Consider the following 70,305-nt stretch of genomic DNA (forward strand, 5'->3'; position numbering starts at 1 on the left):
GGATCCAAAACAATTTTGGACCGATGTGCGTTTGGACGTCGGATCAGGTCCACTATTCAGATCCGTGCCGGATGGCGTGGTAGGTGTGTTTTGCTATCTGGGACGGACCTGGACGAGTGCAAGTTCATATCTGCCGCAAATCCGTCAAACAGATCCAAAACAATTTTGGACCGATGTGGGTTTGGACGCCGGATCAGGTCCATTATAAAGATCTGTGCCGAATGTTGTGGTACATGTGGCCCAGTTCCGTCCCTGTGCAGTTTTGCTATCTGGGCTACAGTTAAATCACAATACAATGATTATCTTGGTTCAGAGTTGGCTGGTTAACTGAGTAGATGTAGTGGATGTGCATAAGGAGTAGGCCACAGTAAGGCCACCTGCTGTTAGCATTCCATTGACCTCCATTTATTTTGGTGTCATTTTGGCAGCAAATAACTTTATATCTGAATCTTTTTAAGCTTTTGTATGAGCTATTTCTATTTTTCGACAAATACATCATTATGTGACTGGCGTCATAACCTTGTATCTCACTTTACGGCTCCGTTATAAACTTTTTTTTCAAAACCAATGCTAAAATTATATCATGAGCATGTGACAGTTGCATGTGAGAGCGGTAACCACATTCTCTGGAGAAGAAGCAGTCAAAGGGAAGATCCACAGGTAAACTAGGAAAGCATGGAGGGAAAAAACATTTAAAGGTACATATTATGCAAGATTTTCACCATGCACAAATACCACACATGAACTTACCATGAAGTTACATTCATGGTAATACATTATCTTGTGATTACTACAGTCACATAGCTCCCGTGAAACCACTGTACTGATGAGTGTCTATGAGTGCACAAAATACCAACTCTCCCTATGGCATGTATCTCCCCCATTTTTACTGAAATATTGTTGGCCCGATCTCCATGGAGACATCATCAACATACAGTACTGGCCTAACTTTTCAAATCTGTCCATGTTACTTATCCTTCATTTCTTTCTTTTCTACTCTTCTCCAGCTCCTCCTACTCTCCAAATCCTTTTTCACACGTTCCTTTAGAATAAGAGCTGGCAGAGCAAGGGTATTCACGAGTAATGGAATACTTTTCTCAGGCCTACAGAGACTGCTTACGCAGTGTCCTGTGTGACTCACTGATGGGAGCAGCACCATTTATCCTATGATGAGGTATTCAAATTTATTTAGAGGAGAAAAATGCACATTAAAGAAACAGGTTTGACCTTCAGCTACACAATGTCAACAGACGACAGTCTGCCACGCAAATAGTAATGAAAGGACACAGTGTATGTCACAGGAGACAAAAGGCAGGATTAAAAGAGCAGATCACAGACATACTCAGTATGTCAAAATTCTTCAGAACACAGCTATGGTTGAGAGGGATATCATGTCCTTTACCTGGGCAGCAGTTATCCTTTTCTAAAAGTTTCATTCACGTTTAACATTTCTCATAGTGAAATGCATGGCACAGTCTTCTTGAGTCCCTTTTCATGAATGGAAGGGGAGCGTGTACCCTGTCCCATGCTATTCATGCCAGTAGGAGAGCTTTTCCTGGCCTTGGGCAAAGCACTAGGACCTGTGGAGCAAACAAAGGACATACGGTGAGTTATTCCAAAAATAGACCAAAGGGAGAGTCTCACTGGCACTTTCCCAGCCCTGTGAGTTAAACACACACACACACACACACACACACACACACACACACACACACACACACACACACACACACACACACACACACAAAGGAAGGCACCAGGTGACACAGTATATGGCCAACTGCACCCTTTCCTTTTCTTACTGAAGTAAGTTCCACATAAACACATACATAGCATACATGCACATAGACAATTATGAAATGTCTTTTCTGAAAAAGAAGAAAAAAACAATAAACTTTGACCACTTGACCACAGGGGTTTTGACACAGTATACTATTGTTTTGTTTATACCTCAGCATAGATGTATAACATTTATGAAGAGTAAATAAGTGAATGTAGGTCAGAATCCCTGAACAGCTAGAGATTGCATAAACTGTGTGTTGGAGCAATATTTCACGTATGACCCCATAAAAACTTTAATTTTGTCCATGAGACCTTCAGTACCTAATCAATCAAGCCCTTATAGTGAGTAAGTATGCCAAGTTAGATGAAGACCCTTCATCATGTTTGTATACAGCCGGAATACCAACCGGAAAACAATATGCCCATGGCAGGCAGAGGCACAATAAATAGTACAAGAGGTTCAAAGTACGAAAAGTCAACTTAACAGCGCAGTAGAACAGCAGAGGAAAAGGGCAAACCTCACACAAATCAGTACGTTCTATACTATCACGAAAAATTACTATATATTGTAGAATACTTGCATCCATTACTCTCTCACTCCAATTTAATCAAGTTGCACAATATACACACTTCTGACAGTGCAGAAAAGGTTTAGCAGCAATTTCTAAATGTTTTCGATTCACACTCATGCCGCAACTCAAGCCGTTTTTAAAATGCCAGTAATGAAGCTAAACTCCTGTAGAAATACAAAGGCATATATTCAGTCACATTCCCTCAGAGTCCCCCGACGACACACAAATACATTCATGATACCCCATATGTGTACAACTGCAGTCTTTACATCTCTGGTCAGTCAGCTGAAGAACAGCTGACACATGATGAAGATACCAACCAAAAGCAAGAGGGAAAATAAATTACTGTAGATTATAAAGGTATTGGTTTGGTTTTAATGTTAAGGATTTGACATATTAGTCATCACAGATACAATGCAATGCTAAAAATGAGGCCCTGTTTCAGTGTGGCTTCATCCATCAAATGGTGATAGACCAATCAATGTGGCTGGCAGGCAGACAGGAATGCATTCTTCAGATTCGTCCAAGAACCAGTCTGCTCTCATCACTAAATAAAACTTCCATTTTTCTCATTATGAATTTTAACTCACAGCTTTGCAGAGAATGTCAGATGTTCCTATCAGAATTACACAAAGAAATGAAGAACAATATGGTTCAGATATTTGGGCACTTTTCTTTGATATGATTAATACGTTGTTTGAACGTTGTGTTACATTTAGTATGTCATTTTCCTTTCATAAGCCCATACTTTCTGTGTGAGTGTGAGTGTGTGTAAGTGTGTGTGTGTGTGTGTGTGTGTGTGTGTGTGTGTGTGTGAGTGTATGAGAGAGAGGGAGAGAGAGAGAGAGAGAGAGAGAGAGAGAGAGGGAGGGAGGGAGAGTCTTGTGCTGACACGTACTGGGCATTTCATAGATCTTGGAATATCCTGTGATGATTATTTTGAAGTATACCCTGAGATAAATCTGATATATGAATTTGATATGTGTGTTGTTGCCAGAATAGAGCATGTTTCTTTACACCATCCCTAGTACAGCTCCTCCACTGGCCTGACCAAGAGCCTCCCTATTTCTCCAGCAAGAGCAGTAACTGAGGCTCTGGCTCACCAGCAGCTTGACAGTTCAGGTTCATAGTTCACTAGCAGTCTCATGACATCTGTCAGGAATGTCTCATGACACCTGCTTGCACTTCTAAATAAATCATTTGTTTAATAACGATGATTTAAAAAACAGGTAGACCTTCTGACAAAAGTCTGGGTAGATTTTTAGTTACACCCCCTTCTGAAGTGAGCCAGAGGACTGTGTTGGCCTTGACCTGCCCTATTAATATTCACGTTCACTCCTCTTGACCAGTTGACTCAAGACACCACACAAACCTTCAGCAATCCAAGTAGTGCCTCAAACATTAACAACATTGGAAAAGGTCACACATTTTTGTAATTCCCAGTACAGAAAGAAAGAAGCCCACACCTTTCAGCGAATACAAGCTCCAAAGTCTGACAATAATTATGCCCTGAATTCCGTTAGAATTATTAGGCCTATATGAAACTCAGTTTCTCTAATGTTTCCACTGGAGAGTTTCATTTGTAAGACGAATGCGAGAAATATCTGGAGGTAGACAAATCACAAATAATATACTTCAATGTGAACCTTGTATACTGTATATGTCTACATTTATGGACTTTAGATGTGTGAAAAAATCAATTGCTACACACTCTACAGAATGTTGTGAAGATTACTTCTAGCAGGGAATGAGCCAAGGAGGGGCTGGAGACTTTCAGAAAGTCTGTGATTGCAGTAGCCTCATTACTGAGCAAAAGTCTGATTTAGGGACCAGAGCGAACTCAAGTAGGCTATAGGAGCAGGAAAAGGGGGAAACAAATGATCCTTGTTTTTATAGGAACAATACTTAAACACCAAATATGATGCTTTGGTGCTTATAAACATTTATCCAACAAACTAAAGCTAGACTATAGCTAGAGCTACAGTATGTTGAAATAGGGAGGCATGTTATTCTGGTCAAGACAGTTTTAAAAATATCTTTCCATTAGCACCCAAATAGCCTACCCTTAAAAGTATACAGATGATACTGACAAAATATTTAATATCATAGCAATATGTTGTTGTTTGTAGGAGGAAAGCAGTTTTACATCATCTAACAGAAACGTTGAAAATGAGTGGGACTGAATCCCCTGCCTGTCTGACAGTGTAACCCTGTGAGTGAGTAGTTTTAGGGGAATACCAGGGTAAGTTCATTTATGTCTCTCTCTCTCTCTCAGACTGGGAGAGGTTTTCTTTTAAAGGTTAAGTCTTTTATTTATTTCTATGGGCCTCCCAGTTCTTTGGTAGATGAGGGTTGCTCTTATTCACACGCTGTTTCATCATCCCTCCTTGAGTGATCTGGACATCAGCCCATATCTTCCTCACTGAGCTGTGACTCTGAACACTCTGCAATTAGGACTTCATTAAACCCATCACCATCTTCACAGAAAGAAAAAATCTATCTGATTAGAAGTACGCTTACATGTGAAATAATTGATGTGATTGTTTTTTTAATGCAAAACTTTTTTTTGCAATTAGGATCAAATCAGTATGGAAAAGGAGCATGTGCACATTTTCACAAATGCTGTGAACAGTTTCAGATCTCTTATACAACATGTTCTGAGACCTTGAGTATTATCTAGAGGTACAAGGAGGGTCCTATGCCCAAAAGCAAGAACATTCTTCCGTGCAAAAAGCAAAAACTGTGTTTTGACGCTGGTCAGTGGTCTGATGGTGATAATAGTTATGCAAATACTTCAACATCAAGTGTAATGTTTACTAAACATAGGTTGAAACATTTTCACGTTTGCCAAGTTGAGAATCATAGTTCAAAGTACATCAGTTATGATGTGTATGATGATCCTCCATAATTCTGTCTGCACGTTCACATGTCTCTTGTGCACTATAAAATTAGTCAATATTTCCTGGATGAGCCCAAGTACATGTATATCAACCATGGTAAATGAACCGTCTATAAGGAGGCTTTCCTGTCATGTCCTTCAATTTCAATTAACCGATATACTATAAACTCACACATACACACTCAGAAACATTCACTTCATGAGTGAAACACTCTCAGCCCTTCCCAGCTTTTTAGAGGCTTCTAATCCTGGCGGGCTGCTGACGTCATAGCAGCCCGTCTGCCCATGTGTCGTACCCTGTCTCATTTCCTCTACTCCTCAACCATGCCAATCTCTGCTTCCTGCATCGCTTGCTTTGTCGCTGACGTCAAGCTGGCTGATTAAACTACGGTTGTCTGGTAGGGTGTAGCATAGCAGCTTTGATGAAAGAGTTAAAATGTACAGGGATCAGGTCAGCAGAGCCTCCACCAACTCCCCACTCTATACGCTAGCCCATCTCCCCCTGCCCCATCCCCCCACATTCTCCCCCGTTGTATTACTAGCACTGGGCAGTCACGTCATGTGACCAGGAAGAGTGGCTCCCATCCATTTCCCCTCCTGACTGAAGGGAAACATTGTAGCAAAGTGGGCCGGCCCAGGGCTCTTACGTGCTTGTCTAAAAATACCCAGCATATTTAAAGGGAGCAGAGGAATCCCAGCGCAGACACAGGCTGGACAGCCTGCAGCCCGGCAGGAGCTCTCTCCGCTCTCTCTCTCTCTTCCTCTCCCCTCCCTTGCACTTTCGCTCTCCAGATCGGACGGCATGATGCAAGCAGCGGAGCCCTGCCCATCTGAACTTGGCAAAAAGTTTGTAAATACACCCCCCGCCCCTGTGCGTCGCACCCCCCCCCCCCCCCCCCCCCATGTCCCCCTGGAAGAGCAGCAAAGAGCACAGCAAAAGAGCCTTTTCACTGACGTGAACCAGGTGAGCTTTGTTACACTGGAGCAACTAGGCACTAGATGATATGTTTCGGTCAAATTGTCCGCCACTTTATATTCCATTTCTATTTATTTCAGACTGTTGATTGCCCAATTTCTTTTCGTTACTATCTGTTTACTTGTGCCTCATTATCTTGGTTTAGTTAACTTGTGGCAGGGTGAATGGTGCGTCATAAATCAACTCAGTGTTGCCAAACACATAACACTCCCTTGGATCTGACCTTACTTTTTCAGGCAGTATATTGTCACAGAGTTAATTAAGCAACATTAGCACTTCTTTTTTGCTCATCACTTCCACAATTAGTCTTTTAAAAATAACAATGAAAGCTCTTTTGCAATAGTGACTGTCAATGCAGTGTCTATGTATGACCAAAATGATGCCCATTACAATATTAACCACTGAGAAATAAAGCGATTGAATGAAGGAGATGGATTTAGAGGCAGAGAACACAGACAGACAGATCGACGCTCCAAATATAATTATATTAGATGGGGCTCTGAGATACTTAGGAACAACACAGTGAATTATAATGTGCTATGGAGGCCTGAGGACTTCAGAAAAGAATGTCAGCTATTTTTTAATTACTGAAACATCTGGAATGGAGCTGTGCAGAAACCTCAGCATTTGGATCCTGTACACCCCTCTTCCCTCATCTCGGATGGTGGAGGGGAGTGGGATGGAGTTAGATGAGATATGGTGGAACTGTACGAGCACAGTGCAGTGCCTACTACCAAACCCCTGCCTGGAGCCATTCTGTCACTCTCTGGAATTGAGTGGCCCTCTCTGGAGAAAGAGCCTACCTCTGAATATGATGCTGTGATTTCCTCTGAGCTTTCAGCTGACAAAGATGTTGTGCTGGAGAGAAGCTGGTGATTTTTTGTTTTTATTAAATAATGAAATCATTAGTAACATGTAGTATAAATGGCAAATTCAGAGATGAGAAATTGTGTAATCATGCACACGTTCTGGAGTTTTTTCTCTTTCTTTCGCTCACATACATAACCACATAGATGTTTACATATGCATTTTGGTGTCCCACAGTATGAGTCAGTAGGTGTATCCAGAAAAGCCACTGAGCCTGAAGAAATGGTGGCGATCTCTGAAGTTCCCTGTCACTAAGGATGCATTACTCTCAGGAAGGATAAAAAAAAAAAAGAAAAACCTGGTTTGCCAACTTCTTTACGCCCCATGTTCATGCCTTTGGAATATGAAACTGACTAGGGGTCGACAACTGGTACACTAGGAAATGATAAGAGAAACCCATCTGAGAGTCACCCGAAGCTATTGCAGTTGTTATCGGTACAGTCGGAAAATGTGACACTTTGAGAGCATTGGACCGGTGATTACATGATCAGTATTACAACAATAACATTATCTCAATTTTCCAAATCCATTTGGACAATGTAATGTGGATGATGACTTCTCTCTGTAGTAAGCCGACTCCTACACCTGACAAACACATGCAAAAACTGAGAGAAGTTCTCTAACAATAACTGACCTATTCTGTTTACAATCTCCCAGATGGTTAATGCTAACCTAACATAACCTTAAACCTTTAACCATAACTTTTTCAAAAGGCTCTGGCCGTCATTTACAACGGAAGCACCAATCACAGCTGATCTGATCTAGACACTATCCTCTTGGATAGGCCTACCTTGTCTTTTGTTTTTACATGGATGGAGGCAAGGCTGTTGCCTCTTGCATTGACTGTGATGCCCCTTTGAAAATCAGAGGTTCACAGGCCACTGTGGCCACTGGCCTTGGTGCCCCCTTCTTTCAATATTCTGCTTTGTGTCCGACTAATAGCCTGTAGCCTATAGAGATTGCTAAAACATGTGACCAACTTCATAAAAACACAAAGAATTATGGGTATGTTTGGCTCGCCTGATGCCAGCCCATGTAAACTAGTGTTCTAGGTCTATGATCTGATAATAATGAAAACTAAGCGTGAAAAAATTGTGTGAAAAACAGAACATAATCTTGCACTTCCTTATTGATGCTATCCATGCCATTCCTCGCCTTTTTGTCACCTCTGAAACATGGCGTGTAGGCCTACTATTATTTTTCCACGCTGGAAAACGATAAAAGATAAGCTTCATGTTACTCTATTGAATTTTATAACACAGCAGGTAAACGGCATTTCGACAACTGCACTTCGTTGTTCCCGCACGTCAGTAAACCAACTTAAGTTTTTGGCCACCGATTCCCAAAATGCGGTGCGTTTTACGTCACGTTCTCAATCTCTATTGCCTATCAAAATAATCTTCATTCACAGCGCAGATGCAGTGGAGAAAGTGACAGTGCACGGGAAGAAAAGTCCAGCAGCCAGAAAACAATGGCAAGACATAAGCTAGGCCTAGGCCTAGTTATGGGAGGCAATAGCCTAGTCAGCTGACAAGGGTCCATTCTGTTATGTTGCTGTGATAATGTTTTCTGTGACTTGATAATGTTAATTGATCTGATTCTATCACATTAATCCGTGGAGGAACTCATTAAACACTACCCTGGTGTAGTGTAAATTTTGACGAGATAGCCTTGCCTAACATGAGTTAAAACCAAATTAGTTTGCCATAGTTTACATAGGCCTATGGCATGTTTAATTTGCCAACAGATTCGCCGCATAGGCTAGGCTATACCATTATCACCTGACGTGACATCTTCACAGAACACTATGATGCTGCTATTAGCCCTATTGGGCAGATATGCACGAAGTGAGTCCAAATTCACCCATTCTTCTCTGTTGAAATACTTATGAAGTAACCTACTCATCACACAGACATCACACATAGGCTGTCACATGTATGACATCACATGAAAGAGCCTTTTCTCAGCTTTTAAGCAATGTTAGCCGCTGTTGTAGTTAACAGTGTGAGAAAAGTAGCCTATAATTGAATTGAATTATATTCTACATAGCCTACGGTTCTGTGCCCATCTCCCCCACATTCATCTCGGTGGAAAATGTAACAAACTCTTCACTCAACACATAACAAACCATATTTGTCAAAATAAACAACAGCCCTTACTGAACACAAAAGTGTAAAACATTCCCTTGTACAATCGTCGTTCCAGAGTAGGCTAAACTGGTTTTAAATTTTAAGCAAATTTCTATGTCTCCAACTTTGGGCTTTAAGTTTCACATTGTGTTTAAATTGTTAAAACATGATTTCATGACAGGCCAAATACAAAATAAATGTTACAAATATCGCCTATATCAGTGAATATTAAAATCAGATGAGTTTTTTTGTAATGTTTCATATAGGGATTCAGGTCTATGAATAGGCTAAATACAACCTTGATCATTTTTCTGCAGCCTGGTCAACTTTGGCCTTTGTGCCCCCTGCCAAATATGGCCAAACAAAGGCCATGCCCCTAACAGTATAAAATTCCAGGCCTGGATGCAGGGCAGGGGTTACTGTACTATAAGTGTGAAGGATTTTTTTTCGGATTTTGAGCACATCTCTAGCTGCTGGCCATTTAAGATCAGAATCTGTTCATATTCTCATTTTCTAATGGCATGTCATTGGTCCGTCTTGTGAGTGTCCTACAACTGAGATGGGACAGGTTTTTTGAGTGAGGATACATGGTTGTATGATTATCCCTTAATGAAACAGTAGATCAATGGAAATGAGAACACTATATAAAAGACTGAGGATGTTTAGAAATGCATGTGGTGTGTGTAGTGTGTGTGTGTGTGTGTGTGTGTGTGTGTGTGTGTGTGTGTGTGTGTGTGTGTGTGTGTGTGTGTGTGTGTGTGTGTGTGTGTGTGCGTGTGTGCATCCGTGCGTGCGTACATGTGTGTGTGTGCTCGCGTGTGTGAGAATGAGTGTGTAAATAACACCATCGTTTCTTTGAGACAGGAACAAGAGAAATGCACACAGGAGGTAAACCAAGACTCTTTTGTTGACATACCTAACGGACAAGATCCTGATGCAACAGGATCATGGACAAAAGTGTATTTGCTCACAATACAGGGCTTCTAAGCTGCCTCCATGACATTGGGATGAGTTTATACTGAGCACAATCTCTCTGCAAACATACAGCCCACCTAAATTACCATGATACAGGCATGTCGTTGAAAAATGCAATGTTTTGAGGTTTTCACCACTTATTAGAAATATGCATAACAACACCAAACCAAATCAATATTTGACAATTTAGTCTAGTGCAACATCAGCATGTTATGACATGAATACCAAACATAGCTTTTCTCACTATGTGCACATGTATTGAAATGGCCCAGGAGAAAAACTCATCAAGTTAGGACATGTTGATTTCATACTCTTTTACCTTCACAAAAATAACCTCAAAACTCCTGGCTCTGTGTTGAAAATAGCAATATCTCCTAATGTCTCCTGACATTAGGGGTTAGATGCATGTGGATGGCCACAGGGAATGCCTGAGGGATAGTGCAGCAAGCACACCCTCCTTTATTTTGTCAAAACCAGCATGTTTTAGGCTATGCTGGATGCTCTCTGTATTGTTTTAGCATTTACTTCATTGTAAATCAATCAGCTCCAGACATCAAGAATTCCAAGAAATGTTGGAATGTCTTTTCCTCAAAAAAATCTTCTTCATTCAACATTCATTCAAATCTGTGTGTTCACTCAATTAGACTAAGGAACCGAGAGATAAAAAAATAAATAAAAAAAGAACATACGATTTTCATTTTGTTTTGGATGAGCTGAGAGTGGGATATTAACCTAGCCTAGGCTACTGCCAAAAAGTAGCCTAAAAGTAAATGGCCTATATGCCACCTCCTCCATTAGTCACCTTCGTTTTCGACTACATCACTGATGCAATCAGTGACACACCTCACCTGAACGAGACAAAGAAACGACTTATGTAAACAAAAAAGTTGTCTAATTACCAGATATAGTCTGAACGCAAAAGAAAAACGATTCAATGGTATGCCTAAGTCATTTGTGTTTTCACATTTACCCTAATGATACAAATAGCCTAACAGCCAGAATAACTGAATTAGGCTACTGTTCACATAATTTCCAAACAAGTGGGGCACCCCTGATAGGCGACCTTATAGATAACATGCCTACCATTATTTAGGACGAGCCTAAAGGTAGTCTGACAAATATCCTAGGCTACAATCTAAGCCAACAAACAGTTCACTTTTAATTTACAAAATGTTTCAGAAGGTAACATTTACTGGGAAAGGAATAGTTCAATAAGGGAAGCATGAAGTTATGAATCCATTCCAAGAACTAGCCTATGCTAGGCCTACGACATTTTCATCGCTGTAAAGCTTACTAAAGTGACCAGGTTCTACAACTTTAAGGGCGTTTTCACACCAATAATTTGATTATTTGGTCCGCACCAGACAGTAAAATTGTTACTATGTAGCATACAGACTGCAGTGTGGACTGCTTTCACACCCGCAAACGAACTAAAATTGGTCCGATTAACCTTTCCTCACCAACATTTATCTTCCGGTAGAAATAGCGCCAATTTTGATTCACTATGGAGCCACACGTTCGTACTTTGGTCATTGTTCTTGTGCTAGTGTATTACATTCTCTGTATCAAGCATTTTTGGGAAAATATCCAATTTGAGAATGAGTCGCGGCTGCGACTGGAGAACAATGTTCTGATGCACTGGAGTCGCCGGAGACGTATAGCGCGTCATTTCAGCCGGAGGAGACGCACTATTTTCAGAGATGCAGTCATTCTGATGATGAGACGAACGTCTTTCCAAAGACCCACAAGGTATGCTCATTACCTAACAAGCCAGACCACAAGGGTCTACATTATACATCGTTTAAACTGCAGTATCTGTTATGTGTTAAAATGTCAATATCCAGCTGTGTGATCTAGCTGATCCTGTGTAGGCCTACTATTTAGCATACAGCATATAGCCTTCATTTATTAGCCAGGCTGCATTATCAGACCACAGTGGTAGCATCATTTAAAAAAAAAAAAAAAAATAGTGATACAGTGCATTTCTTATGTTACTGGACTGCTGCAGAGGGATGCTTTAGATATTTTAGTTTTAAAATTACATTTATGACAGTCAGCTTCTGTAATTAGACAACAGGTTGATAACATAACAGCAAATGGGTGCAATGGACCTATTGGTTAGTAGCCAGTATACAAATTGCAACATGGACCTCTACTCTGCCTGTTATCAATTCTGTCTACTCTGCCTGTTATCAATTCTGTTTCTGTGCTACTCAGGAGCAGATGGACATACCCAAGGAGTGATGGCTGGTGGCCCCATATCTACAGCACCTGGACAGACAGAGAATGGCTGTCCAATTTCCGGATGCGAAGAGCCAGTTTTGATCACCTGTGTGACACACTCCGTCCATGGCTTATACGCCAAAACACAAATTATAGACGGGCTGTGACAGTAGAGGTCCGTGTGGCAATTTGTATTTGGAGATTGGCGACGAACCTGGAGTATAGGTCCATCTCACACCTGTTTGCCGTTGGGTTGTCAACCTGTTGTTTAATTACACAAGAGGTTGTGACTGCTATAAATGTAATTTTAAAGCCCAAATATCTAAAGCATCCCTCTGCAGCTGAGTTTAGGGTGATTACACAGGGGTTTCGAGACCGATGGAGGTTCCCTCAAGTGGCAGGGGCGATTGATGGCACACACATAAAGATTAGAGCTCCACCTGACCATTCTTCTGACTATTTTAACAGAAAGGGGGATTACTCAATAATTTTGCAGGCTGTAGTGGACCATAAATTGAAGTTTTGGGACATAAATGTGGGAAGACCAGGCAAGGTCCATGATGCCCGTGTTTTTTCCCTCTCATCCCTATGTGAGCGGGGCAGTGCAGGAACTCTTTTACCTCAGTACACTGAAATGTTTGAGGGGGTAGATATTCCACTTTTTCTTTTGGGGGATTCGGCCTATCCGCTTTTAAACTGGTTGATGAAACCTTATCCAGAGGGTGGACGGGTAACACCACAGCAGCTGAATTTTAACCACAGGTTAAGTCAAGCCCGTATGGCGGTTGAGCGTGCCTTTGGTCGCCTAAAAGGCCGTTGGCGCTGCCTTTATAAAGAATGTGAAGCCCACATTACATTTGTCAGTCGCATAGTGTCTGCTTGCTGTGTGCTTCATAATTACTGTGAGGAACATAATGAGGAATTTCTGGAGGGAGATATTGCTGTGGTAGAGGCCGAGGATGTTGGTCATCAGGAAGAGGTGAATGCACTACAGCAGCCCAACAACATCAGAGATGCATTATGTCAGTACTTCTCTACAATGTGAATGTTTAAACCATTGAAGCAGTACAAAGAATAAGTGGAGTGTTCTCATGAATAGTTTGTAGCTTGTTATGAAGTTTTACCAGAGTTATTTACCAGAGTTATTAGCTATTGTTGTTCTGATTTTATCATTCATCATTCATGTGCATAGAGCATACATCTTGAAGGTTACACATAGGAAAAGATGAGTACATGAAAATACTTCAAAACACTGTTTATTGCCTTGCAACAAAAACAATCTCCCCCTTGGGATGTTCACATTTTCAAAAATATATCAAATATCCTGTTTTAAATACAAATATGTGGCAATGTCCAAAACATAAATAGCTTATACATTTTCTTTTTTCAACAATATTTTGCTACTTTTGTCATTTGAAAAAAAAAACAAATAAAGTATAAAAATACCTCTGAGGTGTACTATATTTCTTTAAAATAAATGTCTCAAGAAAAAATACTTTTCACCTCGAACGAGAGATAAACAATTGCATCTGAAACAACAAGAAACAACTTCCACTGCAAAACCAACTTGCACCTAAAAAACATGTGCTTCACATTGCTTATACCAGCCTACATTGGGAACAGTTGTGTGTTAACATCCCGTAAAATGGATGAAACACTGTGGTTATCTTGTTGGGAGGTGGATGGGTTTGGTGAGGCAGAAGGATATTGTGAGGCGGGAGGATATTGAGGGATCACAGGCTGCTCGACAGTAGGGTGTAGTTGCTGATGTGACTGTGATGGGGGATGTGGTAGTGGGGGCCAGGCCCTAGAGGTTGTTGGTGTGGTTGTGGTGTTCCAGGAGGGCATTGCGGAGGAGTGATGATGTTGAGTATTCACAAGCGTGCTCACAAGCTGCATAATCATCTGGTTACTGGCCTGCTGTTGCAGCTGCATGGCATGGAATCGTCGTTCCTCTGCTTCCCGTTGAGCATTCAGATATTTGTCAAAGTTAGCTGACTCTTGATCCAGCCGGCGCTGCTCAGACCCCTGAATCTCCTGCATCATCTTTCTGCTCTCTGCCAAATATTCCACAACCTCATCATCAACTCTGTTAGACTTGGCTTTTCTCTTCCGTGCCTTTGCTCCTGGAATGGGTAGCTTTCCCCCTTTCTCACTATCCTCTGGTTCTTTCTCCTCATTCTCTGTGCCCTGTGCCTCAACCACATCTGACTCGTCAAGGGCGTTGCTGGAGTCTTCCACTGTAAAAGATAAAGGATGTAAATGTAAGGTCAATGAAAATTGAACATGCATGCATGTGTGTGTGTGTGTCTGTGTGTCTTGCACATGTAGTACAGTTGGCTTGAAACTGGCTGGCTTTAGTAGACCAATCATAATCTACACTTTACAATCCGGTGTTGATCATGTAAAAAATGGCAATGACACACTGATACTGACAGCTTGCAGTCTTCTGCTTTGTGAAAACATTTTTTGCATTTTATTTGCTCATTACACAAATGCTCAGGCATTATTCGTTTTTCTCAATCGCTTTGGTACAATTCTTGAATCATCCTCAACATTTGCAAAACAGTAAGTGCTTTTCTCAAAACTAATGCCTAAATGTTTTGAGGGTGAGACTAGTAGAGACCCAATACATTTTGATCAACGTGACAAAAGCAATTGATAATGTAGGAAACAGCAGATAATTGTACATAACCATTTGCATGGATGTACCAAAGCATTTGCAAATTGTTCAAAGAATGAGAAATTGCTTTTTTGATGTGCACAAGTGACACAACGATGTGAAGATTGAACAGGTAGCCTAGATTTGAGGATTTCAATTCTGATCTGAGAATTGTACCAAAGCAACTGAGAAAAACTGTAGCTAGGCTACCCTATAATGTCATAGTCTACAGTATTCAACTAGAGCATAGTTAGGCTGGTAGGTTACAAGCAAAAGAGAAAAAGATGACTCACCATCATCAGCATCTGGGTCAGATGCGTGGGTCACGTATGATGAGTCGGACGATGCTACAGACAAGGTAGGCTCTGCCTCACGGTCATCATTTTCTACCATATCCACAGGATCGACCACAGGTTTCGTTCCCAATATTTTGTCCACCTCGTCAAACCAGATAAATTTGTCTTTTTCCTTCCCGCTGCTCCCCGTCTTCCTAAGTGCATCGCGTACTTGAATATACTTCTGACGTAGCTTCTTGACTTTAAGCCGGCATTGCTCTGAAGACCGTTCGAAACCCTTCTCCCTCATCTGTTTACTAAATATTGCGTATATGTCGCTGTTTTTGTGGGTTGATGAAAGCTGTTCGTGGATGTAAGCATCCGACCATATGTCAATTAGGGCTTGAATTTCAGCAGTAGCCCAAGTTTGCCCACGGTTAGAAGATGGCCTCATGTTGTCTGTCCACCTGTAATGCTAACAGGAAATGAAATAATTGTGTCTCCCACCCAAGATGCATTTCGAATTGGCTTTTGCACCTGAGTTGGTCTAGGTTCGCGTTCTCACCAGAGGGACCGCACCAGAGGTCGACTTTTGGTGCGGAGTCAAGCGGACCGAGACCTCCTCTTTTTGGAGGTCTCGGTCCGCTTGTTTTGGTGCGCACCCGGGTGCGATTAATGCTTTCACACCAACGAAAACGTACCGAACTAAGAGGTTTTGGTACGAATGGACCGTTTGGTGCGCACCAAAAGATGTTGGTGTGAAAGCACCCTAAGAAGTAAAAAAAGAGGCGCGCATGGCGTGTGCTCTGTTGCCATCGTTCTGCACAAACAAACAGCCGTGACGTCACCAGTGCGCTCGCTTTTCTCTTTTTTTTTTTACTGTCTATGCGCTCGCTGCCCTCGCTTTTGCCTACTCTCTCACCGACACTCTCTGTTGTTGCTGCGCAACAAGAGGCGTGTCTTCCAATGATTTAAAGTAGGGAGAGCAGCCAGACAGAGCGGTATGACACTTCTTCATTCTGCCGCACACGCCGGTGCATGGCCCCAACACTGAGAGGGAGAGGAGGGAATCCCCGGGTGTCGCCTCTCTCCTGAGCGACTCGCATCCTTACATAGCTTACTCGACAGTTGGATGCTCGACACTTTACGCTACAAGCAAGCATGGCTCGGACTTAAGTTTAGTGAAACGTCAGGTCGCGAAGAGTCAAGACTGGAGCAATTCAGTCGCCTAACCATCTCCATTATTTTAGAAAATCGCACTGGAAAGAAATTAGTTAATAAGTTTTCATTCATGAGGTGTGTCTTTGTGAAGCTATTCATTTTCCGTTGTGTTTATAATCTTCGATGTCCTTGGCTTCTGAAATTAACTCATCACTGAAGAACAGGCTATTAGCCTACCTCAAATCGTGACAAGGATTTACCAGCTCTTCTGCTCTTGCAGGCAACCACCTAGTGATTTCGAAATGGCACTGAGCGGGACGCTTTTGCCATCCATATCCACATTTGCCAGCGGTGCATCTGTCAAGAACAAATCAGCGGGACCGGCCAATATAGTGAGTATGATCATGCTCTGTCTCAGGGGACATAAACTGAACATGAAGGATATCACATTTTCCCTGAGCTCTAATAATGTTTCGATTCATGCCCGATCTGTGGAAACTCCATTGCTGGAACGGTTATGTCATAGCCCGTAGTTATTCTTGTAGAAACATTGCCGCACTCAACTACAGCTGTAGGGGCGTGCACCATACACCGCTCCACTTCGTTCGGTTTTGTCGTGACACAACCGGAGAATCTTATGTTTCGACTTAATGGATTCTGTGCAGTAGTGGACTGATGAAGTTATACGCAGTCCACACTTGTAGCTGATAATATCTCTAAACAACATGGCATGTAAACAGTTTTGTTGAAGCCCAGGCCTAGGCTATAGGCTATCACATTACTCTTCAAATGTTGACTTGACTGTAGTCAGGTCAGATAGCCCAGTGATTTCTTGTTCCAGTGTAGGCTAGAACTATAGACATCCCAGATTAGTATTTAACATTGTGCCTTGAAAAGTACTCACATCTACACTGATACTGAGATGATGGTACATTAATCTCATAGCTATTTTCTGCGGTGACTGTGTTTCCTGAAACGGGCTGTATTTCCCCCCTCTCTGATCAGCGCTGGAAAGAGGAGCTGTCCCACCTAAAGAGACCCAGCCTGCCAACAGGTGGGAGCCACCCTGACCAGGAAATCCCTTCCGGAATGGCCAAGAAAGAGCCAGAAGACCTGGACTTGCTGGATTATGACTTCATCCTGTCAAACACTATGCTCCAGCAACAGCAGCAGCAGCAGCAACAGCAGCAGGAGGCCATGACAAGTGGTTCTAGAACTATGTCATCTTCCCCTGGATATAGCTCCTACCAGCTCCCCTCTCCCCAGGGCACCACTAGTGATATGCTGTACATTCCAGATATCACTGATGTCTCTCCCTCTGGGGGCTTTGTGGCTGAGCTCATGAGGCCAGAACTAGACCCCGCTTATCTGCAGCCTACCCCCAGTCTCCATGGGAAGTTTGTGGTGAAAACCACCATGGATATGGGAGATTATAATCAGAATGTCAATGTCAGCAAAGCCGGTGCAGTCTCGGATCCCTCACTGGCCTTCATTTGCCATCGAATTAAGCAGGAGAGCCCTAGCACGTGCACTATCACACGGCCCATTGACATCCACCTGGGTGTCAACTCGAGACATGGGTCCAGCCAAAGGGCCCCTGGACTTGACTCCCATGCATTCCCTGGAGGACACCCTTTGGTCACCAGAGGCTCTTCTGCTTCCCTATCCCCAGATGACCACCACCCCTCCACTCAGGTCTTAGGTCGACCGCAACTGCCTCTGTCCCCAGGATACCACACCTCACCGAGCTTCTCCCCTTTCCCGCAGCCTCCATCCCTGCAGTACCAAGGTTAGTTTAGTTCAGTTGTCCCTTTCCATGCTTGCTAAACCATTTTCATTGCTAAACATGCTTCAGGGGGCACGCTCAACTTACCTTCCTCTCTATGCTAACAGAGCTCATGTCTCCAGCTGAGTGCTTGCCGGAAGAACCTAAGCCCAAACGGGGCCGCCGCTCCTGGCCCAGGAAAAGGATTGCCACACACACCTGTGACTACGCAGGCTGTGGCAAAACCTACACAAAAAGCTCACATCTGAAAGCACATCACAGAACGCATACTGGTATGTGTCACCTGCTATTGTTCAGTTTGGAGAAAGAAATATGTTTACAGTAATGGCATGGAGTTGTAAGACGCGAAAGATGCAAATATTGGTTAATGTAGTGATACATACTTTGTGTATTATAAATGCATACTAGGTGTATCATAATACACCCAGAAAGATTGTATGTCTTTTATAGCTTTACATGTAGTCTTTTAGTAAATAACTTTACTAAACAAATTGGAGTTAGATGTGGTTTGATTATGTCATGTATGCAGACTTCCCCTCATCACAGTGGTATGGCACAGTGGTTGTAATGTTTCATTTATTAATTATTTTTTAAAACTAGTCTTGAAAATGCAAGTGAGCAGTCCAGTCACCAACCACTATTTAAACAGCAGGTTGATATTGAACCTGTGTAAATAAAACTGCAGGCCTGATTGATCTACTCAGATATGAATGTTGTGTGTACATGGCCTTTTTTATCTGTTTTATCTGGTCTTTGTGTTTGATTGAAGTGGTGATGGAAATGTGTTGCAGTTTTCCCCCTAATTGTTTTGTTGACCCTTTTTTTTTTAGGAGAGAAGCCTTACCACTGCGACTGGGAGGGATGTGGCTGGAAGTTTGCCCGCTCTGATGAACTTACAAGGCACTATAGGAAGCATACAGGTCACCGGCCCTTCCAGTGTCAGAAATGTGACCGGGCTTTCTCGCGCTCGGACCATCTTGCACTGCACATGAAACGACACTTATGAGCTCAGTGGAAATACACAAAACTGAAATCAAATGAGCTCGTATGGCTCCGTAGACATGCATTGCCTTTCAGATGCTCACTAAAATTGTATGACAAGCTGTGTTGTCCACGGCTAATAGCAGCCTTTTAGGGCTTGCAGATGTATTTTTATGGTGTTTTTGTTGTCTTCCATTGGCTGGTTATACTTGGAGACCTTTTATGTTTTCCTTTGTTCCTTGGGATGGAACTGGAATTCAGCTCTTTCACAATATTGACAAAACTTGGAGGACCAGGTGCCAAAGTATGACTGGAAATATATGAATATCAGGGATGTTAAAAACAGACAGAATTGTATATGTAAACAGAGGCCTTCAGAGACATTCCATTGTATTTACGAATACACACTGTTCAACCTACTGTCTAATAAATCTATTTTTATATTACTTTTGCAAACCATTAATTTCAGGTACATACATGTTTATCTGTCAGAGGATGGTGCTCAGTAACTCATCAGTGTTTTAAAGGTACCAAAGAGGAAAATAGATTTCATACAAAATGTCAAAAGTGCCATGTAATTATCTGTGCATTTCCTGGAGTTGATCTATCTTCCGCATCTTGTCTTCAATCAGGTGAATATAAGGTGTCTGAATGGTAATAGCAATCTGAGCTGCACTGTGGCTGAAAAGTGCAATACTTTGACAATATGACATGTCTATTTTTGTAAAAAAAGAAAGAAAAGTAAAGAAAAAATAAAACAAAGGATAAACAAATAATGTTACAAAGAAGAATGAAACAACTGAACAAAAAGTTTTGTTATAGACAAATAATGTAATATAATCTTCTGTTTTGTATATTTGTGAATAATGTTTTGTAAAGGTTTTGTATTTTATGTATTCAATACTCTGTAAACAGAAATTAAAAATGAGCCTTTATATAAAGCAACCTTGATTTTATGAGGTTTTCTTGTCACATTTCTTCCACCACCACCACCACCCCCAGAATCCAATGAGCCGTCCCACCGGAGATGTGATAGTTGGGCAGGCCTGCATTACATGTCTTCAAGTAGAACTGCTTTCTTAGTCAATACAAACACTTTGCTTTGCTTTGATGGCCAAATTATTCAGGCAATATTTCATTTTGTACATCCAACATTAACATGTGTTTAGGAAGAGATTTCTGGTGCTCACCAGTAAATCAGTGGCAGATCCATCATTTCTTTGTATTTTTTTCTCATTATGAACACAAGTTTATGGGTATGCTCATATACTGTATGGTGGAAAACTTCATTCTGATCGGCTACTTCTCTCCTTAATATTTCCTTGTTGCTCTGCATCTACCAAGTTACGCTTCAGATGTCCTACAAAGACATTTGGCACTTTATCTGTGAAGCGACTATTTTGAATTCCTTTTTACACAAACAGTTTGGCTATAATAATGCACAATTTAGTATATATGGCTTTCATATTAATTGTTTTACTTTTAAATGTTTATGTTTACTCTGAGTCTGTGCCCCAACTCTCCCCATCATTTTGTTTTCTGTAGAACCGCCACTGAGTGTATCTACAGCATTTGGCAAGAGAAAACATTTTCAAGTTTTTGTTATTTCAATGAGTTATCAGTAAAGATTGTTAATTATGCAGTGGTTTAGTTATAAAAGTTCTCAGACGGCACTCTGTCCAATATTGATTAACATGCCCACTGGAATACAATTGGAGTTTAACACCTTAATAGGTGTAAAAGGCCCATTTTCTGCCACTATAACTCCTGTTTTTCAAGGCTCCATTATACTATAATGTATGATCATGTTTAAAGGGGTACTTTCAATCATTATTTGAAATGCCTTTAGCGCTTTTCCATTTGTGAAGATGTCAACTGTGTGTGATACGAACATCAGAATCTCTAGCTTGTCTGTCCATAACTATTCCACTTTCACTGATTTTTTTTCCTTTTGCCTATTTGTCCAATGCTATAATAATAACATTTCAATGTTGCATTACTGCTGAGTACTGTTTAATAAAGCTGTAAGCTGACAATCTGAAAGGCACCTGACACAAGTGGAGGATAACTGAAAATACGTTACAGGCAAAACTAAGATGAGGTGTGTTGATCAGAGAAGAATGATACCACAGTGCTAGTAAAGTAAATTAACTATTTGAGTACTCAACTTTACTCTGTTGTCATTAGCCTATCCAGTGGATGCTACTTGACTGGAGTCAGCCAATCCCACAAGAGGACAGAGACCACCTAAAATTACAGTACATCTTTAATGCTGCAAAAATAAATACAAACTGTTTTGGAAGCTTAAATAATAATGTTCAATGATAACTATTTCCAACTGTCTTTATGAAAAGTTTGATTTTACTTTGGCACCTTTAATGGAAGAAAATGTTTTGCTGGACTTGTTTGAACAAAAGTGACTAGATATCTATCTGCTTTACCTAATGTTAATACTAATGTTTTTGTTGTTTGGGAATAAGGATTTGTCTTTTGAATCTGTCATGCAATTAAACATGGTCATTCAATTAAGTGGTGTTAAATATGTGTGACATTAACAATAAAACACTGATGAATGTGATCTATTTGTCAAGTAATCTGATTCATTTAAAGTTTGCAGAGTGCCATCTCTTGGTATTCAGTCACATATTATTAAACCCTGAACTTCACTATGGTCCAACTCTATTTAATATAATAACAGTACATTTTATTCAAGAGAAACATTCAGTTACCCAAGCACAGTTGCATGTTTTGTGAAGATGAACATCATGCTGATGATGATTTTGCTTTATGTAGATGTGCCTTTTAAGTGATGATGGGCAGTTAGCAAAGTACAAAGCAGGGCAGATGTAGAAGGAGAGAAAAAAATACATATAGTGTGTCCAGGCACCATTGTATTCTTTTCCCTCCTGTCAGAGAGAATAAATGGCAAGGTAAGTGAAACCACTTGCTGCCCTACAAACATGACAGCATACCAAGGTATAAACATGTTATGTGCTGACTGGTTTCCAGCTCATGCATCAGTGAGGATTTAGACCGCTCAACTCAGCAGTCTCTACATTGAACATGTTTCCAAAATGTCTTAAAAGAGATTTGTATTTTTTCATTCCATACCTTTTACATATTTATTGATCACTATTTTCAAAGTAATGTTCGGAGTTCTTAAAAACCTCACCCTATTATAATATATTTACATTAAAATGACAGGACTAGCAGAGACTAATCTACAAAACCTTTTAAAGAGCATCATATCAAACATAATTAATCTATGACTTGGTCAAAAATGTGTTACGCTGGTGCTATACTGCCTTTGGAATATTGGCTTGCAAACGGGTTATCATGAACAGCACAGCCGCAATACTTATTTCCTGCTAAATGTTGCCACCTACAGTTCACTTTGTTGACAATACACAGAATGCAACCTGACACCCTAGCACAGCAGAAATAATAATACATAAAAATTGGATTCACTTAAGGTTTAAAGTAAAGCTCATCTTAAATCACCTTTTTACTTCAAAGACTAAATTGAGATTGAGACTAAAAAAAAAAGAAGGTGAAAGTGGAGCACATCTGTTCACTGCATTATCATTTAATTGTAGTTCTTTTGCATTGACTTGTGAGCATGATGTGAGAACGTCCAAGTGCCTTGTGACGACTTGTCACATGAATATACTTGGAAATGAATAACCTGTTCCGCTGGATTTCTGCTTACCAACAGACACAATCCTTTTTAGTACATTCTATAATTTTTAGGAAGTTTATCAAAATATGGCATACTTTCTCTGCCTCTGTGATCTTGAGAGCATTTGCAAACTCTGTGAAACAGATCAATTCCAGGATTTTGCTAATGTTAGTCCGTCCTCCCTCCATTTCTTCCTTCTGTCCTAAAGGAGGGAGCGATAGGGAGATGGAAGAATGAAGAGGAGGCAGATGTGAGAAATGAGATGGCTCACGCATCACTTTTAAGAGACGTCAATTACTGTTGATGCATCACCTCTTCGGCTAGAACTGCAAATGGCAGACAATATAAACTCATACCAAAGCCAAAGAACATGGACTATTTTCACTTAGTGAACATGATGATGACATGAATGAATACTTGTTTAAATACAACACATGAAGACAGGCAAGAAGATTTATAAAATCGCTTGCATGGTAGTTCATATTTTCAGCATGTAGAAGTCTTTTCTTGGTCTATCTACTCATTTGTCACTAATAAATCACTACAAACTTTCGCCTGTCAACTTTTGAAACCAAAAGTTGATAGACGTGGGAGGGAATTTTTCATCTTCGCAGCTTGGACCAATGAACACACAATTTTGACAGGAAACATTTCTGCATAGGCTGCTCTTGTGTTTCCTCTTTCCTCACATATTGACCTTTCCTACCTCACCTCCTCTGGCTGCAACTGAGACAAATGAGACATTAGGCGAGTTCGTGATGGCGCAAAACTGCACATCACTGCGCAGCTCAAGATGCACGTGGTTAAAAATCTGTCCACGATGGTCTAGATGGGCGTGTTTACGACTCGGCAGTCGATATCACATGGCCTCAACTTATCGCGGGAGCAAGGCGGGGCAAGGCGGCTGCTGAGCAGCGGCGCAGCAGCCCTCTAGGTACTGCGGAGCCTAGAACCTGCCTTCATGACGTCAGGACTTTGCCCTAATTGGCTTTTACATCCCTGACGTATGTGCAGGTGTTAAAATGCCTCTTCATATCCACAAGGGTCCGTGCCTCATGTTTCGTCACATGGTCACATCTAGACTACGGAGGGTAGAGAGAATACAACTTCATAGCAGCGTTTGTATCCCCGCCCCTGCTGTCACCGGCAGATCTCACTGCTGCAAGAGGTCAACTTGAATGCGCCTATTCTTGATGACGCCGAGCTTTGAACAATTTCCGGGGCATGAGCTGGAGGACCGAGCAGAGAGGACGCACGCAAATAGATGCTTGGAATCCACCCATCGTGATATGGTTTGCCATCAAATTGAGGCAGTTTGGACGGAAGGCAGACTATGGGTGCCTCTCATTCGGCTTTTATACATCCTCCCAACCACCTCGGGCCTCGATCCTCACTGATGTACATAAAGAATGATGGGGCGGCAACCATGGAGGTAGTAGGCTCGTTCACGATGAGCTGCGGCTGACTTAGGCTGGCTTCATACGTCAACGAGGGCTTGAGAGTCTTAGCGGGTGGGGCGAAAATCAAACGCAGCTGCGCTGCCGTGTGCCTGACTTCACTCGCGGGAGACCTCGCTGGAGATGTCGCGGGATTTCGTATTAAATATAGTATAACTTTTTTTACTCATTAAAATGAGCATGATGACTGACGAAATAAATTGATATGAGGTTTAAATAAACCACTGTTGTCATACAATTAACAGGCCTGCATTGTAGCACATTAATTAAATATTAAGTGTTTTCCGTGTGTATCTATTTAACCAACAGCATAAAATAGCCTCACGTTTTCAGTAGGCTAGCCTACCGCTGTTCCAGAAATCACAAATAAGAAGGTATCCCTTCGATTTCAGTTCATTTTAGCACATTCTAACGTAAGGAGCAAAGATTCTAGAACAGATTAAGATGGATCACAGGGATAAGCTCCAGCGTCGTCCCAGACGCTGGCTACAGTGCTGTTCCCAATATATGAACTGATCCATCTTGGTCCGCTCTAGAGTCTTTCGTAAGGAGGCAGAACGAGACACCTATCATACTCGTCATGGGGAGATTCCTTCCAAATAGCCCTATCACGACTTTGAACTGACGTCACTGGGGTGGGTTTCAGCCTGTGCAGTTGCTGAAAAGTCAACTGCGCTAAGGAAACCCGACGCAGACGCCCGCGATATTTTAAGGACATGTGACATGATGTCACGGTGGTAACTCCCACCGCGTCTGCAAGAAGTCGGACATGATTTCTAACCAGTTTGCATTTCGTCTGTCCCAGTATGCACTGTGTTTAACCCAGCATGCATCACATCAAGTCAGATCTGCGCAGATTTTCGAGAAGTCAAACGCACCTAGTATAAGAACTGGAGAAAGTGAACAAGTCCCGCCCCCATTCGATTCAATGGGAATGCTAGGCTAGTGAAAATTGCCAAAATTGAAAGATTTTTTCAGGCTTCAACATGGCGTTTCAAGGGGCTTGTTTCCGGTGCCGTTTTACTTAGCCAATTAAGTGCCAGGTTACTGATTGACGTAAGGTACAGAAGGAGAGCTCGTACCCACACTAAGCTTGTGCATGAGCTGAGAGTGGAACAGCCACCAATCAGCATGAGGAGAAATGGCACCGGACATGATGTTTTTCTGGAAAATGGCGACGAGGAAGTGCCTTGCTAATCGGCGAAGCTAATCAGTCAAATCCTGAACCCCTGGCGGTAACAATGGGTTAGTCCAGTTTTAGTTATAGATCAGTGGGAACGCACCTCGAGGATCGAGGAGATGTTGAGAGGCACCCACGGCCATTGTCAATGCCTTTGCATTTGCTAACAGGTTTGTCGGTTCACCCAGGCTAGGTTTCACTACTGATATCAAAAACTATTCTTGAGACCAGTCTCACTAGCAGGGAAACTGATTTTAGAATGATCAAGTTCATCAGTCGTTTGCGGTCACGTTATTAATACACTTCAAAATAATGACCACAGCCAACAAGCTGCCATAAATAAATCAAGGCATTTTTCATTTATGTTGAAAAGTTTTATTTCTCTGTAAAAATGACAAATTGTAGACAATAACTGTCGACTACAGTAAACTATGTGAGCCATATACATGCCTTTAATGGGTTTGATGAAGTCAAATAAGTTGCATTCCTTAGGGGACATCAGAATGTCAGTGTAATTTCATACTGCAGTTGGCTGCCAGATTTATATGTACTGCATGCACTACACGGAAGAGTTTGAAGTTTTGTAGTTTGTTTTTAAAAGAAAGAACAGAAAACTAACACATGTGATTGTTTAAAAATCTTTACTGCCATTTAAACAGCATTTGAGTAATTTTGGATCCCTATACTGGTCAATTAAAGAGAAAGAGAAAGAGAAATCAAACAGGAACATTTATGCAGAAGCCATAACAAACGTCCCAGCTAGGCTCCACCTCTACAATTGGGAAGAACAAGCTCAGCGATCAACTCAAAAACCAGTCGTCAGGTTCCTTGTAAGGACAGAAAAAAAAATGTTTGTCTGCGCTAAATAATAATAATAAAAAAAGAATCAGGTAGCACACAGTTGATATCAAATGAAGCAAGTTCATTTTTACTTATTGGTGGTGATCTGAGAGAGCAGCGCAGCTCTTGAATACAGACGGAGATGACAATCCAGTGTTATCAAGCAGGTGAATTGGAGTCAAATTTATGAAAAGCGTGATGGCCCATTTTTTCTCTCCAGTATGATAAATTGACAAAAAAAAAAAAAAAAGAGCGGGGGGAGGGGGGATGGGGGGGATTGACAATTATGTCTCCCTTTAGTCAATATCATCAAAGTTCTGTTGTAAAAGGAAGTTTGCAGCCAAGTTCTCATTCTTCTCACAAGCAAAGTATGCCTGTATAACAAGTCCTTCTGGGAATCCCAAGGCTTTTAGCTAGAAAACATAAAACAAACAAACAGGTTTCAGGTTTCATTGCACCTATGACATGGTCTCTGATGTGTCAAGTATTTGAGGCATATAAAGTAGACGGGCATCCTCTTACCCTCTCAATGGCTTCTTTCTCCTGTGGCGTAACCTGGATGTAGTTCATATGACCTCCTCCAGCCTCTGCCGCCACGCTGCTGCCGCCTCCACCACCACCACCACCACCCCCTTGCCCTCCCTCTTGGACCGGTTCATTAAGCATCTGGATGAACTGCTCCTGATGGCTGCTGATTTGCTGGTGCAGAGGATGAGGAGAACCATTAGAGGAGAGGATATGTAAAGCTGTAACAGGTCCAACGCTATGGGAGTTTTCTGCTCATCACTTATATGACGCCTGTAAGAGATGGTGTGAGTGGGTTGGGCTGGGGAAGGATAGGTTAGGGGGAAGGTGCAAGGAAGGGGGCAACAGAAAGGGGAAATATCTGATACAATATTAAATGTGACAGAATGAATGAACGGAGTATTTCACCTTGTTCTCTGATGCTAACTTTGATCTGTCCGAAAACATGCTCAGATGCCATTTCACAAGCCCATTAGTCTGGGGAATAAAATGGCCCATTTTTGAGGACTTGCAGCCAATGATCTCACACCACTCCAAAAACTTCAACCTCAATTAAGGCTGGGCAATATGGACCAAAAGTCATATCTAAATATTATCTGTTGAATATCAATACAATATTTATTCCACTGCTTGGTTGAATTCCCCATTTAGTCAGGCAGCCATGGGGTCAGACCTGGTTTTGTCGGTTAAAGTTTTTTTTTTTGCAGAATCTAGTAGACATGGGTACCTCTAAGATTTAAGAGGGTGCCCGGTGATATCCCTTGGGCAAGGCGGATATACTACAGGTGAATAGGGTAAAAAAATTAACAAGCAGATATCACTATGAAACTTCACCAGTTGATTACTTAGATCAATATGAAAAATAAATGTATTACAAGTTTTCTGAAATGTAATGTTTGAATATGCAAATTAAGTATGATGTAATTAAATATGCGCTGATTTGCATAAACTTAACAAGATACAATCTGAACATTGGACAAAGCCAGTTTCAATTTTTGTTTTTCATTTTGTTGACATAAGAGATGTAAAGTATTTTAGAGAGGGAATTATGGATATCTCATTTAGTTATTCAGTAAATCAGAAAATACTATACCAGCCTTTAAAAAAATAAATTTTCGCCATGTTTTTTGAAAAAAAATGTCATGTAAATCAGGCTAAGAATTATACATCAACAAACCCCTCTGCAAAAACCTTCTAAAGATGGTTAGGTATAAGACTGAAAAGTTTGGTGTATGTAGATGCTTGTGAAGTGGAGAATTTGTTCTCAGAGTGAGAGAGGAAACTCATCCATATCCGCCTTATATTCAACACATTGGACAAGAAAGGCTTAATACACAAAATTGCCCAAGGGATATCACCGGGCACCCTCTTAAATCTTAAAGAGGTACATCTACTCTACTAAATTCTGCAAAAAAAAAAAACTTTAACCGACAAAACCAGGTTCACCTAAATTATGGCATTTGGCTGCCGGACTAATTGTCCTGCGTTCTATAAGGTGTGCATTAACTTTCGATGTACGCAGGGCTATGAAGTAGTTCCAATTTGTTGGCCGTATGGCCAAACTCGTTGTAAAGTTTAAATGCACTGTCACGTTACATACAAGTTGTAAAATACAGACGTTCAGATCATAGTAACATTTAGCATATGACGGAGGTGGCTTTTAGCTAGTTGGGTGGCAGTAGGCTAAGAAAAACAGCAATCTTTCAAAGCTAACGTCAGAGACGGTTGAAAAAGCGTATTTAAGTATCTTTGCTAACGTTCATCAGAATCCTGGGATATGCCAGCTTGACAACAGGAGATTAGAACTAACATTTTTAAGTCACAAATCAGTTTTACAGTTACAAATCCCGATACACACACACAAAACATGAGACGGTTCTCATCCCTTAAGTGGCGCAAAAGTCTGTGTGCATGCAGAACAGATTTGTAATTGTAGAATACTTTTGTAATCGTAAAATATGTGTAACTGTAGGATGATCTGTAGCTGTAAAACCGATCCGTACCCGTAGAGCAGATTTGTAAGTGTACAATTACTTGTACAAATAATATTTACAGTTACAAATAATGTCTACAGTTTCAAAACATGATATACACTTACAAGACTTATGAGTCTAATTTAATTCCATACATTTCCTACTAATTGCATTGTAGCACTGTACTTGATTTGTACTGCAGTACCACTGCCTCATAACTGCAATATATTTTTTTGCAAGGGAAGCATTATAGCAATAGTGACCTAACTAGACTTTAATTTTGCCTGCCAGCCTTGCGCCACTCATGGTAAACTCCATGGCCAAACTCAAGTCGAAATGTGATCTATGCAAATGGCCTATGCAGTCTTCAGCAATTCAGCTACATTACATTGGGAAAAATAAAGAATCTTTGCTCCGTAGAGGGCTGTTATTTTGGTGTTATTTTACAGTATGGCTAAAGACGTCAACTACAACACTAGAAATGCAATTCCAAGGAATTACCAGTGCATGAAATGCAAAAATAGATAGATAATGTAGATATGGTTACCAAGGTGTAGCTAGGGTAAATATGGTGGTTGCATAGTTTACAGAGAGTTGATAGTGTGAAGGTAGACAGTTTAAAGCTGAAACATTTTGATTTGCTGATTTCTATTCATGTTAAAATGTTAACTATGGTAACAATGATAACCAGGTTGATTGGTTAACTTAGCTACTGATTTCATGCAGTAATGGTAAAAAGGTTAACTATGCTAACTATGCTCACAGTGTTAACCAGGTTGATTAGCTAACTTAGCTAATGATTTCTAGCAGTTATGCTAAAAATGCTAACTATGCTAGCAATGCTAACTATGGTAACAATGCTAACTTAAACTAACAATGCTAACCAGGTTGATTAGCTAACTTGACTGATGATTTCTAGCAATAATGCTAAAAATGCTAACAATGCTAAAATTGCTAACAATGCTAACCAGGTTGATTAGCTAACTTAGTTAGATGTTTTTTGCAGTTATGCTAAAAATGCTAACTATGCTAACAATGTTAACTATGCTAACCATGCTAACTAGCTAACTTGCTAGTGAGGACTTTTATTTTGAAACATTTGTTGCTAGGGTATCCATGGTGGCCACTATCAGGAAGCAAGAAGTTACTGCAGCATAATCATGTTGGTTGCTATGGAAACGGTCATAAACGCTTAATTTTAATGGTTGGTATGTTGATTGCTAGGTACATGGAGGTTTCGTGTAGTTGACTGGAGGCATAGTTGATAACTGACAGTTGGAATGGTTGAACAGTTAAATAGTTGAGTAGTTACAATGGTTAAATGATTTAATAGTGTATTATTGCAGTGAGGACCTTTATTTTGAAACAGTTGTGGACAGAGGAAGTAGTGAAACAGAATCTGTAGTCTAAATGAGATTGTATGCTTAAAGCCTGAGACAGAAGGTGCCTCTCATATAGCGTTTACGCGTCCTCTCTCGCTCCTCGATCCTCACTGATCTACATAAAGAATGATGGAGCGGCAACAATGGGATAGTCTAGCCCTTCTTCTATCTTTCTTTATGTAGATCATTGAGGATCGAGGAGCGAGGTAGGACATATAAACGCTGCTTGAGAGGCACCCACAGTAAATACTTTGAAAGTTGTATGTAGATAGTCTAATTAATGTTGATAGACAGAATGTTTAATGGATGTTGATAGGCAGATTGTTTAATAGATATTGATTGACAGTTTAATGGGTGGATGAGTGAATGGTCTGAAGAAGATGAATGGATAGATGGTTGGATGGAATGTGCCTTATATTCTTGTTAAGAGAGACACTGATACAGCTCTCTGAGAGTAGTTGATACAGGTGTAATCAATTTAACTGGCTAGTCTTAAGAGAGAGTGTGCTTAAAGCCTGAGACAGAGTAAATCATTTAAAAGTTGAATGTAGATAGTCTAATTAATGTTGATAGACAGAGAGTTTAATGGATGTTGATAGGCAGATTGTTTAATAGATGTTGATAGACAGTTTAATGGGTGGATGAGTGAATGGTCTGAAGAAGATGAATGGATAGAAAGTTGGATGGAATGTGCCTTATATTCTTGTAGACTGGAGAGACACAGCTCTCTACTGAGAGTAGTGGATACAGATACAGGTGTAATCAATTTAACTGTCTAGTCTTAAGAGAGCCAGTGTATGTAGCCTGAGAGAGAGAGAGAGCTGCTGCAGGTGGGGCTGGCCACCTGGCATAAGATTCTAATTGCTTAATGATCCGATTGTGATGTCATAGAGGCCAATGTTAAGTCTATGGGGAAATTTGTAATAGTTTTTAATTTATAGTTTAAAAAGTATAAAAGTTACAAAGTTGAAAAATACTTAGCAGCCTTCCCCTATTTAAGACCTACGTTGCGACGTTTGAATGAAGTTTCTAAGTTAAACGGTTCAAGCTGAATAGAAAAAATGAATTTGATCAGCGGAATAATAATAACTAGAAATGCAATTCCAAGGAATTACCAGTGCATGAAAATGCAAAAATATATAGATAGATAATGTAGATATGGTTACTAAGGTGTAGCTAGGGTAAACATGGTGGTTGCATAGTTTAAAGACAGTTGATGTGTGAAGTTAGACAGTTTAAAGCTTAAACATTCCAGTTGTAACTTAACTAATGATTTCTAAAAGGTATGTTAAAATGTTATCTAACTATGTTAACAATGATAACCAGGTTGATTGGTTTACTTAGCTAATGATTTATAACAGTTATGGTAAAAATGCTAACAATAATAACAATGTTAACTATGTTAACAATGTTAACCAGGTTGATTAGCTAACCTAGCTAATGATTTCTATCAGTTATGCTAAAAATGCTAACTATGCTAACTATGCAAACCAGGTTGATTAGCTAACTTAGCTAATAATTTCTAACAGTTATGCTAACAATGCTAACTAGGTTGATTAGCTAACTTAGCTAATCATTTCTAGCAGCTATGCTAAAAATGCTAACAATGCTAACTATGCTAACCATGCTAACTAGGTTGATTAGCTAACTTAGCTAATCATTTCTAGCAGCTATGTTAAAAATGCTAAATATGCTAACAATGCTAACTATGCTAACCATGCTAACTAGCTAACTTGCTACTGAGGACTTCTATTTTGAAACATTCGTTGATAGGGTATCCATGCTGCCACTATCGGGAATAAAGAAGTTACTGTAGTAAAATCATGTTGGTTGCTATGGAAACGGTCATAAACGCTTGATTTTAATGGTTGCTATGTTGGTTGCTAGGTACATGGAGGTCTCATGTAGTTGACTGGAGGCATAGTTGATGATAGCTGACAGTTGGAATGGTTGAACAGTTAAATAGTTGAGTAGTTTCAATGGTTAAATGATTTAATAGTGTATTATTGCAGTGAGAACTTTTATTTTGAAACAGTTGTGGAAAGAGGAAACAGTTAACAGGATATGTAGTCTTCACAGAGAGATTGTATGCTTAAAGCCTGAGAGAGAGAGAGAGCTGCTGCAGGTGGGGCTGGCCACCTGGCATAAGATTCTAATTGCTTAACGATCCGACTGTGATGTCATAGAGGCCAATGTTAAGTCTATGGGGAAATTTTTAATAGTTTTAAATTTTTAGTTTAAAAAGTATAAAAGTTACAAAGTTGAAAAATACTTAGCAGCATGCCCCTATTGAAGACCTACGTTGCAACGTTTGAATGAAGTTTCTAGGTTAAACGGTTCAAGCTGAATAGAAAAAATGAATTTGATCAGCGGAATAATAAGAAGAAGAAGAAGAAGAAGTTTTGGAAGAACAGTACAGTGCATTTTCATGCACTGTAATAAGAAGAAGCCTTGGAAGAACAGTACAGTGCATTTGCATGCACTGTAATGAAGCCTATAAAATATGATGGCATGGCACAATTAAACTTATGCGATATTGACAATTGCAGCTGCAGTGGTTTCCAAACTATCCATACATTGCAAACAATAATGTAGACTACAGCAGTTATAACACTGCAAAGCACAGTTGTTACAGTCTACACAGCCACATCTAGAGTTGGGCTCCGAAACACTGTTCTAATATGGCACCGGTGCAGATGCAACTTGTAGTAACCACATGGAATAACCACGTGGATTTCGGTGTCACTTAAATATCTGGAACTTTTTAAAAAAAAATAATAATAATAATAATAAAATAATAATAATAATAATAATAATAATAATATGAGGAATCACTGTTTGTCATGCGCCATCTCTAACGTCTTGCTCTGATAGCTAAATGTATCTGGATGTGGTGCTAACATGAACACTAGATGTATAAGCTTAAATGCACTACGTAGATTAGTGGACAGTGTTTGAGAGCTTGCGTGAGCCCATGTCAAGTAGCTTACTTTAAAGTAAGATCACAAGGTCTAGTCAAAATCTAGCAGTAACTACGCAAAAGCCTATGAAACATCAACAGTATAGCATACTTTACACAATAACCTTGCTAATGCACCAACTAAAATCTATTTGAAATGATATCAGCAAAGTTGTAATGCGGAAACTTTTTTCAGTGTTGACATGACATTAATCTTTCAAGTGAATGAGGCCCATATAGCATCACAATGATGCTAAATGCTAGATGGCGACACCATATGTAGGTTACAAACATACCTCATTGATATCCCTGAGCTGTCAAAGAGGCTACAGAACCATCTCCGTACGTTATCGCTAATTAAGCTGCTCTGACAGGGGGAAGCCTATGTTAGCATTTTGGAACACACTGAATCCTTCAACGTTAGATTATGTGACTTGGAAATGCCGTTGCACGATCTGGCAGTTCCATGGCAAGCCAACAAAAAAAATTACGAACCTGAATAGCCTTCTGTGCATATAGCCTCTTCATGCTTTAGACCATTTTATTGTAAAAATAAAGTTCCGGTTCAAGCATGGCACTGTTTTAAAAGTATCGATTTAGCACAGGTATCAGATAAAACTCAACGATACCCAACCTTACGAATGATGGGCTATTTGCAGCCAATATGGTATAGGTATTTTGCCAATATCCTAGGCTTACTCCTACGGTCCTAATGATTTTACATAGGATGGCAGAATATCCTGTTCTCATCATAAAGGGATGTTGATTTATTTGCCAATAGAGCCATAATAATTGAACGCTGTTGCATGCAATTGGTTTATTCAAATTCAAACCATTAATTATTTAATTCGAATCCACCAGAGAGGTCTCAAACATTTTAAAGTCTGTCGACTTGGCTTTTCCCGAACTTCCCATATTGCCGGAGATATGTAGATATCGGTGCCAAACTCAGGGCCTCTGTCTTATTACAGATTTCCAATAATTCAGTCCAATACTTGCATATGAAGGAGGAAACAACCATGTCTGTGGCCAGGCACCAAATTTTCCTTATTCAACAAAGCCAAGGTAAAAACAGGTTTCCATGTTTCCTTGAAAACAAATTCAATGTGGAAAGTTGTGCATAACACAGCAGAGGTCTTAGCAGCTCTCATTATGCCAGAGAAGGGCTGCACGATAATGGCCAAAATGATTATCACGATTATTTTGAGCAATATTGATATCACGATTATTTGTTGATTTTAACCAAAACTAATTTTATTGTCATAGGCTTATTATAACGGTGTTTGGATTTTTTATTTACCTTGGATTTTTTTTTTATCTATATAATATAATATAAAAAGATATATAAAAAGAGAAAATCCTTAATTTCTGATATTCATAACAGCAAACTTTATGCAGATTATAGCCTACAGTTCATATACAACTCCACCTCTTTAATTTAGCTGTCTGGTTGAAGCCTCAAAATATTGTAAACAAAATAGGCTATAGTTGGCTAGCTTAGTCTACTGGTTGGACTGTTCAGTTTCCCCACGTGTGTTTAAGTTTCAAGGTAGGCTAACACTTGTTCTCCTTGGGACAGGCCCTTTTGAGTTTTGGAGTTGGAAAACATTGGTATTGAGATGCAAGAGTTTTAATAAAATCTGTGCAGCATGCTAATTATTTATGCTAAACGGATTTAATAATAATTTAGCTAGTCTTCTATGCGTCATTTAGGGATGCACGATATTATCGGCACGGCATCGGTATCGTCCGATAATAGCTTTAAAACTTAATTATTGCCATCTGCAGATATGAACATTTCTGCCGATATTCCTGGCCGATAAGGTGACGTGCAAATGATGCGCATGTCAAGAAATGTTTAGGTTAGTATGAGCGCCACCAACGTAATTCAACATGTCGGCTGTGTGGCAGTACTTCACAGTATCAGAGGAAGATGTCAAAATGGCTATTTGCGGAGATTGTAAATTGTCAGTGATGCGAGGAGACACTCCTTTAACACTACGAACTTAATTTCTCATCTTAAAGTCCACCATCCTGACTTATACGAGGCATTTCTGAAATCTAAGCCTGAAAAACCTGCGCCAGCGAAGACCTGCCAGCAGCCTCTAACATTTGACAAAGCTAAGAAATATACCAACGACCACCCAAAATCATTGAGTTTATTGCTCTTGATAATCAACCATTCAGTGTGGTGGAAGATGTTGGCTTCAGTAGGCTAATGATGCACTTAGAGCCACATTACGCTATGCCTAGCCGTCGTTATTTTTCTGATGTGGCCTTACCAGAACTCCAAAGTGCGGTCTACAGTTACATAGAGAAGCTCCTCAGTGATGCCACCGATATAATTTTTACTACGGACATCTGAACATCTAGTGTGAGCCCTGTCAGCATGTTGAGTCTCACAGCTCAATGGATCGATAAAGATTTCATACTTAAAAAGGCCCTACTACAATCTCAGGAGTGCTCCGGTTCTCCCACAGCAGCTGCGTTAGCATCCGCTTTTGACGGTATGTTCGAGAAATGGAAAATAGCTAAAGAGACAATGCGCTCAACATGGCAAAAGCACTGGTGGACTATGGTGTGCCAAGTCTCCCATGCATGGCGCACACGCTGCATTGGTTGTTCATGAAGGTGTCCTGTCTCAGCGTAGCATTGTGGATGTTGTGGCTGTGGGAAGGAGAATAGTGGGCCATTTCAAGCACTCTCAGGTTGCATACAGTCGCTTAGAAGATGTACAGCGGGAGCTCGGCATGCCAATAAAACGACTTCAACAGGATGTCGTGACTAGATGGAATTCGACATACTATATGATGCAGAGCCTAGTCGAACAGAAGAGGGCATTGGGTGCATATGCCGCGGATCTCGAGCTCCCTGCGTCAGTGGGGAATTCTTGAAAATATGATCACTCTTCGCCAAACTTACCCTGTTGGAAGCTCTCACTAAGCGCTTTAACGATGTGCAACGTGAGGCACTTTATTCGGTTGCAACAATGCTTGATGTGCGTTACAAAGATCGCTACTTCGATCTGGACGAGAAGAGCAGTGTTCGCGACCTACTTCTGAAAGTCTTGAATGAAATGGATGGCAGTGGCAAAGACAGTACGGGGATCCTCCTGAGAAGAGGACCCGAACTAGCCTAGAAATCTAGACGCACCCTAACGGCCAAAAATATTTTTGCCTAGCGGGATGGTCTAGGGTCGCACCGTTGAGGCCAAGCCTGCACTAGGCTCCAGGCCAGCCTAGCCAATCAGAACGCTCTATCTGTGTACGGAGTCCTTGAGCCCGGCTTAGCTCACCTTCGGCTTCCGATATTGACGCCAGGGGGCTGGACCATGCGTCCTCGTTCGACGAGTTGGGTGTGAGACCGTGTTGCACAACCATAGAGAAAAACAAAAGATGGATGAGGCTAACAAAGCGCGCTCGTTTGAATCGGCTTTGGAAGAGTTAGACTTGAGCTTTTCTTTGAAGGTTGAGCAGAAAGAAGCACTCAAGTCATTCATTTTAAAGAAGGATGTATTTGCCGAGGGGTATATATATATATATATATACCCCTCTGCTTTTCAATTATTGAAATGTCTCTCCGGTACTATAATTAATCTGTTATTACGATAGGGTACTTGCTGTAGATATGGGACATTAATATATATATATATATATATATATATATATATATATATCTCGGTATCGACAATCGGCCAAAATGAGCTTGTAAATATCAGCATATCGGATATCGACTAAAATGCAATATCGTGCATCCCTAGCGTCATTGCTTTCAATATTGTGAATGTTTTATTCGGATTAAATGTGCATGTCGAGGGGCGGGTGTCCATTGAGTGCGCACGAGAGGGAGAGCGAGAGAAAGCGGGCCAAGGCGAGGGGGTTTACTTTTATAGGCCTTCTGTTAGGTAAAGTTGCACGCATAGTCTACAATGAAAACTTGCGAAAGATATGCTTTCACCCAAGCAGCGTCAGGTGCACCATTGCGACATAGATTTTTTGTCAGTCGCACTCTCAAAAAGTTCCTGATTAGGCAAAGCTTCCACGTTTCCAGAGATGATTTAAATGGAGACGCGGTGAGCACGGAGGGTGTGTGTGTGTGTGCGTGTGTGTGTGAGAGAGAGATGCGTGAGTGACAGAGAGAAAGGAGGAAAGGGGAAATGCAGCCAATACGATGCGTGTTTTTAATAGCCTTAAAAATTAAATTAATAACGAAACGCAATATGTGGTGGCCGGCGTTGAATCTGTGTCGCACGGCCACAAATTCGTCTATGTGTGGGAAACACTGCGACTGCTACCTGCTGTGGTATGTTAACCACGTTACTTTATCCTCTGTGACTAGTGTCTACATCTAGAAACTAAACTGCGCGGTGCAGGGAGCAACGCTCATTGGCTCATGGAGGCACGTGATCAGACAGTGGTTTACGGAGCTCTAGAGTGGCTTTGAAAAAACACTAGAGAGGTGTTAAAGCGGAGGATCTTTAATATGCATCGTTCTATGGACGGAATGACGCAAATTTGATCGCGGGAAGCCAATATCGTGATCGTGATTAAAATTCGATACATTGTGCAGCCCCATCTCAGAGGCAAAGGTAGTAGGTGAATGGCAAAGCAGGAATGTTAGACGTGACCTAGAAGCAGAGTAGATTGAAACATGCCACTAACATGGAAGCCAGGCCAACTATAACCCCGGCCACAAAATTTGAGGTCGGGAAATTTGATCTGGACTTCTTCCATTGAGAAGCCTCTATGAACACTTGAGAACTGTGTGGACCAATCAAATCTTCTACACGATGATGGATAGATGAGCTACCATAGATATGTCAGCAACGGTGCCTAGTCATTCATATCACTTGAGCGCACTTTGGTTGATTTTGTTTACAACAAAGGGGCTGTCGCTGGAGAAGCTATATGTCTAGATATCACTATAACATCTGTTGTACAAGATATTGACAGTGCAATAATAACAATAATAATAAAAAAAACAGCATTTGTCACTGGTGCAGTGTCAGATAGATCGGGCTAGCATGTAAATGACGGGCCATATGCAGTCTAATGTCAAACTCCCGTCATGATTGGATAACATTCACAGAGCCTTATGTGTTGCAATGCCGACAGCCTATGTGAACGCATGCACTAGGGCAGCATTCTGCCACCTGTGTTTGGATGATTGCAAACAACAGAACGCAAGAAAATGACTGCTCTTCTTATGATTATTGTGGAATCTCTGGACCTTAAGAGTACAAAGATGGTTTTTACTCTATTTTTCTCTCCAGTCTGAGGGACGTGGCAGCGTGTACAATAAAGTCTTCATTACTGATTATGGTCTCTGGAGGAAGATGAAATTATGTGAGAAAGTAATGAGTGTTCATACCTGCAGAAGCTGAGGGTTCTCCCTGCCTATCTGTTGCAAGAGAGCTGGTAGCAGTGAGGGGTTCTGCTGGATGATCTGCCGCATCTGTTGAAACTGGGGCTGGTTCCTCAGGAATTCAAGGGGATTGGCTGGGAGATCATACATCACATAAACAAGAACATGTACAAATGAAATATGCCTGACAACCTTTTCTCAATGCTTCAATTACCAAAGGAAATGCAAATAAATCAAATCAAATCAGTCAAATCCTGACCCCCTGGTTGGGCTGCTACTATACAGCTGTACAGATCTCTCCGGACCAATCAAAATGTCAGGGCGGGTTTTACACGATGATGGACAGATGAGCACCAATTGACGATCACGCTTAGGTTGATTTTGATGGAACAGAAACACTGTGGCTATGAATGCATGTCATTTCCATGGAGTTTGGCCTTTCATTTAGCCTACATGAAAACAGAGGTTTTATCCAGATTATCATACGACTATTTCTGAACACTTAGGCGGGAAAACTCTGGTTTCACTTTCATCAAAGTAAAACAGCATGTTTGTGTGATGTTCCCGTTTGTTTGAAATGTCTACTTGCTCACTGGGTTAATGACACCCTTCCCCAGGTGCTCATTGCATTTTTGTAGTACGATTTGAAGGAATTATTTTTAATACCGAAGGAGGGGAAATGTTTTCCCAAATAGCCTACCCTGCTTCATATTTTGTCGTCTTTGATTTCGCTATCGGGTGTTGTACAAGATACTGACAGCGCTGACAACTTTCGAACCAGACCAGCAGATGCAAGCTAATAGGCTATTTCGTTGCTCTGTTTGGTTAGGTCTATCTAATGAGTGCAGAGCCATCCCGCCACCCTGTATCGGTTGAAACACACTCCATAATCACAGCCCAATGGATTAGTTTCAGACTCACATTCTGACCAGAATTGTGAGTATGACGTTGTCAGGCTACAAATATTCAATAGCAATGGTACATTTTCAGTATAGGGCATCTCATGTTTATGTCCCGTCATTCAAGTGCGAAAAATGACCCTACAAATCAGTACACCCTCCACTGGGTTCAGTTGTCTCATTTACATACTTTCAGGAAGTAGTCAAGAGCTGCAAGAAAGTGTGTGAGTGTGTGGCCCTTTCCGAAACGGATCCCTACTCACTTCGACTCGGTTAGCGAGTGAACTTCCTTTTCAAGTCCACTCGTGGGTGCGGAGAACACTCGCATTTGAAGGGTTAGGGGGTTAAAACAGCGCTACATTTCGGATGCGCTTGAAGGGAGAAGGAAGTTGACGTCATATTCGTTTTCATAGAAATTATAAAGCCAATATATATTAAATCGCCAATTAAGATGTTCTGGACACCCCTGTGTATTAGGATATACATCCCTCTTCTCTCCTTTCATTACTATGAGTGAGGAGTTGCATTTTATGCTTTATTTAACATCAAATTATAAAAGTGCTGTAAATGCGACCTGCACATGTGTTTAAATATTACAGCCTACTTCTGTACGATCTTGCACATTTTACTGAGTATCAAACTAAACATGAGTTGTTACAATGTAGCTTAAAACACGCCTTTGTCTGTAAATGCTGTCACACGGACCAAAAAACAACTGGCAGGGAGATACGCGAGCTGCACGAACACTTGAAAACGGTTGCACCTGCGTTTCAAGACAGCATCAATGCTGACTTGCTCCTGGAGGCGTGGTAGCCCCTCTCCCTAGGCACTTCACTCGTCTCAAAATTCGTTTTGGATGATACTTAATGTGGCGGACCCTCGCGTGAACGCGCAAACGAAGTGGAAGTGTGTAGGACTAGGGTTTAGGGATCCGTTTCGGAAAGGGCCTGTGTGTGTGTGTGAGTGTGAGTGTGTGTGTGTGTGTCTCTCACCTCCAGATGCAGCCACAGGCTGTGAGGGAGCTGTGCTTGTAGGGGAAGAAAGGGCTCCAGTGGAGACAGCTGGGGTGCCCCCCCCAGCAGGACTGACCTGCTCAGCACCAGGATTACTCTCCCCCTCCCCCACTGGGATGCCCTAACAAGATAATAAGAATAATACAAAAGAACTTACAGTCTGGGGTTTACCAAGTGTGAACATGGATCTTTAAATAGAAAACATATTTCATTTCTCACCGTAAGCAGGTACTCCACAGCTCTGTCTGGGTTATTAAAGCTGGCTCTTAGTGCGGAAATCACTTGCTCTCTTTCATAGCCCATTAGCATGATCTCAGTCACCATGTTCTCATATGACTGGCCTGTCACTGAAAGACAAAAGGTTAATGGGTGCAAACAGAGCAAAGCCACATGGAGACTAAAATCTAGTGTTAAAAATCTTTGAAATACACAAGGAACAATTTAAGGATTTTTGTAGGGAAAACAATAACATAATAGCTATTGTTTGTCAAGAATAGTTACAAGGATGAAGAAACAAGGACCTGACATGAACAAGCTATTTCTCTCTACTCACCCAATGCAGATGTTGCTTCTTCAAATATATTAACATTTGCTGAAGATCTGTAATAGATAAGTAAAAACAAAAAAATTATATATTAAATAATTATTTTATATATAGTCCAAAGACATTTTCTAATTGACTCCATAAAAGACCTTGAATTTCCCCTTGGGGGGATCAATAAAGTATCTGTCTATCTATCTATCTATCTATCTATCTATCTGTATTCCTCCCTCCACATACTTACAACTGAATCAACAAAAGTCTGACTGAAATCGATAAATTAACCAACTAGAATAAATAGATAGATATGACCAGATGAAAGGAGCAGTCAGCGATTTTAACCCAATTCAGTTTTTGCCAAATTCAGGAAGATATCTCCTGATGGTCCACTAGCTGTCTGTTCTGTATTCTCAGAATAAAAAACATTGTTTTTACACAGCTCTAACTCAGAAACAACATGGCTTGGACCAAATCACACACCACTCCAGTAAATCAGCAACTGAGGAAAGGAGAGGCAAGATGGACAAAGGGGCAGTGGGAATGAATGAGAGTGGGTAAATCTAACACAAGCCAAGGTGCTTAACTACACAATAATCACATTTTCAAAACAGAAATGGCCAAAACACAGCCAGGTGGTTGAAGGAGGTTAGAAGAACAAAGAAAAGTATTTGTCACGAGAGAAACACATTGTATTAAACTGGAAAGTGACCATCTCAAGTCAAGCACCAGCCCTCAGGCAGGGGCCTAAAGGAGGACTAGGGAGAGAAATATACTTGTGTTTGAATATCTACAAGCTTTCTCCAGAGTAGCTGACACTACCTTCAACTTAAATGCAAAAGGTTTTCAAAACAGCATAGAACACAAAGCCAGATGTTGACATCACATAGGATATCCCAAACACAGTGAATACCGGGTAGGTGTAGAGGCAGGTGCAGCACTGGTGGGAGGCTTCTCATCTGCAGGCTTGTCCTCCTTAGGTGCACTCTCCGGAGGGTTCTCAGGAGCTGTTGCCCCTGCACTGGAGGGGGTAGTAGAGGCTGTAGTGCTGGAGCTAGTTGTGGTTGTTGTAGCAGGGGAAGGCTGAGCTACAGCAGAAGCTGCTTTAGGCTGCAGAACAAGAGAGATCAGTAAGTCTATTACATCTCAAGTTTAAAATCACCATGGTACTGATGAAGCAACCTTGCCATCAAATTAGGCGGATCCTAAACAGTCCCTCACATTCCACTCCTTGTTTAACATCAACAAAGCAACGCTTTCATCCTTAAAAAAAAAGGCAAGTTCAACATAATCACCGCTGAAACCTCTGCAAAATCTAGCAGACATCTATGCATTCTCAATACACAAACAGACACAGCGCTCAAAGAATCCCTAATAGAAATGTATGCTTGTAATGCCAGTTGTCTACATTATCCCAACCCTTCCTGCAATGCAAGTAACCAACTGCATTGTTGGAAAAAGCATGACTGATGTTTTGCCATCTGTTTACTACTTCTCACCATGGTGATAGCCATGCCACTAGTGTTGGTGCATGCACAGTGAGCAAGTTAACGTAAATAACATGTTTTTTTTTATTATTATTTTAGTCATTTGGGGAGAGATGTATCATTCAATTCAGATTTACCGCTTTGACATACAGTAGCTCAGTGATTTTCGATGTGAAATGATCTAAAGGTTCAATAATTCTCTGTCGCGCTAGATTTGTGCCATGTTTCCTGTGCTGCAACACAACAAGTTGAACTTGCTAGGACGGGGGTCTCCATCAGGTAGCTTGCAAGCTTCAGTTGTGTTGCAGCACAACATGACCTAGGCCACAAGGCAGTGGGCAGCACAGAGCAAGGTCCTGCTCTGTGCACACAGGGATATCACTAGCCAACACAGAGTGCTGACCTTTACCTCAGGCCATCCTTAGAAATATTTTTGTTTGCCGTAACCCGACCGACTGTCAATTTAGGGCCGGACTTGCATTAAGACTGGTCGATATTTTTTACTCTTCAAACAACCAATACAAACTCAATACAATAATGTTGAAGCACCAAGTCTATTAGCCCCCTTGTTGGACATATTAGCCCTTTCTGTTTCAGCTCCAAACCATATTTGTATCATTACAGGATTCTCTAGGACCAAAGTTATCAACGACTTTCACTTCAAGTCTTGGTTGTGAGCCGGTAGTAAATCTTTCAGTGGAGGTTGATAAAGACATTCACTTACCTTTGCTACCATGACAACCACAAAGTTTTTCTCATCTATTTTATATTCCTTCAGAGCTGTGTCATCGCTAAGGATTTTGCCTACAAAGAAGAAAACAATCTATTTAAATTTGACCTGAGAACAGGACAATTTACCTATCATTACTCTGCTGCATACCTAACCGATCCAATCACACATGAGCCTCATCAAGGCTTGCAGATGCAGTACAGCATCTCTGACCAGCTTAATGTAAAATTCAGTTGAGGAAATTATACATTGACACAAACTGAAAGTGTATTCATAAAAGAAAAACAAGGGAGACAGAGAAATAAAGAGGGTCATACCTGCATATATCAACTTCTGTCCTGCAACTGGAAAACCCTCCTTTCCCTTCTCATTCTCTATTTTTTCCTTTAAGGCCTTTACCTGAGGGGCAAAAGACAAAGAAAGGTCAACAGGATATATTCATCACCAGGGTACCAGCATTCCCAAAATGTTACTCAATAAGAATAAGCAACCATGTATTGCAACTATTTGCAACACTAAAAAGAACTTCAGTCTTATAATGATATCTTAGTGGTGAATTTATTTTTGACACATATTCTTCCCCACAGCATGGCAACATACCTATAAAACACCACAACTACAAACACAAACCCGTTAACCTACATAACGAGTTATGAAGGCGTTATTGGAATGTGCATGTATGGCGTTAAATGAGTGAATGGCATGTCTTGGCCCACAGTAAGTGAATATCAACAAATAGGGTAAAGCAAACCTGCCAAATGTGTAGCATGATCATCTTAAACATACAGCCTTCGACAGTTTGAAATGACTGATAACAAGGTCTAATCATGGTAAATCGGTGCAAATTAGACGGAACACAAGATATTGAAACAAACGAGCATTGCCATAATGACAACACAAAACATGAGCCATGTAGGATTCGCATTAATGATGCTTAAATGGTTAAAAGTTCATTTTAAATAAATATTGCCTCGACACATGCAAGATTGCCCAGTCAAGTTCCTCCAGCCAAAGTTAGCCTAATCGGTTCTTTGCGGGTTTTATTTCTAAGGCCATCGGCATTCCATATGCACGAGTGGCATGCTGTCTTGACAAACGTGCCAAATGGCTGGGGACATTAGACTTCCTGACGAACATGGTGGTTACACCTCCACTGTAACGCTAGCATACTAGCGTTGACGCTATCCTGCTTAGCTTGAAAAGTTACTAACAAATAGGCTGAATATTTTTTTAAATATTGAAAAACGCGATGAGATGGCAACAATACAACACGAAATATAGGTACTTACAGTTACTTAAAATATAGAAATGAAAAGGCTAAGTCATCCACCCTTCTTGCTATGGCAATACAGCTAACGTTAACGTTAGCTGCTAGCTAGTAAATCCGACATCAACATGCCATAGTTTACTTTACTCCTAGTGAAGACCGACATATATAGCATTAGTTGTGCACAGTCAGCGACTAATATATGATGGAGAAGGGTATCTCACGCTCTAAAGAATGACAGTCGCACTCTAAAGGACTGTGAAACTATGTTAAGCAACATGGGCCACTTGGCTACAATATACAATTAGCTTGCTAGTCTACTTATTATAAATGCTGTCGGGCTAGAGGCTAGCATTACTCAGCCTGCACCCTGGAACTGTTAGCCACACGTATTTACTAGCTGGCTACATAGTTCCCATAAGAAATCAACGAAAGTGAAATCAAAGTGCAATGAATGGCAGCGTGGTCCCCAACGAACACAGCCTTGACCTCTTACATGTGTTGACAGCGGAACTCTTGAGTCTTTTACGTTTCTGAGGGAAACGATTCGTTAAATTGTTCGCTAACTAACTAGCTAGCTAGCTAGCTAACTAACTCATCGTAGAGTCCCTCCACCCCCTTCAGACAAATGCATGGTTTCAAGCTCTCACCGTTTCTTCTGCGTCAATGTCGATTTTAAAGGTTTGCTGTTGGAGGGTTTTCAATGTGATCTGCATTTTGACGAGAATATTTTCAAGATAGTCTTATGACTACTCCAACCCTCAGTTCTCTTACAAGCTCTGGGTAAGGATTCCTGGCTAATTTTGCTAGCTCATCACAGTCTGCCTGCCGCCATTACGCTTTCACTTTTTTTTCAGCGCATAAACAAACCAACCAACCTGTACACTAGTAGGCATGCGCAAATGCTCGAATATTTCACGTGGTCTTTAGGTCATTGCCAGATCAGGGGAGTTAGGAGTTCTGTAAATGTGTAAACTGATGTAATTGTAAACTGTCTTGTGAAGTGGCAAGTAATATTGCCTACCACCAGCCAGGTGAACATCAGACCGCTTCTCAAATCTCAAGATAGCAAATTCAAATGGGCTAACGAGTGCTTTTTCAAGGAAAAAGTCCCTATATCTAATGGCTAGGCAGTTCTTTGTGAAAGTTGGGAACAGGGCCTCATACGGTCCCTTATCTATAGATCTTATATAAACCTATCAATCAGATTTTGGAGCCTAGACTTTGGAATCCTATAGGATTTTGGCTCCAAAATCTGATTAGAATGTAGGTTCTAGGAAGTTTTTATAAATGGGGTGTGCTAGCCTAGTGTTGCCAGACTTGCCACCTGTCCAGGTTTCACCTGATTGTCCTTTTTACAGTTTTTTTTCAATCGCTAACAAGCGTTTGTCCATTCAGTTGACACATTTTCAAAACTCTAAACACAGTAAGCACAGCATCGGTCTTTCGTGGCCATTTCACACATTTCATGTTGTTTTCACACAGTATGCAGTCAGTGAATACATTTTCACAATGCTTACATTTTCTTAACAGACAAACTATACCTCCCAACAAAATCATGGATCGTTTTTGTATTATTTTCGAATGTTAACACACAACATCCCACAATAGTTAAAACAGGCTATAAGGCTATAAAAACCTCTGCTTCTGCAATGTTATCAATTCAAAAGCAATATCTCAGCTGATAATAAACAAACAATTGAATAATTGACACACAGATGATTTATGTTGGGTAAATTGGGCCAACCACAGCTGATTTCAGTCTGTCTTAGACTCAGTGGCAGGGGTCTTTATTACATTGACACTTACACAGTAAAAAGAGGAGGGGATGTTTTTGGAAGCAGAAACAGAAAAAGACAAATACTGTAATGTCTGGACGAGGAAGAGTAAGAGTAAGGGGCCCAGGGAGAAGAGCAGGCCGAGTGAGAGGTGCAGGAGCACTGAGAGGAGCAGGTGCAGAGATTAGACAGTAATATTGTGCATTTTTTTGTTCACCCCCTTTTTATGGGCTTTTTGCTGTTGTTTTTTGTTCAGAATGCTCTTGTTCTGTTCTATAGTCTAAACAGTATTTATACTGCACCTCCTGTAGGCCTATAGTGAACAGTAAAAAAAAAAAAAAGATTAGCTTTTTACTGGAATGCATTTGAATGTGAACATTACATGGACATACAGTTCCTTACCAAGAAATTTAGTGTAAAAATGCTGGATTGCATGTTTTGCATGCAAATACCTGTAAAACTGAAACATAAAAGTCTATGCAGTTTTTGTAATGTGAACAGTAGCCAGTATTTTGAAACCTAGTGTACTCTGATTGACTGCATGTATCTTGTGAAGTGAAAACAAGTTTCATTCTTTGACAAAATAACTTCATTTTGAGTCAGGTTCAGTGTTTTGGTTAGTGGTAAGTTAGTGTGTGCAGAGAAATGACGAGTTAGTGTATACTGTATGTAACAAAATGTGGTGTTAGAACATGGGATGTGCTTTTGAGAGGAAAATGATCCATGTGGCCAATTGTGTTTTGTAGGTGAGAGTCTGTGTTTAGAGTTTTGAATATGTGTCAACTGAATGGACAAACGCTTGTTAGCGATTGAAAAAAACGGTAATGGTCTGTCCAGGGAAGATTCTCCCTGGACATACACTGTCCCATTTTTTCTAAACGATGCTGCGTAAAATTAGTAAAGTATCAAAATTATATTAATGTAGGAGCAAAATAATATTAGATCTATTAATAGCAGTGTTAGTAAATACATTGACATTAACCACTTAAAGTAACTAGGCTACTTAAAGCAAAACTAATATAGCTGCAAGGTTATATCCAATTTCACTGCAGAAGGGCAATTATTTACATGGGTTAGATAGATGAGGGGCGCCGCTGATTTTAAGGAAAAGGGTTGATTGGTTGCCGAAATGTCCAGGTTTTTTGTCACACTTAGGTGGTGTGCTGAATTCAGCCCTGTTTCCAAGCTGCATTTTGAGTTTTTGACCATCTAATTAGCATGAACAAAATGGTGATTTGAGGTACTCTCTTAGGGGTGGGCATCATTATATCATGTAGCCTAAATAAATTCATATTGTTAACATGTGTGCATCTCAGAAATCTCAGAAAATTTATGCAGCCGTGTCCTACTTAGGGGGGCTTTGGGCTTGTAACCAAAGGGTTGCCGGTTCAACGCCTGACCCAAGAAAAATATGGGTAGGGGAAATGGTTGAGACGTGTAATGTTTCGGCGCTCTATAGGCTAAATGCAATGAAATTGAAATTGAAACTTGACTGGCCTACAGAGTCCTGACCTCAACCCAACAGAACACCTTTGGGATGAATGAGGGTGGAGACTGAGAGCCAGTCTCCTTGTCCAACATCAGTGTGTGACCTGACAAATATGCTTCTGGAAGAATGGTAAAAAACATCCCATAAACACAAACTCCTAAACCTTGTGGAAAGCCTTCCCGGAAGAGCTGAAGCTGTTATAGCTGCAAAAGGTGAACCAATGTCATATTAATATGGACTAGGAATGGGATGTCACTTAAATTCTACTGTGCATGTCAAGGCAAGTGAACCAATACTTTTGACAATATAGTGTATCAGCATTTCTGTCTATCAACATTAATTACACTATCTACATTCAACTTTAAACTATCTTTAAGCTTTAAGCATACAATCTGGCTCTCTGAAGACTAGATCCTGTTCAACTGTTTCTTCTGTCCACAACTGTGTCAAAATAAAAGTCTTTGTAGCAGATGATAATGCAGGCCTAATAACAGCAAGTAATGTAATAATAATGGGCAATAACTTTTTGCCAATAATGTAGTATTACATTATTGGCTTAATACATTGTCAGACATTCCACAATGCCTTGCTCCCCTGTAAGATATCTGAAAAGGCAGCATTTTTTCCCCGTTTCAGACACAGCCAACAGGGTTAGAAAAGTCATCATACCCCTGATTTAATACTTTGTAGAGCTTCCTTTTGCTTTAATTACAGCCAACAATCTCATTGGATATGTCTCTATTAGCTTTGCACACTTGGGGACAGGGCTGTACACTGCGAGCAGGTCGTCGCATTTGCGCGCAAATATATATTAGTGCGAATATAAAATTTAAAATGCTCGCACACGTGCGAGTACTGATTTCAACCCTTTCATTCGCATTTTGCTCCTAAAATGAATCCACACCAAGTGGATGAAAGTATAGTACAATTTTCGCGCATCTAATTTCAGAGTTGACAACTCTTACGCACCTGGCTAGACACTCATGCTTTCAGCATCAACCTCGCAAGAAATGTCACTCCAAATCCAGTCTTCTTTTTTCTTCAATCTGTTCATAATTAGTTGGTGACTATGCGATTACCGGTGAAACGGTAAAAATGCTATAAATGATAAATAATGTTGACTGTAACAATTACCGTGTTCATTTCAAATAGGCTATTATTATCACGGTTGATATAGCTAAACATGGTGTGGAAACCGTGCGTTAAATTCCTCCCAGCTTCACCCAAGCCTGCATTTGACATAGGCCTGGTAGACTTCTATGAAACAAAGATGGTATCCTGATTCAGTTGTCTAAATGATGTATAACCACGGTTCGGTGTAGGCTACATCTGCTTTAAAAAGGCGGAACATATTCATCGCAAATATGCGCTGTATCATATAGCCATCGAATATGTATCATTATGCGTCTTTTTATGGCTACATTCACATTAAATCCATTCCACTAACGTTATCAGGAGGAGAATACCGTAACGTTTTATTTTCAGCACTGGTTGTCACTCATTGGATAGCCTGTAACATATAAAGGCTACCAGACTCCAAGACAAGTCATGGTAGAGTAAGTTAAGCACCCAGCCAACTAAAGATGACCAAGAAAAAAGTGAACGGACAACTCATAATGCCATGCTACGGTGGCTACCTAAATCATAGAAGTTCACATTGCTGGACACTCATCTTTTCTATTACACCGGAAATATTTGTCTTTCCCGTTGTAAGTATTTAGAATTTTTGAATAGGCCTATATAACATTCATGTTATTGAATGAAAACATGTAGGCTATCCTTGAACTATGCGTTTATATTTTCCTAAAACCGAATGAAATCTAATAGAGCTCCCCAGTCCCGCCCCTCCTCCGAGAGAGGTGCTTGTCCGGAAGTAAAATTCTCATAGAGCTCCCCAGTCCCGCCCCTCCTCCGAGAGAGGTGCTTGTCCGGAAGTAAAATTCTCATTCATTTCTCCCATTGACTTCTGGAAAAATTCGGATATAAAGAGTTTTAGACCATGCCTTAGGCTAACCAGCTACGATGTGACTCATAAGCATATAACTTATAATTTCGAGTGAAAAAATGAACAGAAAATGTAAAAAAAGCGAAAGGTACAAGACTGTGTACATATCTTAAATTCCGAGATAGAGAACTCAAATCCCAGGATGCTTTGCAAACGTAAACACATTTCCAACATTTGCAGCCTAAAGATAGTTTAACATGGTTCCATATTAATCTGAGAAAAGAAGATGATTACTTCCTACCGTTTCCATTAAGTAAATTCAACCTTCAAGATGAGAAAACCGTTATTTTTCGGAAGACCACACATCGGTCCTGATCAGCCCTGCAGCCATTTTAAGTTTTGAAGTTCCAGCGAGACGAAGCTGGACGATAGGCGCGGGAAAAGCTGAGTACAGTTTGTTTGGCATTGCCATGGCAACGGCGATCTCTACCAATCAAAGGCTCTGCTTTCACCAGTTTTACACGTTAGGGTGTCGGGTAGTGTAGTACTCTCTCGTTAAATCGTGAATAAAGCATTGTTTTCTCAAAACAAGGTTGATGCCCCCATTAACTTTTGACATCTATATGAGCAGGTATAATCGCTTAGTCACATCGTAGCTGGTTTTAAGTCTACCATGGACGGTTACGATGTTATGGCTTATTCTCCAATTGTCAATGGAGAAATTGTATTGGATTTTTACTTCCGGACTAGGCTGTGGGCGGGACTGGGGAGCTCTATTCACTTCTCCCATTGACTTCTGGAAAAATTCGGATATAAAGAGTTTTAGACCATGCCTTAGGCTAACCAGCTACGATGTGACTCATAAGCATATAACTTATAATTTCGAGTGAAAAAATGAACAGAAAATGTAAAAAAAGCGAAAGGTACAAGACTGTGTACATATCTTAAATTCCGAGATAGAGAACTCAAATCCCAGGATGCTTTGCAAACGTACACACATTTCCAACATTTGCAGCCTAACGATAGTTTAACATGGTTCCATATTAATCTGAGAAAAGAAGATGATTAGGGGAGAGCAGGGTCAATTGAAACACTTTTCAGTGTAACGTCTTTTTCAAGACAGGTGAAAGGGATACAAATAATGTTGTCATATGATCAACAACTCATATGTGTCCTCTCTTAGTTACCAGTATAATTTCATATACACCTTGAGTGATCGCGTTGTTTTTTAACTTTGAACATAAGTTGTCATTTGTTTCAATTGACCCGCCCTGTCGGGTCAATTGAAACACATGTGCGGGACGAATGAAACAGCATATTGTAAACAGAAACCATTCACTTTACTCTAGTTTTTATGAAACATACCTAACAACATACTTCTGTACTTGTCATGGCTAAAATTTCACCTGATTCTTCAAAATATAAGTAGGTCAAAAAATGTATTTTTCCATGTGCGTCAATGTCGCGATACGCGTTTCGATTAAACTCAAATTTCTTCATTTTATACCATGCTGATGACTACATTTCCATCTAATTTACTTATTTCCCGTTGTAAGCCTTGTTGAGGGATTCACAATTGATCTTCCTCTTTTATTTTGAAACATTTTTTTTTTTTTTGCATTGATATTTCGGGACGATTGAAACAACTGTTTCAATCGTCCCGACAGTGCTAACTAACACTTAAACATATTTTGCTTCTAAACCTCAAAATGCTGACATTTAACACTTTCAGACATGTTTAAGTAATGATTCATCTCTCGTATGGTCATGTGATCATTGCATGAAACAATAAACACGAGTTGTGATCACAAAAAAATTACCGCACATAAGATTTTACTTGCCGGTGTCAAAAACAGGTTTGCGGGGATAACGTTGGAATTCGATGACGTCATGGCACGAGATTTCCCGTGGTTGGCAAGTCTTGTGTGATGAACAAACTGACGACATATGACATTTCAGATGTGCATGGTTTTCGAGGAAATCGCTGTGTTACTTTCGTCCCGCGTTTCAATCGACCCGGCTCTCCCCTACTTCCTACCGTTTCCATTGAGTAAATTCAACCTTCAAGATGAGAAAACCGTTATTTTTCGGAAGACCACACATCGGTCCTGATCAGCCCTGCAGCCATTTTAAGTTTTGAAGTTCCAGCGAGACGAAGCTGGACGATAGGCGCGGGAAAAGCTGAGTACAGTTTGTTTGGCATTGCCATGGTAACGGCGATCTCTACCAATCAAAGGCTCTGCTTTCACCAGTTTTACACGTTAGGGTGTCGGGTAGTGTAGTACTCTCTCGTTAAATCGTGAATAAAGCATTGTTTTCTCAAAACAAGGTTGATGCCCCCATTAACTTTTGACATCTATATGAGCAGGTATAATCGCTTAGTCACATCGTAGCTGGTTTTAAGTCTACCATGGACGGTTACGATGTTATGGCTTATTCTCCAATTGTCAATGGAGAAATTGTATTGGATTTTTACTTCCGGACAAGGCTGTGGGCGGGACTGGGGAGCTCTATTATGTCCACGTAGGCTACGGTACTGCTTAAAGTGACAGACACTCAATTAGACTTACACACCACCCCTGTAATATCATTAAAGACAAGTGTTAGTGTAATCAATATGAAGTATTCAAATTACTTTGAATTTTAAGCTATAAGTAATTATGCAGAACCTTTAATGCTATGAATTGTTAACAAAATGTATACAAATTCTGAATTCAAAATATGAAATAGAAACCAGACAACCCATTTTCTGTGTGTGTGCAGGGTTTGAGCAGAGACTAGGATTGCCACTGCTGTGAATGATCTGTATCCTGCTTAAGGCAATAAGGTTTTCAAGGAAATTTCATAGTGCTCCTAAATTTTTTTCTGTGCTCCTACATTTTTTCATTTAGGAGCACCTATGCTCCTAGTGAAAAAGCTAAGCGTAGGCTACAGCCCTACTTGGGGAGTATTTGGCCAATCTTCCGTGCAGAATAAAAATTCAGTCAAATTCTGTTGGGAATGGCGATGGACTGCTCTCCTCAAGTCAATCCACAGCTTTTCTGTAGGATTTAAGTCAGGGCTCTGACTTGGCCACTCAAGGACATTCACCTTCCTATCCTTAAGCCACTGCTTTGTTCTTTTGGCAGTATGTTCAGGATCATTGTCGTGTAGGAAGGTGAATGACCTGCCCATCTTCAGCTGTCTAGCAGAGGGACGCAGGTTTTCCTCAAGAATTTGTGTGTACTCGGCAGCATCCATTTCCCCTTATCCTGACCAATTGCCCAGTCCCCGCTGAAGAGAAACATCCCCACAACATAATGTTGCCCCCACCATGCTTCACAGTAGGCATGGTGTGTTTTGGGTGGTGTTTGCTTTTCGCCAAACATAGCGCTTGGAATTCAGTGCAAAAACATCTGGAATATTCTGCTACCACGTGGAAAAAGGTTTTATGGTCAGATTAACTTAACTTTTTGGAGACTAAGATTGAACTTTTTGGACTGAATTCCAAACTTGGTTGGCATGTAGCCCCACAAGGATAGCATGGAACCATTGTTTTTCGTTTTGATCCATCACTCCCCAGCCAGACTGAACCCCCTAAAGGAAGGTATGGGCAGACACAGTTTTCTGTGAATATCTCAAGAACCGTAGGGCCTAACAGGGCGTTCACACTGTCTACGTCCGTAAACGGATCTCATTGACTTTGCATGGGGCGGACTCGAAAGGAATTGTGGGTCCGTCCGTTCCTCTAGCTCCGCTGCCTCCGTCAAAAAAGTTGAGAAATGTTCAACTTTTCAGGCAGCGACGGATCCGTCAGCCAATCAGATAGCGTGTATGCAAATATACATACGGCAGACAGGCATTCCGAGATCCGTTGACGGACGTAGACAGTGTGAACGCGGTGTAAGAGGACCATGTTGGTCATAAGGGGCCATGTCAACTCATCCCATAACCACTCATTTAATATAGCGCCACATGATAAAGCAAAAATGAGGCATTGTAATCGCAGGTATCTTTGGTTGACAGGTTCAAAACAGTACGAAATTTGAAGCGTATAGGATCATTATGACCCTCTGAATGTATGCCAAGTTTTGTGTAATTTGGTTCATGGGAGACCGTACTGTACAATAAATGAATATATGTGCACATTTAGTGACTTATTACATAATTTATTAGGCCTACATTATTGGGAAAACATTATTACATTATTGATTCAGAAATGTTATTACATTATTGCCTTTATTGCAATAAAATTATTGTGTTGTTAATCGTTACTACGTTATTGGACGTCATTACATTATCGGCTGCTATACAGTCCTCACTACAATAATTCACTGTTAAATAATTTAAGTATTTTAAACTACTCAACTATAACTGTTCAGCCATTCCAACAGTCAGTTGTCATCACCGTATGACTCCCGCCAACTGTTCCATCTGCCTACAACTGTTTAAAAATAAAACTCACTAATATAATTCACCATTAAATAATGTAACGATTTAAACTCAACTATTTAACAATTCAACCACTCCAATTGTCAGTTGTCACTACAATAATTCACTTATACTTATACTTATATAAATATACAAATTCCTTGTAACAATGGGATAGTCTATACAGTGTTCTTTATAGATAGATAGTGGGAACGAGCCGGAGGGCTGAGGATTGAGGAAAGAGGAGAGATGTTGAGAAGAGCCTTATGACTCCCGCCAACTGTTTCCTCTGCCCACAACTGTTTCTAAATAAAAGTTTGTTTCGCATTAAATGTTAATAGGTAAGGCAAGGCAAGGCAAGGCAAGGCAATTTTATTTATATAGCGCATTTCTTACCAAGGCAGTTCAATGTGCTTCACATCATCAGTTACAACAAAAAACAAATTATATATTTCAATAAATAAAATAAATAAAGGAAGTATAAAAATGGGTAAAATAAAAACAGAATAAAATATAAAAAATAAGTAGAAGCAATAAGAATAAAAATAATAGGAATAAAAACAAATTTAAAAAGTGAAATGAGATGAGAATAAAACAAAGAAATTGAAACAAAGTGGAACATTAAATAATAATAATAATAATGGTAATAATAATAAAAGAAGAATAAAAACAAACAAAGGAATAAAAATGCAGGAATAAAATACAAACCAAAACATTAAAACATTAGATCAGCTAAAAAATGCAATGGAAAATTGACTTGTCTTTAATCTGGTCTTGAAGCTGTCAGTTGTCGGGGCACTTTTGATGTTGTTAGGCAACTGATTCCACAATTTGACGGCATAGTGGCTAAAAGCAGCTTCACCACTCCTTGTCTTTATGGAGGGCTCAACCAGTAAAAGTCTATCTTGTGATCGCAGGGGTCTTGTAGGTATATAAGCAAGATAGGCAAGCCCAGTTCCATGCAGAGATTTAAAAACTAGCAGCAATACTTTAAAATCAATTCTAAAAGTTACAGGAAGCCAGTGAAGAGACTTAAGGACTGGGGTGATGTGGTCAGTTCTCTTGGTCTTGGTGAGAACTCTTGCTGCTGCATTTTGTATCAGTTGTACAGTGGGTACGGGTTGAGAATGCACCTTCTCCCGCGGGACTCCCGAAGAGATCCCGCAGGCCGTCAAGCCGATTTTTTTCGAGCCTAAGGCAATGTACCCAAACAACCACCAGGTGGCAGAAAGTTTCATCCCGCATTTCAAAATGATGAAGACCGCATATCCGTCAATAGTCGACTCCTTAATCTCATTTAATCATTACAATGAAGGTGATGACTGGCGAAATTATTCAAACGTTTCAATGAACCATTGTTGAAATGAATGAAAATGGTTATAGAAAATCGCCTACAGCCTAACGCCGACACAGCTGATTCTTTGATTGATTCTAAGCTGTTTTGATGTAGGGGATGGGTAAACTGGCGCGCTACAAACATGCTACCAATCAAATGTAATATTAGTAGGACTAGCCTACTTAGACACTTTAGTCATAGGCAACGTTGCCATGTTAATTTGGGCTAGAAGTGCTTGCTTGTGGTGGCGCTCCTGTCCGCTGCTTCTCCCGAATTGTGTGGCAAATTTGTCAGCAATCAGCTTAAATGTCAAATCATATTTATTTCTCTTTGTCGCCATGGTATTGGGGGAAACGCGGAGAAACGAGATGGTCAGTCCTCGTATTTTTTCTTCGCGTTTCGTTATAAGAAATATATAAGTAAGAGATCTGGACCTCATCGGTTTTGTGAAAGCCGATTGGAAATACTTAAGTTTAGAGCGAACGTTTCAACTATGTTTGCCATGGTAGACAAAAACACTCAAATAAAACAATAGCCTAAAAAATAACTGCATGCGTAATGGACACGGCTCTATATCCTAAATAATTTTCGAGGTTCGCCATTTGGTAATATGACCTATCCTTACTGACAATAATTTAGATTGAGCACAACTAAAGTTGCACGAAGGCAAAATACAGTCCTAAAAGCCTATTCTATATAGCCTGGCCAATATTGTAGATGTGCAAAAGCAGCATTTGCGTGCGTGCTTGCCGGTGAGGTGTAGCCTACAAAAATGAGCATAACATCTGATTATTAAAGTATGGCTATAGGATATAGGCTAGAGAAGAGTTGGTTTAAAATTCAAGTGTAGTAAAAAAGTTTGTGCACATCCCCGGTCAAGGTGCAGAACAAGAGTATAGGCTAAATCATAAAAAAAATGGAAAAAGGTTCGCACACTTGAAATCCTTCTTTTATAGGATATAGGCTAGAGAAGAGTTGGTTTAAAATTCAAGTGTAGTAAAAAAGTTTGTGCACATCCCCGGTCAAGGTGCAGAACAAGAGTAGGCTAAATCATAAAAAAAAATGGAAAAAGGTTCGCACACTTGAAATCCTTCTTTTTTGATTTGATTTGGTCTTCTTCAGATTAAAATCAAGTACGTGCGCTATTTAACCCCTCGAGACCGACTGCAGTCTGCTGACACAGCCAGACGACTCTCCCAACCCATTCATTCGTTTTGGCCGATATAATCCATTCATTCGTTTTGTGCGTAGGCCTATATAGATTCCTGCATGCTGCATTACCGTGACCCTTAGCCTACCTTGTGGATGATTTTTTCTCATTGGAATACAGCAGGACAGAATGCCTTTTATCTAACAAACGCAAAAGCTGAGATTGTTGGAAGGACTAGGCTACTCAACAAACTTGTTTTTCGTTTCTGGGAGATCTCGTTATCGTTTTGGATTGTCGGATTTTTATACTTATTGTTTGGACTTATGGACAATGAACTTTGAGGGGTGGTTGTTAGTGCTTTACAAAGCTTTGTGTTAATAAGTGTCGGTCCTCCTATCCTTCAGCTCACTGCGCGATGCAGTTGCGCATAGTGGCCACGAAGTCATTAACTGTTTACGACACAATACATGATATTTGTGTTTTTCGTTTCTTAGATTTAATGCATGTTTGACATGTAAACAGGCCTTCAGTCCGTTAACTTAAGGCCTTCTTTTGCATGGGGTTGCTCGCATCCGCCCGTAACCTAGACTATTATGTGCGTAGTGGCTGCATACTCTTATAATAAGAGGCAAATTGTTACAGGACAACTTAAACTGACTTCCCCAATGCTTCCCCGCAGCACATTACATTTTAATATAGGCTAATATAGAATGAACAAAGTCTATGCTATATTAAATCCAGTAGCCTAATAATTCTATGTGCCACGTCCGATTTCGCAAGTGATGTAGTAGGCTACGTTTAAACATCGACAAACGTCTGTGAGACTACCCATTTCATGAAGAGTAATTGTCTTGTGCGATCATTCCCCCTCCCCCACACTTGTCTAACCAGTTCACTAGACATTATACCCTACCTGTATGCGGCATTGGACGATTGCCTCCCTCCCCCCTCTCTCTCGACAGACACTTCCTGACACTAGGGCTCGGGATCATGACATCAAAACTTCGCGGGCACAGCCACATTGGCAGCTTCACTCCTTAGTTTACTATGGATTACTATGGATTTACTCCCGCCTTTTAGTGTGTTCCTGTTACTTAGTTTTTGCCTTCTTGGTAGTATGTTGCTGTGTAGTGGGGTGTAACAGTGCAACCCACGATCGCAAGAGGAAAAGAATAAATCGCTACTATTTCTGCTTCTTGTCTTGTGCATCTGAATGAATGGATATTACGTTCAGTGCGCTACCAAATGGCGGCGATATTCCTAGAATGCAAGGCGTGTGCCCGAGCCCTATTATGTAGGCTAAATGTAAAAATGTGTGTGTGTGTGTGTGTGTGTGTGTGTGTGTGTGTGTGTGTGTGTGTGTGCGCTGAACCACGAATTCACATATTAACTTTTCTTTTCAGCAGACATCGCAATCATAAAAAAATCGCAAAACTTTTTAATAAAATAATGCCTCTTGTCTTAATGGGTTCCGGAGGTTCGTAGAGTAAGTTTTGAACCCCGGTCGCTGACGTATGATTAAGATGCCTCAACCATTTACGCCACAGTTCGAGTGTCAATTTCTTCGCACTTAGCCAAGAAATATAAAGGATTCAGTCAGTCGAGTTCATTTAGCCTATTCGCGGCATGCACTTGAAACGCCGATCAAAAGTTCTGACATGTTAAACTGACGTTAGTCATTAATTCACCACATGATAAAATGCTGTTATATTGACGCACAGTAGCCCACGGTAGTCTATGTCTATCTCTGAATCAACATGAACATGCATAACGAGATCCATATATTCTAAGTTGCTAGAAACTTCTTTTGCGGAGCTAGGCCTACTAGTCGATGGTTACAATAAATCAACCTCACTGCCCTATCGCATATCTGACCATCCATTGTTATAATGTTACAAAATGCGCGATCTTCTCCAATCATGTAGCCTACGGTTATAAGTAAAGTGACATGATAGGCATGTAGGCCTATTAAAGATATTTCTGTTAAATACGTTTTATTTTCAGTTGTCAAAAGTGGTGGGGACAAAATCTGTGATAAAGTGCTGGGTAAGCTACCCAGCGTCGCCGGTTAAAATGAACATGCCTCCGTTTTAAAATAGCCTATAGGCCTACACATTTCTAAGTATTCCTAACATAAATGTAGCCTAAATGTCCATCTTGTCCATCTCTTTCGTCTTCGCCTTGACAATAATAGCCTATTCACGGAAATGCGGTCTTGTAACCGTAATGAATTAATGAATTAATCTAAGGTTGCCTATATCGAGTCTTTCAGGTTGAATTGAAGGCTTCTAAAACCATTTTCATTAATTTCAACAATGGTTTATTGAAACGTCGTTTGATTATAATTTCGCCAGTCATCACCTTCATTTTAATGATTAAATGAGACGGATTAAATGAGACGGATATGCGGAGCATTTCTCTCCCTCTCCATTGACCAAAACGTTGCTCTGGCATCTCTGCTGGACTGACTGAGTTATAGGCTACGTCGAGTGAGAGAGCCAGCTGTGAGGTACGCTGTAAAACATTCGAAAACTCTGAAACTGCAATCTGACATGCCGAGCGTGATGTCTCTTTTCTCCGCTTGTCACCAGCGCGGTGTCTTCGGGTTTTTCCGTGTTTTCCGGTATGAGCCGAACCTTCCTTTTATTAAGGCGGTCTTATGTTGCCCCCTTGCGGTTGCAGTTTTAATTAAAGTCCCGATGCTTCGGGAGTCCCGATGTGCGGGAAAGAAAGGAGCATTCTCAACCCGTACCATCTGTAACTGTTTAATTGTCTTTTTTGGGAGGCCTGTAAGGAGACTGTTACAATAGTCAACCCTACTAGAAATAAAAGCATGGATGAGTTTTTCAAGATCAGGTTGAGACATGAGACCCCTTAGTTTAGAAATGTTTTTCAAATGATAAAAAGCTGATCTCGATGTTGCTTTAACATGACAGTTAAAAGAAAGGTCACTATCAATCAGGACACCAAGGTTCTTAACAGTATTATTACTGTATTATACTTAACAGTATTATTACTGTGAGGCCCTTCTTGTTGAGAAGTGATCTTTATTCTATCCTCTTTTTTGCCAAAAACAATCACTTCAGTTTTTTCTTTGTTTAGCTGGAGGAAGTTCTGGGCCATCCAGTTGTTGACCTGGTCAATGCATTGGCAAAGAGACTCCAGAGGATCATGGTCGCTAGGTGTCAGAGCTAAATAGATCTGAGTGTCATCGGCATAACTGTGATAGGACAACTGATTTTTTTGTATAATATGCCCAAGTGGGAGCATGTAGAGGTTAAATAACAGGGGGCCCAGAATTGATCCTGGGGGGACACCACAGGTTAGTGGGGTTGGTGCAGAAGTGTGGTTACCAATGGTGACCAGAAAGTTCCTATCTGCCAGGTATGAAGTTAGCCATTTTATAGTCATGCCTGAGAGCCCAACCCAGTGCTCAAGCCTGTGGAGCAATATAGCATGATCAACAGTGTCGAAAGCTGCACTGAGGTCCAAAAGTACTAACACTGAAGTTTTCCCTGAGTCAGTATTGAGACGTATATCATTAGAGACTTTGATGAGGGCTGTCTCAGTACTGTGATAGGTCCTAAAACCAGACTGAAAACGGTCAAGGCAACAGTTTGCCGTTAAAAATTCTGTTAGTTGATTAAAAACCGTTTTCTCAATTATTTTGCTGATAAAAGATAAATTAGAGATAGGTCTAAAATTGTTAAGAACAGTGGTGTCGAGATTTTTCTTCTTGAGAAGTGGCCTGACAAGTGCTGTTTTCAGGGAGTTGGGGAAGATGCCAGACTGTAAAGATGCGTTGACAATCTGAAGCACATCATTTGACAAAAGATAAAAGACAGATTTTAAAAAGTGGGTGGGCAGAGTATCTAAAAAGCATGTGGAGGAATTCATATTTAAAACAGTCTTCTGAAGAGTTTCATTATCTATCGGACTGAACTCTGACAATGTTGGGTTGGTTCCCCTTACTCCAACAGGTAGTTCCAGACTGTGGTTTATTTGATATGCATTGGTTATGTTTGATCTGATTTTGTCAATTTTTCCCTTTAAATGATGCAAAGTCATTACATGCCTTGACTGAGATGAGATCAGCTGGAAGCTGGGAGGAGGGGTTTGTCAGCTTCTCGATAGTTGAAAACAGCACACGAGAATTGTTAATATTTTTACTGATGATGTCCGAGAAAAAAGATTGTCTTGCCTTGCGTATTTCAGAATTGTAGATGAGGAGTTTTTCTTTGTAAATGTCATAGTTAATTTGTAGTTTTTCTTTGCGCCATTTTCTTTCACTTTTTCTACATTCTCTCTTGAAGTGTTTGACCACTGGATTTGAGAGCCATGGAGCTTTGCTCTGGTTGGAGACTGCCTTGGCTTTCAAGGGGGCGATATTGTCCATAATGTGTACCATCTTCGAGTTAAAATGATCCAGTAGTTGATCAGCTGACCCAGATATCTGATCAGATGTGATTGAAAGAGCCTGCTCAAAAAGAGCATTTGTGTGTTTGTAACCTGCGTTGTGTGGAACCACCGCGGTCCAGCCCTGCACACGCCCGGACTCGAACCCGCGAGACAGCAGCACCTCGGATCGGGAGTCGAGCGCGCTAACAATCCAGCTAAAAGCCCAGGCTACTAGCTTTCATGCCAGCAGCGCTCTTTAAGCGTCGGGGAGTGAGGTTTACTAACGTTCTACAGCATAGCTAACCAGCTAGCACCCGTTACACTCACCCCCCTAAACCTCACTCCCGATCCGGGTCACGGCACCAATGTAACCTGCGTTGTGTGGAACCACCGCGGTCCAGCCCTGCACACGCCCGGACTCGAACCCGCGAGACAGCAGCACCTCGGATCGGGAGTCGAGCGCGCTAACAATCCAGCTAAAAGCCCAGGCTACTAGCTTTCATGCCAGCAGCGCTCTTTAAGCGTCGGGGAGTGAGGTTTACTAACGTTCTACAGCATAGCTAACCAGCTAGCACCCGTTACATGTTCATTAATAATGCGTTTTTCTGTCAGCATACATCCTTTCTGAGTTTGAGGGGTCATAGACAGATTAAAAAGTACGCAAAAATGGTCAGATAGGGCCAAGTCTTTGACTTCCACAGAAACATCAAGACCTTTTGAAATGACAACGTCAAGGGTATGGCCGTGGGAGTGAGTTGGTCCTGATACATGTTGTGTAAGACCGAACATATCCAATAAAGCATTCAAGTCTTTGGTGTGGTTGCTTTCACTAACATCCATATGGAAGTTCAGGTCCCCAGATATAACAATACAGTCAAATTCAATACAGATGACAGACAGCAATTCACTAAACGCATCAAGAAAAGCTTTGGCAGACTGCTTAGGGGGCCTATAGATTGTCAGTAATAAAATCTGAGGGGAGGACTTAATAAGGGCACACAGATATTCAAATGATGAGAAATTGCCCAATAATGACATCTTGCATTGAAACAGAGCTTTGAATATTATGGCTATTCCTCCTCCTCTCTTGTTTGTTCTTGTAGTACTCAGGAACTAAAAATTAGGAGGGGCTGCTTCAATAAGTGTAGGGTTGCTATTAGCCTGATCAAGCCAGGTTTCAGTTAAAAGCATAAAATCAAGTTTGTGGTCACAGATAGTCATTAATTAAAAACGACTTGCCAACAAGAGATCTGACATTCAAAAGTGCTACTTTTGCCAGAACTGATGGAGTGGTTGGCCTGTGGTCACCAGGGGGGTTTCGGGGGAGTTCAACTAGATTTAGTTGACTTGGTCTGTGTACTGTGTAATAGGCCTATGTTTTGCATTTTCAAGCACTGGTAATTTCTTCAAAATTACATTTTCTAGTTGTTATTCATGTTTCTTTTTAGAGGCTAAATGTGTACAACCCGACATCACAACAGAGATTAAGGCTGGCATTTTCAATATTTGCATCAGCACTTGGCAATGCAGCACTGAATAGGCAGCAGATGCACAAACAATGGGGAGTACACAGCTTCTTTCGGGTTTGTTTTCCTCTCTATGTGTGAGTACTTCTCAATACACCTGTTGTATGTGAGATGGAGCTATGCCAAATAATCTGATTATATTTCACATTTTCATTGTCAAATTTTACTCATAATATTTGGTGAAACATTTGATAATCTGACTGTGTTCACCACACAATAGTTGAGAATAGGTGCAGTAATCGTTTATGACCAGATGAGGTCACTGCCCTGGATTCCACTTTAGATGCCAGAGCACCCCATCTCATCTGACATTCCCTCAGTGTTGCTAAGACACAGCTCCACAGCATGGCTGATCAGTCATCCCATGGGGTCACGTGTCTTCAGGCAGCTCCTGTGAAGTGATGAGCCTCTGAGATTACTTGTGATCCAGCACGTCTTCCAGATATTTTTAAAGATGATGTTAGACCTGTGAAATCATCTCTCAAAAGGAAAGTAAGAATGGGGTCAGGGAGACCAGTACTGAGCCTTTGATTAAAATAAGAAATCAGTGTAAAATTGGAAAAAGGAGGGATACATAATAAAACCCTTATGACAAGACCCAAACATTACAGTGAAATAACTGCCATCATATAATGAACACATTGCATATTCCAAAAGTATTTGTGTCACCTGTTGCCTGCATCTGTATGTTGGTCTTATTAGGGCCCGAGCACCGAGCTGCGGCCGCTGAAGCAGCAGCTGCACTGTAGGTGCAAGGCCCTATTGTTTTTGCTCAGATTATTAGGGCCCGAGCACTGAGATGCGGCCCCTGAAGCAGCGGCTGCACCGTAGGTGCAAGGCCCTATTGTTTTTGCTCAGATTATTATTAGGGCCCGAGCACCGAGGTGTGGCCGCTGAAGCAGCGACTGCACGGTAGGTGCAAGGCCCTATTGTTTTTGCTCAGATTATTATTAGGGCCCGAGCACCGAGGTGCGGCCGCTAAGGTGGCTGCACCGTAGGTGCAAGGCCCTATAGTTTTTGCTCAGATTATTAGGGCCCGAGCACCGAGGTGCGGCCACTGTAGCAGCGGCTGCACCGTAGGTGCAAGGCCCTATTGTTTTTGCTCAGATTATTATTAGTGCCCGAGCACCGAGGTGCAGCTGCACCGTAGTAGCCTGATTACCATCGACTTTCAAAGGCTCTGCGACAGCCTGTGCTAACACGGTTTCTTGCCATCGCTGGTTGACCCGCCTTCTTTAAGTGCCTCGGTTTGCTACTGGTAGATGTCAGAAAACGGATTGCCGAGTTTAAACCAATAACAACACTCTTTCCGCTGCCTTGAACACGCCTCTACCCAGAGCCGTTGGAGCTGCTCAAAGTTGATTGGTTCTCGACCAAAGGGGGCAGTTCCGCAGATTTCGGGAACTCAGAAATCCTTCTCAATGAGCAGTTGACCAGACCAGCAGCAAAAGCCTGAAGGCGTTGCGTCACTGGGAGGGCGTGCCAGGCTAGCACCGTAGGTGCAAGGCCCTATTGTTTTTGCTCAGATTAAATTTCTTCTGGACCACGTTTTGCCTTTTTTCACCAACTAGGCATGCTCTAAAACTCTTGAAATTTGGCAGCTATGTGTGGAATTGGTAACACTACTCAGCGACAGAGCTCTGGCCAAGGGTGTGGCTCAGGGACTCTATAGCGCCACCTAGCACTTTGTCTGTTGTGGTTGACACATACAGTACAGACCAAAAGTTTGGACACACCTTCTCATTCAATGAGTTTCCTTTATTTTCATGACTATTGACATTGTACTCACACTGAAGGCATCAAACTATGAATTAACACATGTGGAAATATGTACTTAACAAAAAAGTGTAAAACAACTGAAAATATGCCTTATATTCTAGTTTCTTCAAAGTAGCCACCTTTTGCTCTGATTACTGCTTTGCACACACTCTGCATTCTCTTGATGAGCTTCAAGAGGTAGTCACCTGAAATGGTTTTCACTTCACATGTGTGCCCTGTCAGGTTTAATAAGTGTGATTTCTTGCCTTATAAATGGGGTTGGGAATCAGTTGTGTTGTGCAGAAGTCAGGGGTGAAACACAGCTGATAGTCCTACTGAATAGACTGTTAGAATTTGTATTATGGCAAGAAAAAAGCAGCTAAGTAAAGAAAAACGAGATCACTTTAAGAAATGAAGGCCAGTCAGTCCAAAAAATTGGGAAAACTTTGAAAGTGTCCCCAAGTGCAGTCGCAAAAAACATCAAGCGCTACAAAGAAACTGGCCGTCCCAGGAAAGGAAGATCAAGAGTCACCTTTGCTGCGGAGGATAAGTTCATCCGAGTCACCAGCCTCAGAAATCGCACGTTAACAGCAGCTCAGATTAGAGATCAGGTCAATGCCACACAGTTTTAGCAGCAGACACATCTCTAGAACAACTGTTAAGATGAGACTGCCTGAATCAGGCCTTCATGGTAGAATAGCTGCTAGGAAACCACTGCTAAGGACAGGCAACAAGCAGAAGAGACTTGTTTGGGCTAAAGAACGCAAGGAATGGACATTAGACCAGTGGAAATCTGTGCTTTGGTCTGATGAGTCAAAATCTGAGATCTTTGGTTCCAACCGTGTGGACTGCAGAGTGAAGGCAAAAGGGCCATCAAGTTCTAAGCATCTCTGGGAACTCCTTCAAGACTGTTGGAAGACCATTTCTGGTGACCTCTTGACGCTCATCAAGAGAATGCCAAGAGTGTGCAAAGCAGTAATCAAAGCAAAAGGTGGCTACTTTGAAGAACCTAGAATATAAGACATATTTTCAGTTATTTCACACTTTTATGTTAAGTATAATTCCACATGTGTTAATTGATAGTTTTTTGATGCCTTCGGTATGAATCTGCAATTTTCATAGTCATAGTCATGAAAATAAAGAAAACTCTTTGAATGAGAAGGTGTGTCCAAACTTTTGGCCTGTACTGTACATTCACGGAAATGGCCGATTTGGTGGGCATATGTGTTTAATTAATCTGAACAAGTTTTCCATTTAAACTATATAGTGAATCTTAGAAGAATTTGAGTTATGATTGAATATGATTTTTGCACATCACGTATTTTGAAACACTTCTCCTAGACGGTTTATCGAAATCGTGTCATATAAGCACTAAAATGATCTTGAGGGAATGCTTAAGAGGAATTGCGACCAGATTTTTTAAATTTCGAAGTATATTGAAATGGCGAAAGTTTGAATTATGGCGTCTTATTAAGAAACAAGAAGTTGGTGTTATAGGCAGAAAAAAGGGAATAAATTGGATGTTATTTGGCAGCTACATGTGGAATTGCTTCTACTAGTCAGAGACGGAGCTCTGGCCTAAGGTGTGGCTTCGAGACTCTATAGCGCCACCTAGCAGCACGTTATCTGTTGTGGTTGACACAAACATTCACGAAAATGAACCAAATTTGGTGGACTTGTGTGTTTTTGCTATCGCTAGCCAGAGACAGAGCTCTGGCCTAGGGTGTGGCTTAGCGCCACCTAGTGCGTTGTCTGTTGTGGTTGACACATACATTCATGAAAATGAACCAAATTTGGTGGGCTTCTGTGTTATTGCTATCGCTGGTCAGAGACAGAGCTCTAGCCTAAGGTGTAGCTTAGGGACTCTATAGCACTACCTAGCATGTTGTCTGTTGTGGTTGACACATACATTCACGAAAATTAATCAAATGTGGTAGGCTTGTGTGTTATTGCTACCGCTAGTCAAAGGCAGAGCTCTGGCCTAGGGTGTGGCTTAGGGATTCTATAGCGCCACCTAGCATGTTGTCTATTATGGTTGACACATACATTCATGACAATTAGGTAGGCTTTTGTGTTATTGCTGCCGCTAGTCAGAGACAGAGCTATGGCCTAGGGTGTGGCTAAGGGACTTTATAGCGCCACCTAGCCTATTGTCCGTTGTGGTTAACACATACATTGATGAAAATTAACCAAATTTGGTGTGCATGTGTGTTGCTCATGCACATACCCACCAACAAGTAGGTGTTGCTTTGTTAGATTCCGAAATGTCACGGTGTCAATGTCAATGTGTTTTTTAAAAGTGCATTAATGATTGTGGTGGACACAGTTTTAGCTAAAATATTTTGAAGCGAGTTGACGAATAATAATAATCATAATCATATCAACCTATGCTGCAATTTTGACTTTAACCATGTTAACAGAACGTGAGTTATTTGTTAATTTCATAATTGCCTAATCACACACACCCCCCCCTTTCTCTCCTTCTATCTCTCTCTCTGTTACAACTCACAGAAACATGCACACACTCAGTCACCCCTCTTCTCCTCAATCTCTCCTTCCCGGGTCTCCCCTGCAACTCACAGACACACGCACGCACTCTCTCATTCTAGCACACACACATTGACTGACAGACAGACAGACAGACAGACAGACAGAGACAGAGGGTATTTCTCAAAGTCAAGAGCTCGTCCTTGATAGAATGCTTTCTTTCAAGTCGAGTGCTAGAGAGACAAGGCTACACACCTTCCGAGTACCCCCTCCAGCCATCAAGATCGCATGCAATGGAACAGCCTAGCGAGTGTGGAAGTGCACGTCAATTGTGCACGGTTCCGGCTGCGCGCTTAATTAGAACCGTGGAAATTGTGCTGCTTTTACAGGAGTTCCGACAACTGCAGCTGCACTTTCCTCTAAATAAACTTTTTGGAGTAGCCTACAGTATTTCCACATTCGACTTGGTCTTCAGTAGTTTATAATTATGTTAGTGTCAATGGAAAGTTATACCGATAATTGGCAACAGCAACGGTAATGTTAAACTTCTACAAAGTTCGTATTGGGCGAAATTCTGAGATAAATGAATAGCAGTCTATCACAACTTGTTCATGCACATTGACATATGCATTTATGATGAATATGCACAATAACTTGATAAATGCCTGCGCAAATATACGATGGCATTAACAGAACACTTGATAAATCATATTTAGCCTACATTAACACGCACTGCTTCTTTGCATCTACTTTTCATCTCCCTCTCTCTCTCTTTTTATTTTTAAACCGCACCGTCAGAAAATGTCTAATTGTTCATACGCAAAGGATTGTGGGTTATTTCTTCACTCCGAGGATCCATCGATGCATCCTCCAAAATTCTCCGAAATTCTCAGAACGAAGGACTCAGTACTTGCTAGAATTTGAAAGCATCCTTGACTTTGGAACAGTGCTTGACGAGATTTGATGACGTAACGTCCTTGAAAAAGTGGCTTGGAAGGAGCAATCCTTGACTTTGAGAAGCACCCAGAGACACAGAGACACAGAGACACAGAGACAGGCACAGGCACAGGCACAGGCACAGGCACAGGCACACACCAGTGATGCGCGGGTACGTGTCTGAACGGCTCGCCCCGCCGTTTACAACTAACCCGACCGCAACTCGGACCGCAAAAAATAATTATTGAAATACTGGACCCGACCCGCTTCCCGACCCGCTTATTGTAAAAAGTTGTCTAACTTAGTCGTAGCGTCATTGAGCTACGCAAAACTGGTATCTCATATGCATGTAAAACAATATAGGCCTAATTATATATAGCCTAGTGATTGCTCAGAATTTGGGAAACATTTAGCATTTAGTCTACCTTTTTTTGTTCCGTGTCAGCATTCATCCAAAAATTAGGCTATTTGACTAATTGACTATTAGCCTAAGGATTTTCCTATACAAATTCTGTTTCAGCTGTTCCTCACATGAATGCCTTGAAGCTCTCCCAAGCATGAAATGCAGGCATAGAATATTATTAAGAAACTCTTATTATTAAGAAACTCTTTATTAACGTCTTCATCAATGGTCCAAAACAAAAAACAAAACCCATGGAGCCCGATTGAGTGCATCATTGCTCCGCGATTATAAATTGCAGTGAGATGAAACCTTTATTGCACGAAAGAGCAGACGTGGGGCTTTCCAACGAGCAGTGGCGGTTTTAGGTACGGGCGAACCGGGCGGTCGCCCGGGGCGGCCGCCCGGGGCGGCATCTTGTATGGGCCGGCACGAGCGCTTAACCCTATGAGCCCAACTGACGCAAAGTGCGTCAAAAAACACTCATGGGGGCGCTCGTGGAGGATCTCGCCTGGGGAGTAATTCAGTCTAGAACCGCCACTGCCAACGAGCCACTTTATAAGTTGCGCAAGGACGCACATTGCATGCTCATACCAATTGTAGGCTATATGCCTTGATGACATTAAATTAAGAAGTACGCCTATTTCCTGATTTGGGAAACTTTTAGCTTAGTTTTCTTTCCATAATAGGCTACCATTCGATCTTGCTGCAAATTATCAGACTTGAGAAGCACGCATCGCATCGGCAACTTCGCTGCTCAGTAGCCGAATTTTCTGTCGAGTAATCCAGCATTTCGAGAAAAAAGCTGCAGATCATAGACAGAGAAAGCATATGCTCTGAGAACAGAACACAACTGCATGTTAAGTGTAGCTGAGGGTCTGTCTATGCAGAAACAACAAGTGCATTTCTACATGTTCGTGACAAAATGTGGGGGATAGAATCGCGTTTCAGTGGGAATGCTGCAAATTCTCATTGTTCAAATTGTCTTTCTCTTCTAAAGACAATCTATGTAGGCCTACGATATAAATGACAAAAAATTGGCGGCATATTTTTTTTTACCGACCCGACCAAACATGACCCGAGTATCGTTAAAAATATTTTTTCTTGACCCATAACCGCGGGTGACCGCGGTCACCCGCTCGATTTGGATCAGCCCGCGCATCACTGACACACACCCCTTGGGGCAGCCGTGGCCTACTGGTTAGGGCTTGGGGCTTGTAACTGGAGGGATGCCGGTTCGATCCCCGACCAGTCCACGGCTGAAGTGCCCTTGAGCAAGGCACCTAACCCCTCACTGCTCGCCGAGCGCCGCTAACTCACTGCTCTGGGTTAGTGTGTGATTCACCTCACTGTGTGTTCACTGTGTGCTGTGTGTGTTCACTAATTTGGTTAAATTGGGTTAAATGCAGAGAAACGAATTTCCCTCACGGGATAAAAAAGTATTCTATTCTATTTTTTTCTATTGCTCCATTTGTCTCTACCCCTTCTGTGTCTGTGTGTCTGTGTGTCTGTTGTGGTTGACACATACATTCAGGAAAATTGACCAAAGAGCTCTGTCTCTGAGTAGTGACCATAATTCCACATGTAGCTGCCAAATCACAAGAGTTTTAGAGCATGCCAAGTTGGTGAAAAAAGGCCACACGTGGCACGGGTAAGAGGATGAGAGAATAATGATAATAATAAATATAGCCGCAAGCGGCGATGGCGGGCCCGAGCACCTGTAGTGCGGAGACCTGTGATATTTCGGAATCTAACAAAGCAACATGTGCGTGTTGGTGGGCATGTGCATGAGCAACACATGAGAAATTGCAACGATTTTTGAATTTTTGAAGCATATTGAAATGGCGAAGGTTTGAATTATGGCGACTTAATGAAGAAATCGGAAGTTTGTGTTATAGGCAGAAAAAAGGTAATAATTTGGATGTAATTTGGCAGCTACATGTGGAATTGCTACCGCTAGTCAGAGACAGAGCTTTGGCCTAAGGTGTGGCTTCAGGACTCTATAGCGCCACCTAGAAGCGCGTTGTCTGTTGTGGTTGACACATACATTCACAAAAATGAACCAAATTTGGTGGACTTGTGTGTTATTGCTACTGCTAGTCAGAGACAGA

The 70,305-nt window shown here is 41.0% G+C and overlaps 3 protein-coding genes across 4 annotated transcripts; 1 reads left to right on the forward strand and 2 right to left on the reverse strand.

The window, feature by feature from the left end:
* Nucleotides 1-14,016: 14,016 nt before the first annotated feature.
* Nucleotides 14,017-15,670, reverse strand: LOC134100403 (uncharacterized). Its single transcript, XM_062553578.1, has 2 exons — nucleotides 15,379-15,670; nucleotides 14,017-14,663 (listed from the first exon to the last, which is right to left on the reverse strand). Exons 1-2 carry the CDS (start codon nucleotides 15,668-15,670, stop codon nucleotides 14,032-14,034), a joined length of 924 nt encoding a protein of 307 aa, XP_062409562.1. The 3' UTR covers nucleotides 14,017-14,031.
* A 684-nt stretch (nucleotides 15,671-16,354) lies between these two features.
* Nucleotides 16,355-20,238, forward strand: klf4 (Kruppel like factor 4). Of its 2 annotated transcripts, XM_062554908.1 has the most exons (5): nucleotides 16,355-16,656; nucleotides 16,802-16,913; nucleotides 17,527-18,310; nucleotides 18,415-18,579; nucleotides 19,138-20,238. In XM_062554908.1, the coding sequence occupies exons 1-5, from the start codon at nucleotides 16,493-16,495 to the stop codon at nucleotides 19,311-19,313; spliced, it is 1,401 nt and encodes a 466-aa protein (XP_062410892.1). In that variant the 5' UTR covers nucleotides 16,355-16,492; the 3' UTR covers nucleotides 19,314-20,238. The 2 variants fall into 2 exon arrangements, with proteins under 2 accessions (XP_062410892.1, XP_062410893.1); XM_062554909.1 differs by having other exon boundaries at nucleotides 16,355-16,913.
* A 5,993-nt stretch (nucleotides 20,239-26,231) lies between these two features.
* Nucleotides 26,232-45,458, reverse strand: rad23b (RAD23 homolog B, nucleotide excision repair protein). Its single transcript, XM_062553760.1, has 10 exons — nucleotides 45,232-45,458; nucleotides 43,632-43,713; nucleotides 43,309-43,388; nucleotides 42,011-42,207; nucleotides 41,113-41,159; nucleotides 40,779-40,906; nucleotides 40,539-40,680; nucleotides 38,654-38,781; nucleotides 26,967-27,143; nucleotides 26,232-26,857 (listed from the first exon to the last, which is right to left on the reverse strand). The coding sequence occupies exons 1-10, from the start codon at nucleotides 45,295-45,297 to the stop codon at nucleotides 26,741-26,743; spliced, it is 1,164 nt and encodes a 387-aa protein (XP_062409744.1). The 5' UTR covers nucleotides 45,298-45,458; the 3' UTR covers nucleotides 26,232-26,740.
* Between the last annotated feature and the right edge of the window lie 24,847 nt (nucleotides 45,459-70,305).

This window comes from Sardina pilchardus, chromosome 14 (genome assembly GCF_963854185.1).
Source record: "Sardina pilchardus chromosome 14, fSarPil1.1, whole genome shotgun sequence".
Lineage (NCBI taxonomy): Eukaryota > Metazoa > Chordata > Actinopteri > Clupeiformes > Clupeidae > Sardina > Sardina pilchardus.

Excerpts from the sequence above, each read along its gene's own strand:
- rad23b (XM_062553760.1), bottom strand. The coding sequence starts at position 45,297 with ATGCAGATCACATTGAAAACCCTCCAACAGCAAACCTTTAAAATCGAC. Across the intron at positions 40,681-40,778 it reads CTGTGGAGTACCTGCTTACG|GGCATCCCAGTGGGGGAGGG; the intron begins GTGAGAAATGAA and ends TTATCTTGTTAG. Across the intron at positions 38,782-40,538 it reads GCCTGTGGCTGCATCTGGAG|CCAATCCCCTTGAATTCCTG; the intron begins GTGAGAGACACA and ends ATGATCTCCCAG.
- LOC134100403 (XM_062553578.1), bottom strand. The coding sequence starts at position 15,670 with ATGAGGGAGAAGGGTTTCGAACGGTCTTCAGAGCAATGCCGGCTTAAA. Across the intron at positions 14,664-15,378 it reads TGACCCAGATGCTGATGATG|TGGAAGACTCCAGCAACGCC; the intron begins GTGAGTCATCTT and ends TATCTTTTACAG.
- klf4 (XM_062554908.1), top strand. The coding sequence starts at position 16,493 with ATGCTCGACACTTTACGCTACAAGCAAGCATGGCTCGGACTTAAGTTT. Across the intron at positions 16,914-17,526 it reads CAGCGGGACCGGCCAATATA|CGCTGGAAAGAGGAGCTGTC; the intron begins GTGAGTATGATC and ends CTCTCTGATCAG. Across the intron at positions 18,311-18,414 it reads TCCATCCCTGCAGTACCAAG|AGCTCATGTCTCCAGCTGAG; the intron begins GTTAGTTTAGTT and ends CTATGCTAACAG.